We start from the raw sequence: 72089 nt of genomic DNA on the forward strand, positions 1-72089 counted from the left end.
ACCTCTCATACAAAAACTAATTCCTTCATATACCTTTCCAACTTACATTCTTAGTTGACCTTCAAAACTATATTTCACAAAATGCATGGCACATCAACCCAAACTGAATAGTAGAATTTTCTATTTGAGGCTCAACATCTAGGATGCCATCCCTACATTTCCAAGTAATTGAATCAACAAGGCAATTCAATTCCTTAGACCAATTTGCTCGATTACTACCACTTGCTTTGTATAATGCGATATTAACCAGTCAATATTTTCTTTATCCAAAACATGTGCCAACCAATAACTTAACACAAGTGAACATACTTATATCATATTTAGAACTTATGTTATCTATATCCAAAATTTTGGCCAATAATATTTACTCTGCTAAGCTTGTTGATAAAAATAATATACTTGTTCACTATTTCCTATAATATACTTAGTCAAATGTCATAATCAAAACTTAATCAAAACTAGAACTGATGTTCGGTAATCATACCATCTATCTTGGCTTCCATCAATGACAACATTTATGTCCTTAGTTGTGATCACTTGCCAACAATACCTTCTTCTATATTGCAAAATTTCATTTTTGTTTTTCTTTGACTTGCATCATTGCCAAACCATATGCCACCACACCTCATTTATTCACTTGCATCATCCACCATACAATGTTTCCACCTCATAACATGGTATTTGTTGGGGTTCCATCTTAGTTGCCAACTTGGATAAAAAAATATGCTATGACAATATCTTCTCGGTACACATGGGTAATTTTGAAGTTGCCAAAATTTCTCAAATTTCTCCTCGTTATTGATATTATCTTGCCTATTTTCCACACATGGGACTTTTTTGTTGCTAAGACATCTACACTAATCTATGAATCAACATCCATATGTAAATCATTCGTCTTTATACTTCTAGCTATGTCGATTGTCATCAGGGCATCTTGGGCCCCATTTTCATTATTTGTTCCACCCTTTAGTTTCTTGACTACCTCTGTTAATAAATTATTGTCCATAGTATCTCAGGCTACACACCTCACAAGAGGATGTTCCAAGTTTCCTTTCAAAGCCCAATAAATGAGATACTAACTTTAATACACACACCACAAATAGTAAAGAGAGAGGATTTTGTTATGGACAAGTTTCATAAGCTTATTAGGGCACACAACTAAGGAGAAATAAAAATGATAATTTCGAAGAGTTCAATCCAACTCATAAATAATTAAAAAAGGTAAACAAGGGCTAATATCTTTTGGAGAGCCAAAATCCTTATTGTTTAGTTAATAACTAGATTTGATCATTTTTCTTGTGAAAATATTGAAAAAGAGCAAACAAATTTTTGAAATAAATAGTGTGTAATTTTGCACTTCTAAATAAGCGAAAACAAAAAATACTTCATTTTTTAGAGTGTGATACCTTAAAAGGACAACACAAAGAGTTTTGCAAATACCTTGACACCTAATTCTTTGATTGATTTATTTAGCAAAAAGAGAAAATTGTTCAAGATACTCAAGATAAAATAATAATTGAATGCAATTGTTTTATTTTCGTAGTATGAGCTACTAGAATTCCTAACTAATGTTGATTGCTACTCATAATTTCCTATTTTCCTGAACAACTATTCTAATTATGTACATTTTTAATATTTATTCTTCTCATAAAAAATACGAAATAGATTATATAAACAAAATGAAGGCACTATCATCAAAATGCATAAAATTTAAGTGGAAAACTAAATGCAATTCATCAACGGCGATTAAAGATCCCATTGAAAAACTAAATGCAAATCATGGAAAACGATTAAAAATCTAATTGGAAAACAAGGTACATCAATTGGCTCTCCTCGAGGCTTGAATGGCGTGAAAGGCGCTTCGAAAGCCAATTTATGGGCAACAGAAGTCAATCAGCTCTTTTATTCCCGCCAACTATGCTTCCTTTCAAAACCACTCTGAGCTCACCGAAAGTAACCTAACCCTTCTTGTCAACAAATCGACGATCACTACAATATTCTGTTTTTCCAGTCCACTATTGCTCAACCTATATAGCCTTACTTTGCAAGGCAATACAACAAAACCATGGATAACAGTCTGGTACAGATGATTGGGCAGAAGCCCTTATTGGTATATCGAAGGAAAAACGGCATAATAAAAAATTCACAGCAACTTGTTCAAGCTGACACATCTGCGAGCAGCAACAACAAAGATGCCCTTATTGAGAATCATTCAATCATCAGTATTAACAACACTAGGAGCAAGGTCATTTTCGTATACAGGAGGAAAAGAAAAAGAATAACAACAGATGCCCGTGTAGTCAAGCTTGAAGCTGAAGCACCAGAAGGTCTTAATTTTGGTGATAGTCCAACGCATGATGATTTTACAAGCATAACAACAACAGAGACCATCCACATCACTAAAAGCAGCACTGTTTACACAAAGGGTAATGGGTTTGAGCTATTAGGTCGTAGAAATAAAGAGTCTGGACAATCGGGTTATAGGAAAAATGGGTTTGAACTGTTGGATCAGGGAGCAATTAAGAGGAAGAGGTCTTGCCCAGCGGTTTGTAGGTCTGCTCAGTATGAACTCAGAAGTGCAGTTTCCAGACCCGTTCAATCCCAACTCAGTACAACTGCTGAGGAGACAAAGCCAGATGTTTCTGCCACTTCAGAGCTTACACAAGTGGTGATGCCGCCCAAGAAGGCCACTCGCAGGATGTTTCAAGGGCCTAAAAATGGCGCTCCGAAGCGCCACAGAAGGTATGAATTTATTCCCTTTCCGTCTTTCTTTTAGCAGTACAAGATCAAGTCTTCAAGACGAGAGATCAGTACCGTAATCCGATGTTTTGCCTTTGTATCGAACATCTGAAAACTCTAATAATTTTATCGATGGGATCCATTGGAGCAAGAATTATCTCGGCTCCAAAAAATAATCAGCCAAAAAAGTCACAGAGGAAATAAGTGAACATTCAATCACAATCACAAGATAAATTGACTAAATTGTTTGAAATCTTGGCTTTTCTCTCATGCGGTGTTGCAAGATACAAATTTACATTTTAAAAGGAGGAAGAAGGGTAGCTTACCCGCTCTGAGATTTATTTTCTTCTTCTTTTTGTGTGTAATATTATTCGCTGGCAAATCTCCCCAGTTGACTTAACCAGACTTGGTATGACTAATTTGTTGCACGATTCAGCAGGTTTCCTTGAGAATCAGTAGCTGGTCACGACCTTATGAACCTTATTATTTCGACAACTATTAATCAGAAGACTCAGTTTCAATATGGGGGCATCCCTTTATCTCTACTGACACTTAGTGACTATTCATAAATAATACGCTTGTACCTTTGTCTTATTCTCGAACTTACCATTTCAATTTGATTTCTTCATCCCCTTTTCCGTTTCTCTAGAGTCCGGTGCAGTTCTTTTTTAAAATATGCTTTTTATCATTTTTCAGTAATTGAATACAGTTGTTATCCACTCAACTATGATTTCGTTACCTTTGCATAGAATTGAGTGCAGGTGTATTTGTTTGTAAATTAAATCTGAAATTTTCTTTCACAGATGTTTGAACTTTTGTACCTTGTGGTCCTTGTTTGTCATTAAATTTAACCAGAGGGTTTACCAGAGGAAGCTGGCCATTTGGGCAAGTTAAAGAGATGAGTTTAGGAATCTTTTTCAAGTTGCTTGGATTTAAGTTCAGGATTAAATATGTTGGGGTCTACATGAAGCTTAAGATAGATCAATAGATATTTTTAACGTCCATGAGGCTAAACATAGCCTATGGGACAGTCATGTAATGGACATGGTTATTCAGTATCCCTTAACATTTCATGTTTGGAATTTTAAGTATGATGAATTTGTCTTTCCCTCAAAAGCTACTTATGACGAAATAATAAAACATTGGAAACTCATTTGGATGGTAAGTCGTCTATATTGTTCTGTGTGATTGTATGAAGTAATGACCAATGGAGCAAAAATCGGTGAAGGTTGTTTTAGGTGATTACTTATAAATTTCTTTAACAAGGCTTCAAATATTGCATGTGCTAAAATGAGAGTCTCCTTTGTTGCTCAGTGGCAAACACTACTTTAGAAGTTTGTGGTTATATTTCAAGGACATAAAGAAATGTCATCATATTGTTTTTAGATTTGAGGCATGGACTACTTGTGACAATGTTATAACACAACATCACTTGGTAGTCATAAGTATGCTTCAAAAACTTGCAAGCAGTTAAAGTTTGGCAGCTTTATATCTGAATTTGCTTAAAATTTTGATAAATAAAATAAGTGTATATGGATACATAAGCTGTGCAAGTCACAATCTAGGGACAAGAAGTATAATGACTACATCGGACATAAAATAAGTTTCAGATAGGGGACTGAGTTTGTCTGTACCTAGGGAAGGATAGACTCCAAGAGCAAGCAAGAAGGGTCAAGCCCTGGAGACAAAGATATGGCTCATTTCCAATAATGAAGTAGGTGGACAAGAATCTACTATAACATTATACTTTTGAATGCCATGTCATTGCTGCTATTTATAAAATTACCACTCAGTGTCACACTCTTCTATTAGATAGACAATGGTAAAATATTCGATAAATTATAGAATGAGCAAGATGCTCATTATATAGTTTACAAAGACAATGATATTAGAAACATTCTAGTAACAAAAGAATATTAGAAATATTCTAATATTTACAAGATACACAATATTGACTATTAAAAGAATAATAAATAAAGTATTCAGAGATATTATTCTAATAACCTACCTTAATGATCAATTTGTCAACTACACCAATGAGCCATTTGAACTTAACATATTTATCTGGAAGGAGGACTTGGTGAGAATATCAAAAGTCTGGTTCACTGCAGGAACATATTGCAAATCCACAGATCACTTAACATATTTATTTGGAAGGAGGACTTGGTGAGAATATCAAAAGTCTGGTTCACTGCAGGAACATATTGCAAATCCACAGATCTATCTTTAATCAGCTGTCTGATGAAGTGACAAGGAATGACAATATGCTTGGTTTACTCATGGAAGATGGATTTTTGGCAGGTTTGAGTACCCCTTGATTGTTGTAGAGGAGGGGTGATGGGCTTGCCTAAGATATATGGATGTCAGAAAGCATCTTATGAAGCCAAATTGCCTCACAACTTGCTTTGACTATTTCTTGATATTCAACTTCCGTTAAGGAAAGGGATACTACCCGTTGCTTTTTGCTAGTCCAAGTGATAACGCTTGTGCCCAATTTGAAGGCATACCTAGAAGTGGACTTTTTGTCATCAAGAAAGCTTCCCCAATCCGAGCTGTGTAACTGATGAGTCGGGGATCTTTGGTTTGTCCATGGAAGATACTAGAGTCTGGTGCGCCCTGAACATAGTGTAGTATGCACTTTGCTGCAACCCAATGATTTGAAGTAGGAGTTGTCATGAAGCGAGTTATACAACTCATTGCAAAGTTGAGATCAGGTCTAGGGACAATGAGATAGATAAAACTACCCACTAGTTGCTTGAATACAAACTCATTCTCATTAGGAGAACCAAATTGAGCTGATATCTTTAGACCAAACACCTTAGGTGTAGATGCAAGTTTGCAGTCTAGCATTCTGAATTTGTCAAGCAAAGCCTGAACATACTTAGATTGAGAGATAAAGAAGCCATGTGACTGCTACCAAACCTTGACACCTAGGTAGTAGTGCAAAAGCCCAGGGTCGGTCATGTCAAAAGACTGGCATAAATTATGTTTGATTTCTTAAATTGAAGATGCCAAACTAGCAGTGATGATCAAATCATCAACATAAATTAGAAGGATGATGTCATTACTAGTAGTCTTGATACACGTTCGAGTCAGAAGGATTCCTCTGGAAAGCCTGATCTTTGAGGTACTTATCAATTTTCATGTACCATGCCCAGGGAGCCTATTTGAGGCCATAGAGTTCTTACTCCAATTTAAGTACCTAGTGTTCTTTATTGGAAATCTTGAATTCAAGAGGTTATGTCATGTACACTTTTTCTTGTTAATCACCATCGAGGAAGGCACTTTTGACGTCCATTTGATGAACCTTCCAGTAACATTGAGTTGTTATGGCTAGGACTAATTTAATGGTGCTCATATTTGTTGTTGGGGCAAAGGTATCCTCCTAATCAATCCTTTCATTCTAAGAGAAGCCTTTGGCAACAATATTAGGCTTGTACCATGAACCTTGTATTTGACTTTGTAGACCCATTTGCATCCGATGGTTTTTTCCTTGAAGAAAGATTTGATAGATCCCAAGTGTTATTTTTCAACATATTATGATGCTAAATTTTCATAGGTTCTTCCTACTCAAGTATTCCTTTTGCCTCTGTGTATGTATGAGGCCCATATACACTGTAAATGTTGGCCATGAGAGAAAAATTTACAGAGTTAGAAGACTTTCTCTTCTTTTGAGCAATTATACCCTCGATGAGCTCATCATCATGAAGATCGACAATTGTCTTAGCCCACTATTTAGGTCGAAGAGTAGAATTGCTAACATTTGAAGTAGGTGGTGCAATGGGAGAATTATCATCAAAGAAAAGATTACATAAATCTTGAGGAAAATTAGGTGGTATGGCTGCATGTATTGGGGAGCTTGCAAGAGAAGGAATTGGTGGAGTGGCAAGGTCAGGAATAGTTAGAGCCTTCTCAGCTGAAGCCCTCCCGTTAGGTGGTCCTAATAGAAGACAAATACTCAAGTCTTGAGTCTTGAGAGATTGATCCTTTGAAACCGTAACTAGAGGAGAGAGTTGAAATGGCCTTCGTTCTTCGCCAAAGACCACATCACAGTTGAAGATGATACAACTAGTCTAGAAGTCAACCAAGCGATAGGTCTTTGTGATTATCATTATAGCTAGTTAGCTTGAGTTTCTGGCCCTTGGTATCTAACTTGGTGCTTTTATCATCAAGGATCTAGATAACGGTAGTGGAGCCAAAAACTTTTAGATGATTGATTTTGGGTTTACGACCTGAACATGTCTCTTCTAGAGTCTACTTCTTGATAACTGCTGTTGGAGAGCGGTTGGGAAGATAGAGGACAATGTCGACAACTTCAGCCCTATATTCCCTTTGAGCACTCTTGTTGTCAAGCATAAACTAGACCATTGGGGTTATTGTGCGCTTCCTTATGCTCAAAGGCATTGTTTTACTAAGGGGTGTTGAAAGTTGTTAATTAGCACTTTATGCCATGTTCACAGAAACGAGAGAAGGCATGCTATGGTAAATCGATGTTGTTGTTATATTAAACATAGGAGATACAAGCTCCTTATAAAGATTTACAAAGATGATGTTTCTAAAAGAAGCAATTGTGAACTAAAGACAAAAAAATAGAAACTACCTAATAAACTAAAGACTAACTAAGATAGCCATTAAAGAAACATAATAATATTCTAATATCCTTCCTTAATGGTCATCATCTAATTGTTGTCTTTTGGTCACAAATTCTTCAAATGATTTTGTTGCTACTAAGACCCTCCTTGGATTTGCAAAATGGTAATGACCAAGAAGCCAAAATCTATCCAAAAACAAAAAAAAAGAAGGATGCCCCCTCTTGAGAAAGCTTTGCAAAAGAGACAAGAGCCTGACACTAAGATGAGTCTACCACTAACCCTCCCAGCATCAACAAAATGTCGGACTAGAAATCATCACAAAACATCAAACTTGATGTTGGATAACAAAGTTGCTCTTCCCCAAGGACAAAGACAAACATTGAGAACAACTAGCACGATTTTGAAGAAAAATTGACAAACCCTCCAAACTTTGTAGATGAGCATAATGTTCTAAAACAAACTACAAAACCCACTAATTTTTAGGAGAAAAAACAGACTCGATTTTTGAGGTGAAAAATCGACCAAAACCAGACAATAGAATTCAAAACATGGATCAACATACAAAGCATCGTTTTTGAGGAAAAAAATGGTAAAATTCAACATATAATTGTTAAGAAAAAAATTATAAACTCAAATGACAAATTTTTATGAAGACCCATAAAAAATTGTTGGAGGGAAAAAATTATGAAAAACCATCAGAATTTTTTAAGGGAAAGAATTACGAAAACTCATGAAGATAAATCCTCATGTGGCAAAACATGAGACTTCGCATGGTAAACCAATACATGCAAAAACATGCAAGTGCATGCAAGTACACTGTTGCCATGATTTCAGTTCCCCTATATTTTTCAAACTTCTAGGATTAGGATTGAGTCAATGAGATGTCATGTTTGTCTCTAGATTGCCCTTAAGGAACTTCTCCTCTCATCTATCCCTTTGTGTGCACCTAGGTGGGCATTCAAAAACAATCTAATGCATTCATTCATATTAGGTGATTAGGAAAGGGAGGGTAACTTTGCATTTCCTAGATGAGAGGGAAGTTGTTTTAGAACTCTAATGCTTTGATCAAGTATTCATGGTAAAGACAGGATGCATTTGAAAAGAGGATCAGACTTATAGTCAAAGTAAAAGGCGTGACTGTGCGATCAAGCTAATTGCATAGTTGAGGCATAACTCCAGACTGCAACTATCTTATGGTGCGACCCGAGGAAGCGACTAAGTTTCTTTTGTTCATTGAGTCATGGTAGTTAAGCACTTAAGTACTTTTTGTATTGCAATTGAGCGAAGCAGTTGGTATAGCCTTAGTCGCATAGTTGGGGCCTTAAAAACTAAAGAGTTTGAGATAACCGTGACTAGGAAATAATGCTTAGAAGCACCGAAGGAAAACTTTGTTCGCTTGTTTGCAAGGGTAAGCATATAATCAAGAGGTCTAACTGTGAAGCAACGACAAGGCTAAAAAGCATTCAGGGTTACTTTCAGTCGCACAATTGTGGCAGTTAAGTCATAACATACCAGATAAGTTGCAACCTGGCGAATATGACTACAAGATGCATAAATTTGTTTGTTCGCTTGGTTGTGCAGTTTAAGTGAATAAGAGTAATCAAGTCAATGACTAGGCGACACAGTCAGTTTGAAGGAAGAACTCATTTGATCGCAACATCATAGGCTAAAAGGCATTCAAGACATTTCAAGTTGCGAAGCTGTGATTAAGAGCCAAAACAACAAAAGTTAATAGATTGCCCCGTCGCACGGTTAAGCCATGAGCAAAGATTCTAAGTTGAGAAACTGTGAAGAGTTAACATGACAGCTAAGATCTAAGGCCATTGCATCTTCGTGAGGAGTTAAAGATAACCTAGAGTTAAGGTAGCGAAGTAGCGAAAGTTCTTCATCGTGTCATCGCTGGCATTTAAGAGTAACCTAAGGTTAGGGTTGCAAAAGAGTGATAAGGATTAAGTAAGGAGAATTGCGAGGTTTTAATCGTGATCGTTGATTCAAGATTGATAGCTAAAATTCAAACTTGCTATGATTGTTGAGATAAGAATTATATGGATTTGGTGCCAACAATAGAATACGAAGGAAATGAAGACTTTCACAGGGTTTTTGAAGCCGAATGAAGATAAATGGTCGCCAGGTGTTCTCAGAGGTGCTATGGGATCAGGATCATCATTGGGAAAGATACCACGCATCCATACCATGTTGCAGATTAGATATTTTCATGTTTTATTCATATTTTTCTTTCTATTGTGTGATTATTGCATTGCTAGAACTGAGGAATGATAGAAAACTATAAATGTAATTTCTTCTGATAATGCAAAGGTCGACAAACTTGATGGTGAATTGGTCTTGCAGTTCCATCTACTTGCATTTGCTATTAAGGTTTTGCTGTTCCACTTAGTTTTAAAGTAGTTTTTGCATGAAGAGTTGAAAGACAATTGTGTGTGGCTTTGTTATCTCCTTTTGAATTCCATTTCGTCACGGTCTTAGCAGTATAAGTAATTCCACTTACTATCCATATATGATTTTGTTTCTTCTCCCCCTCTTATTGTTTTGCTTTGTTAGGGTTAACAATCACTGCAAGATAATTCATGACAAACATTCCATTCGGGGTTGTGAGTTGTCCAAAATCCATATTGCCTGAGTTGTTTGTGTCTACAAGCAATTTGGTTAGCCTTTACTGCTCTTAGGTTAAGAGCTTATTCTGTCATAAACTTCTGATCTAAGAAAGACATATTTATTGCACACCATTGCAAGTCCTAAGGGAGCTGTACCTTGTAGTTCAGAGGGCAATGATAGAATACATACATTGACCCATTTGTTGGTGACATCTTGTTGTTCCTCCAAAACTTTTGTATCAAAAGATTCAGGTTATAAACCACAACAGGAGAACAAACTGTTAACCAACATACACACAACCAACATGAAAGTGCATGCAATTAATTACAACAAAACTCTCGACTAGGCTCATGATTTTCAGCAAAATCTTCAAAGACAAATCACAAATTTCATAAAATACCTCTAAGAATTTTTATTTGAAAAAAAATCAAAAAACAAAGATTTGGAAAACATTCTAAATTAGAAGAGGCTCAAATTTTTTTGGGGTGTGGTTAATTGGTGCTTGATGCCATCAATATTAGAAAAGCTAGGGAATACAATAGAACAAATTCCCCCCCACCCTGTTATCTGTCTTAAGAGCAATAATAGATTTCCCAGACACTTTTTTAACTAGAGGTTTAAACTTCTGAAATATTGTAAACACATTTGATTTTTTTAAAAGAAAATATACCCACATCTTTGTACTGAAATCATCTACAAACATAAGGAGTAGCCATAGGGCTGCAAATATCAGCATGAACAAGCTGAAGTACATGAGAAACACGCCATGAATCGCCAACAGGAAAAGGTGTGCAATGTTGCTTCCCAACTTGACATGCATCACAAACTCCAAGCTGAGTCTGAATCTTTGGTAAAATGAGGACAAGCTCTTCCTGAGCAAGTTGAGGGAGGTAATGCACATTTATGTGCACATATTGTTGATGCCAAAGTGAGCTGATAGAAGACTGTTGAGCAACCATAGCTAGGTCCTGAGAATCACTAGCATTAATAAGTATGAAAAGACCATGATCCTCAAGGCCAATTGCAACAACAGACTGGATATCCCTATCAGTAATGGTGCACTGATGTGAACTAAAGGTAATATCCAATTGTGGAGAGTGTCGCAACATTTGATTGATTGAGAGTAGATTGAGTTCCCTCCTTGGAACATAGCACGCATCTAGGAAAATGGGATTCCTCTCAGCAGATCGAGTCTGAATGTTGCCTTTGTTGACAGTAGTGTATTCTTCCCCTCCAAAAATGATTGAATTGGAGAAAGGTTGGTAGTCAGTACATCAGTCTCTACGGTGGGTGAAATGACAAGAGGTGCCTGAATCAATGTACTAGGCATACGACTTCATATGATTTGTAGGTCTTTGTAGCCATGAAGGCGTAAAAAACAAATTCTATCTGCTCATTGTGCTCAGCGCTGTTGGCTTTGGGCGAAAAATCATATTGCTTAGCTTGAGAAGCTAAATGTTTCCGACATTCAACCTTCGTGGGACCATACTTGTCGTAGTAGTTACATTGAATGTTCTTTTTCTTGGAGCCTTTTGATGCTGGAGCAGATGACTTCTGGTGAGAAGACTGTTGTGAATGAGACTTGCCTTTATCCTTTTGAAAGGATTTAGTAGCAAAGGCTTGCTCTATAGAGTTGGAGCTGGAATTGCTACTAAAAATTTTGTTTCCACCGATCTTGCTGAAGCAAAAGTGTGCAAAGATTTGTGAACTTTAGATCAACACCAGTCAAAGTGATCTTGAGAGTTTTGATAAAATGCTCGTAGGACATGAGTAAACTTTTGAGGGTTATTACCACAATGTTCTCTTCTTCCATCTTGCGTCCAATGGCAAGTAATTGATCACAGATATCAAAAATCTTATTGAGGTGTTTCTGAAGCGAGTTCCGCTCATCTATGGTACTAGAAAATAGAATTCTTGAGAAAGAAGGCCCTGCTTTTGTTTGAAGTATCATGAAGTTTCTTGAGATGCTCCCATATCTCGGTAGCAGTCTTGCTAGATGAAATTTGAGGGAATTGATCATCAACTATTGATAATTTGAGAAGCATCACTGCCTCCCTATAATTCTGATTGTATGTATCCTAATCAACACTAGCTGCAGTCGGATGTTGTGTAACACCCAGAACAATTTGATTAGTATCTTGATATTCAAAGATTGTTTGCACCCGTTGCTTCCATGTACCATAATTTTGAGCATCAAATTTCTGATTTCCCTTGAGCAAAATATTAGTCAAAGATGACATAATACGTTTTTTAGTGAGAAATGTGAAAATCTGTGAAGGCATGTACTTTGAGGCAAAAAATTGAAAGACCCAAAAAAAGAGGTATGCAAAAGAGAGCTCGAAAAATCCATAAAGAATATGTTGTCGAATTCTAGATCTGCTAGCTAAAAAATGGAGGCACACAAAAAAAAGGGACAACCCAGTGCAATTCTCAAAAACCCACCAAGAATTTGTAATTTTTTTTGGATTCGGTACAAAAAATAAAGGTTTCAAACAAAAATGACTTTGATTGAAAAAACCTCCAAATTGATGGCGGATTTGGCAAAAAAAATCAATTGATGGGCGTGAATTTGAGATTTAGGGTTGTAAGAAACCTTAGACGCCTTTAATAGAGTAAGAAATGTCTAGGAAGAGGGTTGAAATTTAGAGAAAATGCAGTTGCTGGAAAAAACAGGTTTAGCTAGGCTTTGAAAAAATGCAAGCTTAGCAATTGAAGATTGTTGCTTAGGAATGATGTCAATATAGATGCATATTGCAGGCAAAAGGGCCACAAAAAATGAAGAATTTTTCGTGCGTGGGAATGAGAGATAGAACACATGAGCCAACAAGAACTCACACATGAACCAGACAAAAAGCAATGCCCAGACAAAAACCCTATGCAAGTTTTAAAAAAACATAGCATAGAAATGATGCAGAAAAAAAATCGTTTTTCAGATTTCAAGGAAACATTTCCTTTGATTTTTTTCAAAAAAAATGTTTTTTTTGTATTTGCTTTGAATGTTACAAAGTAATTGGTAAAATGCTTGCTTGTTATTAATCGTAATCAATAAATCAATAAATACAAATGAATAGACCATGTTTCCTTAGGAAACAAGTGTAAAGAATAGTAACATTCTATTCTAGCTATCAGTTTACTAACAACTAACTAAATATTAGAAACATTCTAATATTTACAATAGATTACAAATAGATAACCATTAAATAATAATAGAAACCATCTATTATTGTAATATAATTTTGGGTCCATGAATGTTTGAATATCATAGAATTTCTTCAGCCAAAATATTGTTCAAAAGTCTATGAGAAGTTTTCACACAGTAAAACATTAAGGCAGACCCATTTTGGTGTAACTTGTGGAATAATTATACGGTGATCGTTGCTAGTTGTAGAAATCTCTTACTTGGGTTTGGGAATTCATTCATGCTTGGGTGATAGTTACTAATGGGTGTGAACATTACAAGCATCATCGCAGGAGAGGAATATTAAATTCAGGATTTTGTTGAAATTCCCTTGGGTGCTACATTAAATTGGTACTGGCCTTCTTTTTCTAAGTGTGGCGAGCAATTGCAATCGGAATTGAATGAGGTGGAAGATGGAAATATTTAATGTTCCATATAATGTTATGTTGTGAATCTGCCGTGGAAGAAAATAATTTTTTCCATGGAGCTAGTTTGCAAAATTCTTATGGTGCCTTGGAGTAATCGAGTGGGAGTCACTTTGATTATGTTAATGAATGGTTCTAAATATTTCAGTGACGACATATTGTTGATGTTTTGTAGCTTTACTCAGATAAATTACATCAAGATATATATATGAGTTTAATTATGATAATGAACACACATCCCATGAAGGGACATGTCTATTCTCTCGCTCTCTTATAAATATAAGGGGAGGTTGCAGTTGGAAAACACATACCAAATATATGACAGTGCTTAGTACATTTGCAGCAATCCTACATGAAAATCAACATGGTATCAGAGCCAGATTGAAAATGCATACTATGAAGCATGGATATAGAGGGAAATGAGGACAAGAGAATATTATACTTTTCTGATCATAATGTTGCTCTTTCCGATTGTGATTGTCAAAATAACTTAAAAGTTTTCAAGCTAATGAGGATGAAGATTATCAGACATTCGAGAGGCCGTGGTGGGAGTATACATTGCATCTCCTAACGGAAAGTTTCCTGTCAATCCATATAAGTGTGGAGATCTATAATGAAATAAACAAAGAACCTTTAGTCTGTGGATTACAGGTGTGGTTGGCAATTACAATTGCATATGATGTTCTACAAACACAGAGGAGTTAATGCAGATTGAATGGATGGTAACCAGATTACGATAGGGCGATTACAGGGGGTGACAAAGTTAGGTTGCAGAGGACAAAATTGTAACTGGTCTTGTAATGATTTGAATCAGAATGACTTTTGCAGCATTGACAGGAGCTATCAAGCACACGACAGAGGTCAACCCACTAATCTAAGCCAACACTGCTGTGTGACGAAGACCATTTACATAGGCAACAAATTGAAGACTGACCACTACAAAGGCAAACTGAAATGAAAGGTAGAACACATATATGCTGCTGCTTGCGTACAAACAATGGACTGCCTAACTAGATCTGTTTATTATTAATAAAGGAAGGTTTTGAAAGAATACATCCTCATGCCCCTGCATAGAAAGTGTGTTGAACACATAGTGGATGGTATCGAAGGATATATAAGACAAAAAATAATACTAAGGGAACAGCCACTTATAAATTAATAAATGTGTGAAGGAGGAAATGATAAAATGATATGTAGTTTAATATTAGTTGGAGAAAAATAATCTTCAATAAGTGAAGTGGGCATAGGACATTTTCAAATCACATGGACCGAAGGAAATGAAAAAAACAAACAAACAAACTTTTCCAACATTGATAGCGGATGTCAACACCAGATTGTGCTGATTGCCAAGAACAAGTCAGGCAGATATTAATATTAATAACAAATCTGACAGTATATAATAATTGGTCGGGTCTATGTTAATATTAAATACCTTAGCCTGCAATAAATCTTGTTGAATGCCACTTGAGGGATCTGGTGCACGGTTGGCAATGAATGCCAAATTGGATCTGCCACGTGGATACTAAAGGCATCAGCCGATATGCTTCTAAAATGAATTTGGGCCCATCCTGCCACGTGATATGCTTCTAATTTTTATGACTGTTATAAGCTTATTGATAGTGGGTCCTCTCCACATGAGATGAGCGAGACATAAATGTAGAATCACATAATTATATCAGGTTAAGTACATGGAATAAGGTATGTAATTCTCCTCTTTATAATCTGATCTATGATGTGTTGATATGTATATGAAGTACATATATTTTCAAAACAATTACTTATGAATTAAATAACAATGAAATTAAAGATAATATAGATGAATATAATCATTAAGTGTTATTATACTTCTATAATTTGAAAATATGAAATAAAGAGTTATGTTAAAATTATTTATGTTAAACAAGAGTTAAATTACTAACAATTTTAATTAATGTTAATATTCTATTTTGTACTATACGAACTATTTGCCTTGATCTTTCCAAGAATGTACTTGTAGGAAAAGGGAGTTTGATGTTAGATTCAGAGGGAGAGTCTGATACATTTGTCTGAAAGAGTGGATAGAGGATATGTTTCAGTTGATCTTTGAAGATCTTGATCATGTTAGAATTAGAGGGAGTTTAAACTTCATGTAAACATTCGGTATTATGCATATGAATGCATGATTTAATGGGCATACCCCTTGTGTACATCACGAGGAAGTGACGACTTCCAAATGATCATCACTTGCATTTATAGAAGTTATTGACTAGTGACGATTTTACAATAACTTGATTTTCTATTATGATGGATGTCTCTAAAAGAGCGGATAGAGGATATGTTTCAGTTGATATTTGAAGATCTTGATCATATTAGAATTAGAGGGAGTTTTGACTTCATGTAAACATTTGGTATTATGCGTATGAATGCATGATTTAATGGGCCTACCCCTTGTGTACATCATGAGGAAGTGACGACTTCGAAATGATCATCACTTGTATTTGCAAAAGTTATTGAATGGTGACGATTTTACAATAACTTGATTTTCTATTATGATGGATATCTTACGATGTCTATGCAGATCACGATAGGTTATACTTTGCATGGTGAATGTTTATATAGTACGCATTATGAGAATGCATGTGCACATACCTTATAAACATTTTTTTTCAGTACATGGTGAATGTTATGCAAATTGATATTTTGGAAGACCATTACACATAGTACTTGGTGAATATCATGCGACTTGATGTTCGGGAGGGCCATTACTCATAGTTTTGTTGAATATCTTGCATCTCAACATTCTAGAAGGCCATTACTCAACAAGTATTTGGTGAATATCATTGATATTATGGGAGATCAATACTCATGATATCAGATGTGATATCAAACATTTTTGAGTAACTGGTGAATATCATGTATTCTGGGAGACCAATACGCATATCAGATGTGATATCAAAGCATTTTGAGTACTTGGTGAATATTGAATGTCGATATTTTGGGAGACCAATACTCACGAAATTGGATGTGATATCAAACCTTATTTAGTAATTGGTGAATATCATATGTTGATATTTTGGAAGATCAAAGATTTTCTTATATTACATTGAGGTAATATATGGTCATTTGTTTATTCTCCTTGGCTAAAAGGGAGTGTTGATGTTTTGTAGCTTCTCTTAGATAAATTATATCAAGCTATATATATATATATATATATATATATATATATATATATATATATATATATATATATATATATATATATATATATATATAAGAGTTCAATTATGAGAATGAAACAAACATGTCCTATGAAGGGATATGTCTATTCTCTTATTCTCTTATAAATAGAAGGGGAGGTTGCAGTTGGAAAACACATACCAAATATACGATAGTGCTTAGTGTTGTGATGGAGCCTAATCAGACTCGGAGGTTTATTTGGTGTGGTTTTCTCCCCATATTATTTCTACAGAAGGTTTGGGGGTAGCGCCCCCAAGATGGGGTCAAGGGGCAGTGCCTTAGGTGCGCTCTCTATCGCAGTTTAGGGTGAGGTCAAGGGGCAACGCCCTCGCAGGGGTTTTCGTGGGCAGCACCCCCGAAGCCAAAAATTGCCATTATATTGTAAAAGACGTCAGCTGCTATTTTTCTTATTAGACGACTTATTCTAGCCCTAATTTTGTAAGTGGAAAAAGCTTGTATAAAAAGACTTAGGTTTAGGGATTTCACAATGAAATGGTGATATTGTGGCTTCTTGTGGCGGTATTGAGTTGTAAGGGATTATGGATTGTAATTAGGTTGTAATTAGTGGATAATAATAATATTGGACTCGTTGTTGGTGGACATAGCCCAGGGATTGGGTGAACCACGTTAAATTTTGGTGTCTTGTGTTCTCTTTTATGTGATCTACTATTTTTTGGTATTGGTTATTTTTGCATGTAATTTTTATTTTTGTTTGAGGTTAATCCTAACACTTAGTACATTTGCAGCGATCCTTCATGAAAATAAACACATATATTTGAGTATATTTTATTGTCATGGGTTGGGTTCTACGTTAATAAGTGGGCAAGATTAAGGTTTGAAGGTTTCTTATTATTATTTTAGTGATTGGAATTTTTTTATATAGTTTGAAATGCTATGGGCAAATATTTATTGATGCAACTATAGTTGGGTCCAATGAAATATTTAACTGAGCACATTAATAAATCCATAATCTAAAGTTGGTGACATCTATACTAGGGCTTGTTATTGGCAGGAAGCTTTGACGGGTGATTAAATATTTGTTGAAACTTTATGCTTAGGCCAAAAGATTAATTCATACTGCCTTTGTAATTTTTGGTGAAGAAATTCATTGTCTAGCTCGAGCCAACCATTGGGGAAGAATTGCTGGAATCGACTAGGAGACGGGGCAACTGTTTGTGTTGACAACAAAGCAGAAGGGAGCTGGTAAGGGTGTGCGCACATAGTATTGTATTTGTTACAGGACGATTGTAGTTAATGGTTAATCCATGTTTTGTACTGATTGAGAGCTTTGAATTTTGAGCATTAAAATCGACATTTCTTCCAAAACCTTCCTTTTGAGTGCCAGATTACTAAAACTAATCGTGCGTAAACAACAAAGGAAATTGGAGCTTGCAAATTAGTTCGAATTTAGCTTGCCAAACTTTAGGGACAAACTCCACTCTACCCAATAGTTTTGATGGTGTTGGAAAGACGTGGTAAGTTGTTAACAGTTGGAAATGTGGTATTGAGACCTTGACTTTGATACCATTGTAATCTCAAATGTCCTTGATTTTGTTGAGATGATCTTGCAAGGACACTTGTTCATCCATCATGATTGAGAAGAGCACGTTCTTTAGGAAGAATGCGCAACTCTTACCCAAGGTTTCATGCAGACTTTTTAGAAGGCTCTAAACTTCTACAACTGTTTTGCCAGAATGAACTTGAGGCAGTTGATCATGAGTGACTAAGAGTTTGATGATCATGACAACTGCTCGATTTCTAATCAAGTTTATCCAACATTTTACCTTCATTTGCAAGACAAGTAGTTGTGCCTAAAACAATTTTGTCAAGACAACTATATTCAAAGATCGTTATCATACACAATTTGTAGGTTTTATAGTTTCTAATATTGAATTCTTGACTCCCCTCAAGCAAAATATTCGTCAGAGATACCATTGTAAATTGAGGTCAATGATACGTCAGAGATACCATTGTAAACTGAGGTCAAAGACAATTGACTGAATGGTGACATGAATATTAAGGCAAAAGTACTGTCACCATGTGAAAAGTGCAGTTTGAATAAGATTGAGATGGAAAATAGGGCACTAATTTCGAGACATAAGAACATATTTTTTGGGAACATTTTTTTTGGAAGACCCAATTTTTTTTGAAAGAAACCTAGAGAAGCTCTTGAAAAGCTCACTAAGCACTTGCAATCAAAATTTGAGCCCAATATAACAACATAGGGTTTTAGAAAAACCAAGGTCACCGGGAGACGGGAGACTTGGAGGTCTTCGGTACGAGTACTGATACTGGTATGACAATTTTTCAAAAATAGGAAACGAGGGTACTTGGAGACGACAATTTTTTTTTTAATAGTTTAAAAGAGTCTAAAACTAAATACAAAATTGTAATTTGTAAAACTAAAAGACTAAGGTAAATAATAATAGTAATGTCACATTAATATAGAGTCAAATATTTCAAAACTCACATAATCACATTACTATATCTCATAATCATACTTGTTTTCCGGATATTGCATATGATCATCATCATATCAGATTGATAATCGCTGAGATTGTCATTAATTTTAAATTAAAAAAAGTATAGTTTGATGCTAAATTGCCTATATGCAAACAAAAATGAACAAACTTAGTATAGAAAACAAAAATAAAAAATCTATCTAGTACTAGTATGTTGATGGTACTATCATCTACTGCACATGGTTGTGATCATCCATCTCAAGGTCTTCAGCTATCATGCTCTCAAAATCATTTAAATTGTCATTGGTTGTAATTTTTGCATTAAAAAACATTAAAATGAGGGCTAAAATATATAAAATAATTTAATATAATATTTTACATTTATTTTTTATTTGGAGACTTAGAGAGACTTCACTTTTTGGATTAGGAGATTGGGAGACTTTGTTATAGGTCTCCGGAGACACGAAAAGTCTCCGAGATGCATCTTCGTCTCTAAGATGTGTCTTTTAGGGGGAGATGGGTCTCCAAGTAACCATGGTAAAAACCTTAGCTGACTGAAGAAGATATGCAATGTTTGAAAAAAATGGCTGATTTTTGGAAGAAGAAGAATTTGAGTTTGTGTTTTTTAGGAAACCCTAGTCGTTTTTGCTGGGTGTGGCTTGCTATGAGCGCAGACGGATAACAAATACCCACAGAAAGAGCCGTTGAGCAGAAAGATCTCCCTGTAGGAAGTACATACAATGAGTATAGTTGCCTTGCTAGAAGTAAACTACCAAAAGACAGGTTGAGGAAGCAATAAATGCTGTCGGCTTAGAGTCTTGATACTCGTAGGAGATCTCTCATGACGGGACTCATTTTCTGGAAAAAATAGGAACATGAGCTGCAACACAAGTGATGGAAAGAAGAAATGCCGTCACACCAGAGATTAGAATGCTCACACAGTTGCAAGTGATGTTTTCTGATGCAGAAACCAGAGCCTTGAACGCAACCCCATGGAAACTCAGCTCCCAAAGATGTTGTGGAAAACAAATCCAGTCAGGCCACAAACATGAGAACATGTGCAAATATCAACAACACAGATGTTGATGTGAGCAGAAAAAAACACAGGGTTTTGAGATCATTAAGTGAAAGTCGCAAACAAAACCCAACATGAATCACAAGATTTTCTTATTTCCTGTGTAAAACAGAGTCTCTGTTTGCGTTGAACCCATGAATCTTAGTCCAGGTTCAAAATTTGAACTAACCAGAATTTAAAAAAAAAACTCCGTGCAAATTTTTATTTGGTTTTTTTCCTGAAAATGGCCTGTTGCTCTGATGCCATATTAGATAAACAATTGGTAAAATATTTGATGAATTAAAGAATGAGCAAGACGCTCATTATATAGTTTACAAAGATGATGCTATTAGAAACATTCTAATAATGAAAGAATAAAAGAATATTAAAAACATTATAATTAAAAGGATAGTAAATATTTAGAAATATTATTTTAATATCTTCCTCCTACTAAATAGACTAAAACTGAAACTTGATCAGTTCGTAAATTTCCTTCATCGAACTACTCGTAGTTTTTTATTCAAAACCAAAGAATGTACATGAATGTGTACGAAGTTGGCAGCTTTCAAGTGTGTTGCTTGCTGGCTGTTCTACAATTGCTGGGCACAAGAAATCATTTTTTCTTTGTTATTCTGTTTTAATCTTATGCCATAGTGTTCTAGCTTTTTCTAGATTTTGAGGCATTTTAAATTCCTGCAAATATGTTGTTTTGCTTTCTAGAATAAATTGTTTTGTGTTCTGTTTTATATAGCATTGTCTATAAATGAGATCTTGGGTACATAATGGCAGAAAAAAATATAGAACACAGTAGAGGATTTGAGTACAATTTAGTTTCAATTTATTAGTGGTGGTTTCAGAAGTGTTCGTTGTTCGTTCTTGTACTTAGGTTTCCTGCTTTGGTTGAAGTTTTAGTTTGGAATGAGGATTGTTTTTCTGAGTGAACTTGCTTACAATGGTCCAAATTTTTAACATAGTATTGGAGTATGACAAATGAATCTTCTAGACCTGTGATTAGAATGTGTTGTTATCTGTGAGAGGGAATGGCCAAAAGATCTCAGTGTTTTGAAGTAATCTGGATGTGTAGGATGTGATACTGTAATTGATCCAGTGTTCGTGTCTTGATTTGAGTACTGGATTCAAATACTTGATAGGCTGCTGATCTGTTTTTTTTCCAACTGATTTGATTTGTCTCAGTGTGTTCATCAGATACAAACATTACTAGTCTTGGTCTCTCAGAGTGTGATTGGTGCTTTCAAATGTACTTCTTTGAAGTGCAGATTGATGTTGCTATTGGAAGAAGTTGAGTTTGATCTATGTCGACTGCAAGGTTGTAGTTCTTGTTGATCCAAATCAGCTGGTCAAAGTTTATCAATGCTGAACATAACGAAAGGATAGCGAAGTCAAAGCGAATCATCATAGATTTAACGAAAGATCATTTAATCCTTACCATTGTCAAGAGCAGGATAACGAAGGGGATGTATGATACGTTGATCATTCAATATTTGAGAGTGAATATCTTCCATAAGATGCTATTGAAGAATGAGCGACACAAAAATAATAGCCACTAACCTAATGAAGGTTATAAAACTTTATGATCAACTCTAGTAATAGGAGTAAAGGAGGATGATGAAGAGTTGGTGCCCATAGCTTTAAATCGGTTGTCTCCATCTTGGGATTTGTTTCTTTGGGGTGTCTATGCTCATGAGAAGCTTACACATTTTTAGTAGCTTTAGGATGAATTTGCCTTGAAAGAAACTAGATTTGAATCTATTTTTAATCAAAATGGAAGATAGATAGAGATAATTTCTCATGGGAAGATGGAGCAATGTGGTGAAAATAGTCTTGGGAAGGTTTAAAAAGGAAAGCTTTCAATTTCTCTCAATAAGGGAAGATGAACTTCAGTTGGATCAAGTGTATAAAAAGCCACATGAATGCCAACTAATCTTTTTAGTGTTTGAGATTAAAAAACGGAAAAGGGCAAGGAAAAACAGTAACAAAGGTACTTCGTGGGTTGTGCAGAAGTTTCAGCAATGGACGAGCTTTCATCCAAGCTCAAGACAACCTTCTCCATGGTGCCATGCTGTCAAACTTATCCAGTAATGTCATTTTCGGTTAAGGGTGATATGGGGATACTGATCATCAAGACACTTGGGCATCAATATGAAGTTTTTTTAAAAGACTTTAGAAGCATAAGATAGGTAACAATGTCTACTCTCTTAGCCAAAGTTGCATGGATACAGATACAAATACAAATACAAATACTGTATTGGGTACGGATACGGCCATTTTTAAGACCCAAAATATGGATACGGTTGGACACAACATTAATAAATAACACACATATATTTAACATAGTTATGTAATTAATTGTAGGAGATTTTCATTACTTCAAAAGTAATATTGACACATAAATGCTACATAAATATTTGTAAGTTAATTTAACACTTAACAATATTTAAACATAGTAGAGTTGCATTACAAAATAACCCAAAAATGGGTTGCTAAACTAGAAGAACATTTTATTTGTCTTTCTCATTCGGTGGAGGATTTGTTTATACTATTTTTTAATAAAAAATTGCTTTAATATAGTTCTTTTTACATTAAAGGGAAGGTCTACTTCAAATCTTTAAAAAAATAAAATCCCATAGTATTTGGTACTGTTCAAAAATCAAGTTTATTAGGCAGACATGGGTACAATATTCGATGTGTATCCGGGCAGTATTGGATACGTTTCCAAATTGGATACGGGGATACGCATGTCCAAGGAGGGATAGAGGAGTTTCCGGCAACTCTGCTTTTAGCTGATTAATGAATATTTTTTCTATTAGAGATACAATATGAATAACATCACGAGTTTAAAGCAGCATTACAAGACTTGGCGAGTCTACTTAAGTCTTGAGGTGACTCTGCCTAGCTGAGGCTAGGTGACTCCAGACTCGGACTTGGTTGAGTCTTGGCCGAGTTTGGCTTGACTTGTCGAGTCAGCTAACTTGCTAGACTCGCCGAGTCCTGTCAGTCTGACTCGATCGTCAGTCAACACCCATAAAGTGGAAAAAAATATTTTTAACGACTTATGCTTTCTTTTTAACACAAACAATAGAGAAAGAAGACTTGAGAGAAGTATTGGGGTTTTGGGAGATAGATTAACAAGTCGGTTGGGTCTCATTGATTGGTTGGTGATTGTTTGTGCCACTTTGTAGCTTGCATCTAATCATTGAGAGGAGTTAAAAGGAGCATTTGGAGGAGGCTTCTTCAAACTTGAGTTGCATTTCCATTTCTAGAGCAAATTTGAAGAGGAAAGATACATTTCTTTGTGTTATTTTGTAATATTTTTACATCCATGAATCTTTTTTTGTTTGCATTTGTTTGGAACTTTAGACTCTTTAGATTTGTTCCATTTTATGCTGATGAAAAACTTGAAAAGTAAGCAGCCCCAGTGTTTGTAAATTTGATTTTCTATGTCCTAGATGCATAGTTTTTTTAATTTGTGGTATATTGCAGCAGCAACAATCATGTCTCAGCCTGAGAGTAGTGGAAGTGGGCCTAAAACTAACTTTGATGCTGACCCTATTGCAGTATCAAGGAATAGGGCTTGGAAACATGCCATTCTTGGCCATAAAAAAAGAGTTGTTACTTGTTGGCATTGTATGGTAACACATAATGGGAGAGGCATAAATAGATTGCAATATCACCTTGCACATATATCGAAGTGTGATGCCAAATCATGCAAGGCAATACCCCAAGATGTCATGCCTGATATGCAAGCTCTTTTAGAGGCATCTCAAGAGAAGAAAGAATTAAAAAAGAAGCAATAAGAAGAGATGGACATTTAGCTGGAACTGGAAGTGTAGAAGGTTCTCCAAGCTATCATGGTCACCCTCCAGTTTTGCCTATTAGTACTATTGCATCTGTGAGTGAGCATTGGGCCTCGGGTTCGTAAGCAAATATCCTCGCTTGATTCCATCTTTGTTCCACACATAACTCTAGGTGCACAATCATTGCTTAGGGTATGACTTGGAATAAGGAGAAGCATGAGCAAACAAAGTTGACACTTGAAGACTTCTTCTACAACAACCTTCCATTTAATGCAGCAAGGTGCTTATTAGTTTAATTTAATTTGTATGTCTTTTCTTGCTTTCAAGTCTCAATAATTTGTATGTCTACTTCTCGTACTAGTAATTTAGTAAGTATACTTATTTAGTTATTTAATATGTTTTAGGTCTCCTTATTGGCAAATTGTCATAGATGTTGTTATTGTTTTGGTTCGGGGTTCAAAGCCTCTAACGATGAGGAGCTAAAAGGTCCTATTTTTGCTCACGAGTGGCTGATGTAAAAATTGAAATTGAGGAGAAGCGTAAAGTATGGGCCGCGAAGGGTTGCACCATCATGACTAATGGTTGGATTGATAGAAGAAATAGAACACTACTGATTTTTCTTTTCTCCTCATTAGGTAATTCAATATTGCACTAAGAAAGTTAGAAGTTAGTAAGTTAGTAAATTGATTGATCACCGTGATTGTACTAAATTTCTTTATCTTTTCTCAGGTTCCACAATGTTTGTGAAATCAGTTGATGTCTTGGGGAAGATAAAAAATGCAGAGTATCTTTGTGAGCTAATGTAGGAAGTGTTGAAGGAGGTGGGTGAGGAGAATGTGGTGCAAATAGTGACAGATAATGTAGCAATTTATGTCGCTGTTGGTAAACTTCTCATGGAGAGGCACTGACACTTGTTTTGGACCCCTTGTGCTGCCCATTGCATTGACCTTATGTTGGAGGATCTAGGTAAAATTCCTTGGATAAAAAAATGAGTATAGTAGGCAATAAATATTTGTAAATTTATATATAACCATGCTTGGGTCCTCAACCTTATGAGGCAACACACAAAGAAAAAGAGTTGTCTCCTCTAGGGGTCACTAGATTTGTGACAAATTTTGTCACGTTGCAATCTTTTCTTAAGTCAAAGGCTAGTTTAAAAGGCATGTTTGTATGTGAGGATTGAACAAGTTTATCATATGCAAAGATCAATGCAACGATTGAGGTGTTTGATCGGGTTTTTGATGAGAGTGGCTTTTGGTAACCCGCCAAAGAGATTGTAGAGGCAATTTTCCCTTTTGTCCTCATTTCCATTTCATTTCACCATTTTTTGTTAAAGGTTTAAAGACTTGTTTATGTTCATTGATATTATTGTTCATTTTTAAAAGGAAAACTTAAAGCTCAATGTTTTGCTTTTCACAATGCTGACAGTTCATAGAGCCTCTTATTGTTCTCCTATGGATTGCTGATTGAGAGAAGCCCTCAATAGGTTACATTTATGAGGGCATGGGTAGGGTGAAAGAGGGCATTCAAGCTTTTTATGTAGGTAATAAGGATAAATATGGTTCCATAGGGGATGTTATTGATAGGCGATGACATAATATACTTCACAGGCCTATACATGTAGTTGTCCACTTTCGTAATTTGGCATACCAATTCAGCCCATATTTTAAGCTTGATGACAAGGTGTAGGGTGGCCTCTATGATGTTATAAGGAGGATGTCACCTGATGAAATTTATGGAACAATTATAGTCCGTGAGATATAGATGTATAAGAAAGCATAAAGAGACCTATTCGTAGGAGACTTATGCAAGAAAAACCAGACAGAATTGATGCTTGGTAAAAATCTTTGATTCCAAATTCTAATTTATAATTTTATTACCACTTTAGAATCTAGAATCTAAATTGATAAAGTCATAGAATTGATTTAAAATATTCTTGTTTCAGATGTATGGTGGGAGATGTTTGGCACTAAGGTGCCAAATCTACAGAGGATTGTAGTTTGTATCTTGAGCCAATCATCCAGTGTTTCAAGATGCGAACACAATTGGAGTATGTTCAAGCTTATACACTCGAAGAAGTGCAACAGGTTGGCAGCAAAAAAATTGAATGATTTTTTGTTTGCACATGACAACCTTTGCTTTCGTTACAAACAGAGTTTGGGCATTGACACATCTATTGTATAAAAGAAGGTTGATATACATTTAGGGTGGAATGCAAAGGTTGATGATCATGTCTTCAGTGATGAAGACTTGGAGTGGGTTGATCGGGTGGATCAAGAGGCAGAGGCAATGGCAATGGAGGCTAGAGTACGAGGAGACCTTGTGTAGGACCCTGAGGTTGAGAGTGATGGATCTGACTCTGATGATGAGGATGAGTATGAGGATCATGATGAGCATGTCACTGAGCTTCAACCTCAGACACAGGAGAGAGGATGGCTCTTGAGTCTTCCATGACCTATCTTAGATGTACTCGTAGGAGGACATAGGCTACTATGAGCCTTTCTTTGTTAAATTTTGATGATCAAATTTATCCAATTTATTCTATATCCTTATGCCTTTTGATAGATATAAATAAATATATAAAGTCTTATATATGTGCAATCAATACATATTTTGATCTTGATTAAAACCTTACACTATGGGACCTTGTTTATCTTTATCTTGATTTTTTAGAATGCAGGTTATGAGCCCACTCACTTGGTACTTTATGAAAATTTACTTGATTTTGTATGGTCCAATTGTCATATGTTTGTTCAATGTGGAGGTGCTGACAACCAGCACTGACAGACTAAAGACTATTGTATATGCTTGATATGTTCATTGCTGCATTCGATGTAATGGAAGACTATACCAGACTGTCGAACAGTAGTCGAAGACTTTGATAGTCGCAATGTATACGTTTCTTGATCTTATTAATGCTAGGAAAATTGTTGACTTGCGATTGGATGGCTTGAAGACTGAAAATATTTATCAACACTTGAAGATGATGTGTTTTGATGTGTTTGGTGAATTCAATGTTTTCAAAGCACAGTAGCAACAAGGAATAAGCATATGGTCAGGAGTCACATCCCTAATGGGAGTGACTCTACCGTGGAGTTACGTCCCGTCTGGCACGTGACCCCAATCATACAAATTAATCTAGCACCTTAGAAAGTTAATTCATTTATGACTGTAATACAATCAACACACTTTGATGATCAAGACATAGAATAGTCGGTATAGAATATGATGGTATTTTTGTTTAATAACTCCCATATGAAATATCAACTTTAATATATATATATATATATCATATCTCAATTTATTTTACAATAATAACAACATATTATATTGGAAGATTATAACACAAATATATCTATATTTTATCCGATTGAACTAACACATTAACATTCTTTTGATATATGTTTTGATCTTTTTGATTCCATGGATTGCATATTCAATGAATGCTGTAGACATTTGATAGTTTCACTATATTTCAGATTTTTATTATGTCATTCAGTTTTAAGTAATTTCTTTCAAAAATCTGCATTTATCCTTACGTGATATACGAAAAGTTGTGTATGTGTGCAAAGTAGCTTCTATTGATCTCAATTATTGTGTATTTTATGTTAATTGGCTAAATGATGCATGAAAAGAACTTAAAATCCGTCAAAATCTTTGAATTTCATGGGTTTTAAAATTTGCCAAGTTTGGCCGCCGAGTCCTAGTCCAAGCTTGTAATGCTGGTTCAAAGTATCCAACTAATTAAAAAACTGTCAAAATTAAACTAGGAACTGTATCATCAAAGTATTTGGGCTTGCTGAGTCTGAGGGAATGCTGGTTCAAAGTATCTAGCTAATAAAAAAATTGTCAAAATTAAACTAGGAACTGTTGTTAAGAATGTTAGCATTTAGCGTATTGAAACATCTACTGTTTAATCTTAGTAGTTGACATTTATATATATATACACACAAATCTGTCATTATAATTATACTGCAGAATACCAGTTTTGTGAGTGTCTTGATTCTTCATTCTTGCATGGTATCGATCTTCTATATTAAATATATTATAGATATAAATTGCATCTAAGATGGTTTGCTTCACCATTGATAACACTGGTTGTTATTGTCCTACAGTCTGATTGTTATTGGGTGTCATTATGCTTAACACCGATTGCTATCGGGTGTCATCTTGTTCATACTGATTCATAAATCGCGAGTCTTCATTGGGTGACTTACTGGTTATTAGTTTTCAGACTTGTCATCACCGATTAGTATTGGGTGAGATTAATTATGAACAGGTGCTATTATATATATGTTGAGGCATGACCACATAGGGTCATGCCCCCACATGGTTATGTTTCAACATATATATATATATGTATTTGGTCCATTTTCTATCTACAGATCATATCAATCACATTGGCATATCTATCTTAGACTATATCTGAATACTACTTCAACAAACATATCTGATTAAGAAGTCAAGCAATCACATAAGAAACTAAAATATCTCCAGAATTAAATAATATCAAGATTGAAAGTATAGTTGCTTAGTCTCCACCAATTAAGATCTATTAAACTTTACATGGTATCAGAGCCAAATTGGTAGAGAGACTCTCAAACTGAATCTTGAATCAAAAGGTGACAATATGTCAAATAATGTTAGTAGAGGACAGACTTGAAGGAGCAACAAATTTCTTTTCTTGGAAAATTCGGATTATTACAATTTTTGAAGAATTAGAACTAGAATCTTTTATTGAATCAGACATCTCGATACTTGAAGATGAGGTAGAAAAAGCCACTTGGAAAAGATGAAATAATAAATCCAGGAAAATTATTGTGGATTCACTAAAAGATCATATTCTTCCATCCATCTCAAATCTAAAAAAGGCATTTGCAATTTTCAAGACAATCAAGGATACATTTGAAATCAACAACTCAAGTAAATTGATTACATTAAAAATCAACTAATGAATACTAAAATGAATAAAGGAGAAACAATCTCATCCTACTTTGGAAAGATTTCCAAAATTAAAAATCATCTATCTTCTATTGGAAGCAAAGTAGAAGACGAAGAACTATCAATAATAATACTTAGAGGATTGCCCTTATCTTGGGAAACATTCATCCAAGTCATTAATAGATCTTCAATACTAGCTTTTGATCAACTAAAAAATGATTGCACATCAGAAGAATCAAGACTAATCTCTAGAGGGATCATCTCAAATAAAGAGGGAGAAAATCAAGCTCTCTTCTCAGTCTCTAACAACAAAGGGAAAAAGAGGACATTCAAAGGAAAGAAATATAACAAAAGGAAAGAGAATAATAATTACAAAAGAAATGATTTCTCCAAAGTTAAATACTATAAGTGTGAAGAATTCAGACATACTTTAAAAAATTGTCCTGAAAGGGAAAAAAATCTTAGCTTCTTTAGCCAAAACAAAGAAAGATGAAAATCTATTATTTTACTCTGCCTTATCAAGTGAGATGAATTCAAATGAAAATGTGTGGATAATAGATAGTGGTTCTTCTTGACATATAACATGATTCAGAGATAAATTTGAAACTTATGGAAATTATCTCTCTAAAGGAGTCACCATTGGAGACAACTCCACCTATCCAGTTAAAGGAATTGGGACTTGTTCTATACAACTAAGGACTAGAGTTGCAGTAAAATTAAAAGATGTTCTTTTTGTACCAGGCATAAAAAGAAATCTAATATCAATTTTTGGACTAGTTGATGAAAGGTTTCAAGTCACCTTCAATGAAGACAAAGTTTTGTACTGGCCTAAAACTGAAATCTAAAAAATACTATCACAATAGGGACTAGAGATGGGACCCTAGATAAACTATGCAACATTCAAAATCAAGCTCTCAACTACGAAGTGACAAATTCTAATGAAGTATGGCATAGAAGACTTAGACATATTTGATTTAGTTCGCTTCCAAATATAGAGAAAATCACCATTGGAACACCTAGCTTAAATTCAAAGCATATAGGCACTTGTAAAGGATGTGCTCTAGGAAAGAACATTAAAAGACCTTTTCCTCCTAGTGAACACAAGTCTAAATCAGTTCTGGAACTAGTTCACTCTGAGTTATGTGGGCCTATGCCAACACTTTCTCTGGGAGGTTATTCTTACTACATAATATTCATTGATGATTACTCTAGGAAAACTTGGATTTATTTTCTAAAGGTTAAAAAATCAAATGAGGTTCTATCAAAATTTAAAGAATTCAAAGAAATTGTGGAAAAGCAAATGTAAAAAAGAATTAAAATCTTAAGATCAGACAATGGGGGAGAATATAATTTTGAAAATTTCAAAGCTTTTTGTACCTTTGTTGGGATTAAGAGGGAGTATATGGTACCTTATAATCTTCAACAAAATGGGGTAGCAGAAAGAAAAAATAGAACCATTGTTGAAGCAACAAAAACCATGCTTCATGATCAAAACCTACACTTCTCATTTTGGACGGAAGCCACCAATACTATTGTATACATTCAAAACAAATGCCCTCATTCAATACTAGAAAACATAACACTCAAAGAAGTCTTTATAGGAACTAAACTTGACTTAAGTCATCTTAGAATTTTTGGTTGCCCAGTTTATATTCACATACTTAAAGAAAGAAGAACTAAGTTAGAACCATCTGGGAAGAAAGGGATATTTGTTGGGTACAATGAAAACTTTGAAGGGTATAGAATTTATGTACTTGGACAAAGATCAATTAAAGTAAGCAAAGATGTCATATGCGTGGAAAACACCACGCTAAAACTATCAACAAATACAGAAGATGAGCCCATTATAGAGTTAGATGAAAATCTACAAGCTGAAATTCATAGGGAGAACATATCAGAAGAGAATGAACTATTACGAGATACAAAAGATAGAGACATCTCCAATATCAAGAAAAGACCATTATGGGCAAGAAAAATGATTGAAGAAAATAATGTTTAGTGAGATGAAATTTCTAGGGAAAGCAAGAAAACCAGAATCAAATTTTGTTATAGTGCGTTAGTAATTGAGCTTACTAAATCTGAACCATCAACTGTTGAAGAAGCCCTAACTTGTCAAGCTTGGAAAGATGCTATGGTTGAAGAATATCAATCCATACTACAAAATGATGTTTGAGATATTGTACCTAGACCAAAAGACAAATAAGTTGTTTCTTCAAAATGGTTATATAAAATCAAATATGTTTCAGATGGCAGCATTGAAAAACATAAAGCAAGGTTTGTTGCTTGAGGTTTTTCTCAAGAGGCAGGCATTGATTATGAAGAAACTTTTGCCCCTATTTCTCGATACACTTCAATAAGAACAATTATTGAAATTGCAGCTGCCAAAGGATAGAAGATATATCAAATGGATGTCAAGATTGCATTCCTAAATGGGGTCATTGATGAAGAAGTATATATTGAACAACTTGAAGGTTTTGTTATGAAAGATAAGAATCTATATGTGTGTAAACTCAAGAAAGTTCTTATATGGCCCCAAACAAGCACCTCAAGCTTGGTAGGAAAGGATAGATAGCTACCTCACCAAATTAGGATACTCAAAGAACGAAGTTGATCCTAACATATATTTCAAAATCTCTAATGATGATATGTTAATACTTGTTTTATATGTTGATGATCTATTGATAACTGGAAATGATCACCTAATTGAAAGATGCGAACAAGATCTTGTAAGTGAATTTAAAATGAAGGATCTAGGCCTACTACACTATTTTTTGGGTCTAGAAGTATGTCAAAAGAAAGACCATATCTTTGTAAATCAAGGAAAATACACTCAGGACATCGTCACTAGATTTGGAATAATGGACAGCAAACCACTTGCAACTCCAATGGAAACTAATCTACACAAACTAAAGGAGGAAGCAATACATTTAAAATCGATTGATCCTACTCTGTATAGACAAATCATTGGATCACTCATGTATTTGGTAAATACTAGGCCCGATATCTGCTATGCCACAAATGTCTTAAGTCACTTTATGTGTGAGCCAAAGAAGATACATTTAATGGCTGCAAAACATATCTTGAGTTATCTATGTGGCACTATTGGTCTTGTATTAAAGTACAAAAATGTTAAAATCAAACTTGAAGGTTATACTGATTCTGATTGGGTTGGTTGTTCCATAAACTGCACGAGTACAACAGGATATTACTTCCGTCTTGGGTCAACGATGATATCATGGTTCAGTAGAAAACAACCTACAGTTGTTTTGAGCTCTATCGAAGCTGAATACATTGCAGCCTCCATGGGAGCACGCAAAGCAGTATGGCTGAGAAAGCTATTATTTGGATTATTTGGAAAGAAATAAAATCCCATAGTGATTCATTGTGATAACCATAGTTGCATCAAGCTTTCCACTAATCCGGTGTTTCACAAATGATCAAAGCACATCGAAACTCCATACCATTATGTCAAAGACATGGTTGTCAGGAATGTGATCAAGCTGATCTACATCAGCACTAATGATCAAAATGTTGATATTTTCACCAAGCCTTTTGCAAGAATGAAAATAGAGTACTTCAGAGGTAAACTTGGTATGATAAATTTGTAATTACATTTGTAAATTTATATATTCATGAATATTGAAAACTAGATTGTTTGCAAACTTGTAAAATGAATGGTGACGATCTTTCATATGTGTTTAAGGTTACTATTGTAAGGTGACGATCTTATTAATAGTTGACTAACCTTTTGACACCAAAAGTGTTGAAGGAAAGTGTTATCATTGTTCTTTGGGCCGGATTTTGCCAGACACATTGATAACCATCATGGTTCTTCAGGCTGGATTTTGCCAGACACCATGAAAATTATTGTTATGGTTCTTCGGGCAGGATTTTGCTGGACACCATAATTGTTAAGTCACAGTTGAGTAGTATTTAGACTTGTATGTATTTTTGTTTCAAACCCTCGTTGCTAAAGAGGGAGTGTTAAGAATGTTAGCATTTAGTGTATTGAAACATCTGCTGTTTAATTTTAGTAGTTGACATTTTATACACACGCACACACACACAAATCTGTCATTATAATTATACTACAGAATACTAGTTTCGTGAGTGTCTTGATTCTTCATTCTTGTATGGTATCGATCTTCTATACTAAAGATGTTAAAGATATGAATCACATCTAAGATGGTTTGCTTCACCACTGATAACATCGGTTGTTATTGTCCTACACTCTGATTGTTATTGGGTGTCATTATGCTTAACACTGATTGCTATCGGGTGTCATCTTGTTCATACCGATTGATAAATCGGGAGTCTTCATCAGGTGACTTACACACAGCTTGGTTATTAGTTTTCAGACTTGTCATCACTGATTAGTATCAGGTGAGATTAATTACGAACAGGTGCTATTATATATATGTTGAGGCATGACCACGTAGGGTCATGCCCCTACATGGTTATGTTTCAACATATATATATATATATATACTTGGTCCATTTTCCATCTGCAGATCATATCGATCACATTGGCATATCAATCTCAGACTATATCAGAATACTATTTCAACAAACATATCTGATTAAGAAGTCAAGCAATCACATAAGAAACTAAAAGATCTCCATAATTAAATAATATCAAGACTGAAAATATGGTTGCTTAGTCTCCACCAATAAAGATCTATTAAACTTTACAACTGTATCATCAGAGTATCTAGGACTATGATATCTGTAGCACATTACATCACAAAAAAAAACACACTCTCGTTGAGCATGTTTTAAAAGCAGAATTGATTAAAAGAGAGCTTGGGTCATCATCGATCCCATGACCCCACTATATTATTACTTCCTTCAGTTTGATCAGTTTCAAAGGTGCCCAAAGTAGGGATAATATCAGGTTCTGCTTCTTTTTACGATCTTGGAGCATCTTTCTGCTTTAACTCTTTGTTTTTGGCTTTTATATTAGCTTTCATGACTTTACTTTCCTACCGTACCTGTTCCAGTGCTCTGAGTTCATCCTGGTCAAGGATATCTTTATATGAATTAAAAATGTGGGTTGATCTAACATCAGACTTGTAGAGAAGCATTACTCCCTGTTGAGCCAAAATCATAAACCTGGTTTTTGGAACCTTTATGACAGCTGGCACCTGTAACATAATGGAAAGAAATGTGAGTTTCTAATTAAACTTAGTAAGCCTTATTTTATTTTGAAAGGTCTCCTCATTCATCTTGGACCATAAAAACCAAAGAACTTCACAAGATAAAGCAGACCAAAAAGAATTAAGCTTATCATCAAAACAAAACACATGACTAGCCGACACTTCAACCCAAGACAGCCCAGGAGAGGTGTTCCAAACAACCTGCTGATCAAGGAAAAGTGACCAAACTCTAATAGCAATGTAGCATTCAAAAAAGAGGTGACAAACAGTCTTGGTTACATTATAGAGGAAACAACAGACAGACTCAAGGCCCAAGGCAGTCAGAACATCACCTACAGCAATCTTTTTAAGAAGGATCTGCCATCTAAGACAGATTTTCTTGGGTTCACAACCATGTTTCCAAGCTGATAACTGGACATTGAAAATAATGAACATAAATAATAGTGCAGGAGTATATATTTATTTGCACAGCACATTAAGCAATTGCAGAGTAGACTAGAGATGGTTAGACAAGGATTAGAGTCAATTCACGTAGAATTGCTTTTCCTTGACGATGCAAAAGCTGTTTAAAGGATTTAATGGTTGCCAAGAGTAACACAATTGTTGATAAACATCAATACATAGTTGGATAAACCATATTATAGATAAAGATAAAGATAAAGATAAATTTTACTAATGTCCAACTCGTGACCACAAATGGGCCAAAGGGACTAAAGAGCTAAACTAAAGAGAACAATAGTAGGAACACCAAACAGTCTTCAGAGAAAGGAACAAAGAACAACAAAGAGAAGGAAAGAGGAACCGGGGCCCCAAGAAACATAGGGAGGGCGGAAGAGGGTGAGAGGGCAACCCCAAACCACTAGCCGAAACTAAGAAGCAGGAGTATATATTTATTTGCATAGCACATTAAGCAATTGCAGAGTAGACTAGAGATGGTTAGACAAGGATTAGAGTCAATTCACGTAGAATTGCTTTTCCTTGATGATGCAAAAGCTGTTTAAAGGATGTAATGGTTGCCAAGAGTAACACAATTGTTGATAAACATCAATACATAGTTGGATAAACCATATTATAGATAAAGATAAAGATAAAGATAAATTTTACTAATGTCCAACTCGTGATCACAAATGGGCCAAAGGGACTAAAGAGCTAAACTAAAGAGAACAATAGTAGGAACACCAAACGGTCTTCAGAGAAAGAAACAAAGAACAACAAAGAGAAGGAAAGAGGAACCGGGGCCCCAAGAAACATAGGGAGGGTGGAAGAGGGTGAGAGGGCAACCCCAAACCACTAGCCGAAACTAAGAAGCTGGGATGCAGAGGAAAACCCCAAAGTCAAAGGATAATTAGTAGAAGTGTGAAAGAGGTGGTGCCGATGGAGTTGACTTCGGAGTTGACCCACTCAATTGGGAGGAGTGGATCGTTGCAAATATGATCTATGTGACCTCATATATTTGGAATGGGAAGGTTAGGCAAATTGGCTTTTGGTGCCCTTTAACATCCTTGGAAAGAAAGAGGTAATGAGCTGGTTAGATGAAGGGTGCAAATTTCCAGCATAATGCATTGTAGAGAACGATCTTGTAGATAGGTAGCCTCTTGTAGATAAAGGGCAACACATCTATGATCTGTATACCTGAAGGAGGAGAGATACTGGACCTCTTGGAAGAGACAATAGAACTTGCCTCTAATTTCATTATATATAGGACAACAAAAAATAAAATGCTCCTCTGACTCCACCTCGTTGAGAGAAAAAAGTTGGCAAATTGTGTCTCACCTGTCCAACCCATGGTCAGTCTCAATATGTAAATGGTGGGAACCGACTTTGAATGGCCTCAAGGAAATCCCGACGGAATGTTGCCAATGACAAGTAGTACAAGGATAGGCAGACAATGATACCATCCCAAATCTCAAGAAAGTGCTCAACGTAAAAGGGCATCTTTAGGGGGAACCCCTCACGAGGGTCGACCTAGGTGGTGTGAATGTTAACTTGTAGATATCCTACTTGGTGCACTCGTTCAACTCCTGTTTGGGAAGGAGGATGTGGGAAGGAGCATCCAAAGAGTACTAGAACAGGGGAGATGGTCAATCTCAATCCCAATAGAACTCAGGAGGGCCATGGTTCCAAAAAATCAGCCAAGATTCTAACTAGAGGGAGTAGTCGAGAGAGAAATGGACTCAGAGGAGCAATAAGCAAGGTATGGATACCTCTGATGACCCAAGGAGGAGTCAACAAAACCACCAAGATGGTGTAAGACCCCAATGAGGTAAAAAACAACCTTGAGCTTGAAAGGACAAGCCCCAAACTTCGCAAAAACAATACTGTGAGGCGTGGATTGTTTGCATCTGATAAATCGTTGAAGGAGGAGAATTTTAACCCACTCAATGGAAGCCCAATTAGTCTCCAAAAGGGAACCCCACAAACCACAAAGCCATAAAGAATAGTGGGGTGAATAATAGTATCAAGAAGTGTCATCTTAGACGATATGTCTTGGAAGTGATGTCTAAATCACTGTCTCTCAAGAAGGGCAAGGGAACTAAAACCCTTATTGATATGTGACTGGATAACATGCCTCAAATAGAAACAAGGGCCCAAAAGCTTAACCCCTTGGTAGGTTTAAGAGGAAACAATCTTGATCTCAGAACCACTAAAAGTGAAGTGAAGGTGAGAGGCCTCGAGACAGTTGGAGAGACCTTAGTCTTCCCCAAATCATGCGAAATCTCCTTAGATCATAGAAAGAATCCAAACAATCTGATTGTTTATGTAGACTCTCGGGGGAAGAGGCCAAAAGAACAACTTCATCAACAAACAACAAGATATTGATCAAAACTTGGTGGAGAAGGCAACCATCACCCAGAGAATGGTATTCTTGAAGAAAATTCTCTAACTCATCAATATATATCTTGAACAAGGTAGGAGATAAAAAGCACCATTGCTTCACCTCGATAGTGCTACTGATGAAGCTAAATAGTTCAGAAGGAGTCCTAAGACAACCCCAAACATCCTCGTATAATCTCCTAATGACAATGAGGAAGATAACATAAATGTTAATATCATGAGGCCTTTGAAAAGGTCCCACTGAGGAACTGTGTAAAAGGCTTTGCAGAAGTCTACAAAGCAGCAATAAACCTTCGAGGAGCGAGGCTGAGCCTCGTCAATGATAGCCTAGAGAATCAAATTACGATCCATAGTCTGATAATCCTATCTGGAATTCGATTGACGTCTAGCCCAAATCTGGAGCCAATAAAGCACCTTAGAAAGGGAAGATATTAAGAATCGTGACATATAACATAGATAAATTATGGCCAACCATAATCGTCAAGTAGTTGTTGGGGTTTGAAGTAGGGCATGTCTTATGGATTGGGTGAATAATATGATGAGACCAAGAAGGTAGGAAACCCAAACAAACCACACTGTTGAAGATCTCAATAAGATAGGAGCAAAGAACAAATTCGTCATGCTTAAAGATCTCAATCTGAAAACTAAAGTTGTTTGTGGCCTTGCTGGTACTCATGCATTTGATACCCTCTAAAATAGTCAAACAAGTGAAGAGATAGCACACGGAGGGGGGGGGGGGGGCGGGGGGGGGTTGGATAGGAGGATGACTAGGAAAGTCATAAAGGGTGGAAACATAGTGAAACAATGCACACTGTTTAAGCTTGAGGGGGAGGGTGGAGAGTGGGGGAAAAGAGTACACCAAAAGGACTTGGGGGAGCTGAATGAATGAATGAATGAAGGTATTTTAATGATGTCCATGAGACCAACCAGCCTATGCGACCCTTTTTACGTTCTTTTCAATGTCAGCTCGCTTGTTATGAATCTTCTTTAAGAAGCTTGTTTTATGTAGTGTTGTTTCCTCCAACTGCTCCTAGATATCTTGGTATGCCACACACTCGAAGATGAAGTCCCATTCCGTTTCGACACATTGTTTGCTGCAATAGATGCATTTTCTTTCTTCCCAATCCTCCTTGGGCACCGTCCACCTTCCTGTCTCACACTGTAAATGATGGAATCCCATTCGTAACTGTGCCACTAACAGCCTATTTTTACCTTTCATAGCTACACAAAGGTAATCTTTAATCTCATGGCACCACGTGGGGTTGAACTCTTTCACATAGTGGGCCTTTTTCTTCCCTATTTGTTTTGTTCACATCACCGATTTTATATTTTTCTAGCACGAACCTTTTTATCTCTTCATTGGTGTTGGGGCGTTCCAGTATGTTAATGTCCCACTTAATTAGCCATTTTTTGTTTTGCTTCATCCACATTTTCTTTCTTCGTGCTAGATTGGTTTTGCTTCATCCACATTTTCTTTTTAGTTTGGGCCATCGTTGCTTGTCCATATTTTCCACGTTGTTTAAATAGCTTAACAGACCTATAACCACAGAGGCTTCCATCGGGAACATCCCTACTTCAGCCAAGAGGATCTCGTTTGGTATAGTTAATTTTATTTTAAGGTTAGTAGTGACAAGGTTCTTTTGTATTCTTTCTATTTGCTTTCATTTGTAGTTGGATAGGCTGCTCCCCCAAACCTTGCACTCATATAACACAACAGGGGTGACCAATAGTCCAAAAAGAATCTTTTTGGTTTGCCAATCCCAAAGCTTTGCTTGTCTACACTTGTTTTGCAGCAAAAAGGAAGCCCTCGAACCCCCTTGTATCTACTTAGCTCTACAAGTTTCCCAATTGAGCTTGTTGTTAAAGTCTATGCCCAAGTATTATACTCTTCCACAAACTCAAGAGTATTTTCTTCAAATTGGAAGTCAACTTTTTGTTGTTTCTTTCTTAGAGAGAACACCGTAACTTTAGTCTTGCTAGTGTTCACTTGCTTCCCAACTTTGTGGCAAAAGCTCTCCAAAGTTTTCAAGTGTTCTCTTAGATCCTTGGCTGTTTGTGCAATTAGGATAATATCATCCACATAGAGAAGGAACTTCACCACATATGTGGCAAGTTGGACTCCCCCCCCTGAAGTTTTATTTAACCATTCCTCCAACTTATCAAAATATAAGCCAAATAGGGTAGGTGAGAGAGGGCAGCCCTGCTTAACCCCAATATCACTACTAAAACATTCTGACATGCCAGCTTTCGTTCTGATTCTAGCTCCAACATTCTCATAAGGTCTATGAATGGCCACTCTAAGCTCATTTGGAATTTTAAGTGCCTCCATCTGTTTCCAGAGTTTGTCTCTAGGAAAAGTGTCAAAAGCTTTTTTGAAATCCACAAAACAACAAAAAACCTCTTTGCCTTGGATATCCCAAATCTTCTCAATAAGGTGTCTAAGAGTGATGCAATGGTCAATCGTAGAATATTGAGGTCTAAACCCAACTTGCCCTTTTGCTCTCTTTTCTTCTTTCTCATCCCAACAACTGATTCTGTGCTCTATCATGCCCCCAAATAATTTGCCAAGGAGGGGATTAAACATAATGGTGCAGTAGTTGGACAGTTTGTTGTTGTCTCCACTCTTGTGTAGAGGTATGACCAGCTGGTGTTCCAACTTGTCAGAAAGCTGTTTTGATTAACTTCGTTGAAAATATCCAGAATGTGCGGAGCGAGAAGTTCCATGCCCCACTTTAAAGTTTCAGCTTTCAGCCCATCAATATCCTTTGCTTTATTACTTGCTAGATTCTTTATTCCTTGCCTAATATCCTCTATCGAGAAAAGTTCAATAGAGGTGCTAATTCTGGGAGGTCTATTTCTATCTTGGATTCTCTCATAAAGGAGTTTTGCATACTCAAACCACTGGCTGTCTACAATATTGTTTCTAAGTTGCTGCTTCTTTTGTATTAGTTCTTTTCAAGTCCTCCTAGGATTGTACTTCCTTAAAGAGATTAGCTCTTCTCTTCTTGATGTGACATATCTCTCCTTTTTAACTCTTATCAGCTTCTCATATGATATTTTCTTTTGCTTGTTTGATTCATCTTTTTTGAGTGCTTTTTTGGCTGCCTTGCACTCTTCGACATACCAAGGGTTGGAAGGGAAAGTGTTGTTGTCCCTCTTTTTGGACCAAGATCTGGTACATGTTTCTAAAGCCTTATGGATTACAGGGATGAGCTGGCTGCTGCAAATATGCTCCTTGTTCGCTTTTGAGATTCGAAGATGATGCTCCAAGGCGGTCACAAATAGCTCCTAATTTTCTTGGTTTAAGCTGATTTTCCCTTGAGAATTATTGTTCTTGTGCAAGATGTTATCTGCTTCCTGCAATCTCTGATTTTGAATATCCAATTTCACTAAGAGTGGCATGTGATCAGATTTCAACTCAGTAGTACATGCTCCAACTTTAAATTCCAGCAATCTAGAAATAGAAGTTTGAGAACAAAGTATGTAGTCCACTATGTTGTGACCATTGTAAGTCTTACATGTGATACCTCCCGAGCTCGGCCATTTTTCCATCCCATTACAAATGATTAACTCATGCAAGCTGCAAAGTCCTAGTAGTTCAGCCCCAAAGTGGGAGACAATACCTTGCCCATCTTCTGAGGTCCTTTCCCACATATGATCCCCATTTTCCTCTAACCAAATAGGATTATCCTCTGCTCCTTCCCTGCTGTCCAGCTGAATGGTCTGATTGTTTGCTGTCCTTGCATTAAAATCACCCATTAGAACTATCTCTCTTGAAGAGCCGTAATTCAAGATGTCTTTTTTTAAAATGGCATAAGGGCCTTCACTTTCGAAACCATTCTTCTTGTAGAACTTAGAATTTTTTGGGGCAAAATAGCAAGCAGCCATCCATATTATAGTACTTTTTTCTACTAGTTTGAGCCACATATATTGCTTGTTTGGGTCTTCTTTTTCTACTTTTATGGTGCTCTCCCAATCTTTCTTGATTAACACTGCAATCCCCCCATGTCTATTCCTTGTTTCCGATCTTTTGTTCCATATTGCGATTTTATTGTAGCCTTCAAAGTCTGGTATTATGCAACTCTCATGTTCATGTGTCTCTGTGAGAATAATGACGTCTTTCCCTTTTGCTATGGGCCCCAAACCCGGTTCTTTCCTCCATGGAAAACCTCTACAATTCCAACTCACCATATGTAGAAGATTCCGAGCGGCCCCGCATCCCTATTTAATGAAAGTAGATTTGTCGCTGATTTGAGCTTTGTCATTTTTCAGCCTAGCCCAAAGTCCCTTTTCTCTTGCAGCCTTTACCTTCTCCCATTCTTTCCTCGATTCTTCTAATTACGCAAATGTAAGATCCTCTTTAAAGTAAAATTGTGTGCCTTCCAATATTCCTCTCAGCTCTAAGATTGCATTTTGTCTTCTACATCTTTTAGTGTAACCCTTACATGCCTAGATCTGTTATTATTCGATTTCCTCCCTATCTTGGTTGCCTGTTGGATATTACCTGACCACCTTATTTTATCTTTTAGAAAGTCTCTCACTAAGATGTCATTTCTTTCTTTTTCCCCAAAATCTTTCAAATCCTTGATTATGAAATTTGCTGCTTTACTTTGTTTGTCTTTTTCTTCTATTAATTGTTTCCTGATCTGTTTTTATACAATTTCCATTATGCATTTAACGGAGTCCCATTCACAACCTGAACCCAAGATTCGGTCGCCTCTATATGCTCCCTTAAACTGTTTTCTCTTGCTCTCAAGTCCTCCAATGCTGATTGTATTTCTTCCATCTGTTTTGTATCACCCTTATCCAATGACTCTGCAGTGTCCTTTGCTGGTCTGTTTTTGTGTACATCTTGTCTCAGAGCAAGTAGCTCTTCTTGCCCTCTCTCCATAGTGTTTTGCAATTTTGCAACTTCCTCAGTAAGCATCTTGTTGTCCTCTTCTAATCTCTTGTTAGCTTCTGTGATTTCATTCATCCACAAATCTCTGATTTAGTCCTTTGTTTCTATATTCTTAACTTGTTTCAACAACATCAGTTCATTCACATACAGTTCAGAGGACCAAAGAAGTGGGGAGGTTGTAGGGTTGTATGTGTGTTGATGGTCACGATATCCATCCTCCCTTTCCATCTTCTTCTCAGCTATTATGCCAGCTTTGGTTTGTATTGTCTTATTCTCTTCCTTAACGAAAAAACCTCTTTCACTCGTTTATCCCTTTCACCTTGTTCATGTTGCCCAATTTTAGCTCGAGTTACTTGGGAGGTCGTATTATAGTTGTTTTTAACTATCTTTGGAAGGATCATGAGTAGTTTCTTTTTTGGTTGCCTCATCTTGTGTATTTGTCTACGCCCAAGGATCCCCTTGTATTGCTTTGCATGACAAAAATTAATCTTTCTTTAATCATCAATCCATTGCCATTATTGAAGTTTGCCCACTCCAAGCTCGGGTTCCACGATCTGATTATGGTCTCTGTTTGTATGCTAGGCCCACTGTTTGGGAGTCCGTTTGTGAACTGTATCATATGACTTCTAGACATCATTTGCCTTGCTTGACCTGACCACCTGGGCCCAACCTCTAGATCCTGCATGTCAACACCACTTATAACTGGTCCCAAGTTTTCCAAAAAGGTTGTGTTTATGAGCTCTTTCGTGTTTTCAGTGTTTATTGTGGTGTTTAAGAGGTCTGATTTGTCTGTGGCTAGAGGGTTTTGTAGGTTTGTCTCTACCATCCTTTGTGTATATTGATAAAAAATGCTATTAAAAAAGTCAAGAAGAGCAAAAAAGAGAGAAATGCCAACTTGACTCTACTTGTCGTGACCTGTCAGTGTTAAATCGTGCTGAAGTCTGCCCTGAAAAGTTTGAAAACAATGGGTGTCATGTCCCCTTCTCCGCGCTAGTGTCGGCGCCGAGTTAATCTATCTCCGCATCCGGATAGATTAACGGCATCAATCAGGATGTTTTACCAGTCACATGGAGAACTTTAATTTAAAGGTTTATCTGATATTAATTTGGACATTCAGTTATAAAGTCACTTTATGTTTATTAAAGTTTTACTTTATAAAGTGACTTAAGTCACTACAGGACGAAACAGTGGGTTTTATCCCACATATCTCATGCCAACTCTTTTCCCTCACTTCGAGGTTATAAAAGGGAGAGCCTACATTGGGATTGGGCATGAAGTTGATATTAAATGTTCAGATAAATATTCTGGTTGCTTGAATGTGACTGGGTAATTCTTAAGGACGAAATCCCTTAAGAGTATTGGTGGTTTTGGACGCAGCCCCATAAACTACCACCTTAGCATTAAATAAGAATCACAATAGTGCAAGTTTGCGATTCAAGGACAGTCTATCACGCCGGTTAACAGCAGGCGTTAGAGGTAACAGGAACCCGAGTCTCAGTCTTCACTGGGGTTGGGTAAGCAGCAATCATCTAATTCTCAGTAGCTGGGCGGTCGCGTGACAAGGAATGAGTGGCGTCTAAGGGGAATCCACGACCGGCGGAAGCAGTGTATAGAATGGAGAATACGTGGGTGATAAGCTTCTGAAACGACGTCTATTCTGCCTCATATCGGGTCTGAACTTCCTCATTTATATTGTTTAAGACCCAGCACGCAGCAGCTTACCTGCGTTCATCACTGGAGGGACCTTCACCCCGAGTTTCGGGTTGCACATACGCCCACGAGTAACAGAATCCAGGTGATTGTATCGGCTCTTATAGCGTGGAGGGGCGTCCGCAGTTCAGCGCCAAGTTGGAGTGGTTTACGCAATGTGAAGTCTCTCACATCGAAGGTCGGGTAATTCGATGCTCTGTGGCAACCAGAGCGCCCACGCAGTGTAGGGAACTACTCACAGGTTCTTATTTATCCCTGTTTGCTTAAATCATGAATATAAACGCATGACTGTAATGTGAACCTTAAGTCAGTATTTTGGTTACTGTGATTCTTGCTTTAAACACAGGATTCTAAACTGTCTCCTTAATATTCTGAGTGATTAATTATTTTCATGTAATCAATGAGAGAAGGTTGCCAACTGTTTGAATAAATACCCGCATAGCAGAGTATAGGGGGGGGGCTGGATCATTAACAGTCTGGAATTTTATATATCTTATCTTGTTTTGAAATAATGAAGAATGTTATACTGGCTCTGCCTAGTTAAGACAATCATTACAATATACCAGAACAGTCCCAGGTGTACGTGATCCGTTTTTTTTTATAGAATTTATCAGGGTCCTTTCAGCAGATTGGCTGTCCATATAAGGTTCAGCTTATTACAATGGGAGGGTCCCATGGTCCACTTGTCTTCTTTGCATTGCCAGTGGTCAAAGGTTCGAATTCGTGTTGTCTTGCACACTAGAAGAGTACAAACGGTGGCTGTACACTGGGAAATAAAGAGGCACTTCTTGTGGTAGAGGAAGCGACGGTAGGACAACCTTAGAGAGGGGAAGGAGGGATGAGGGTGGGTCAAAGTGAGATAAAGGCATGAGTAGAGAGCTTTTATAGTCATTGTCATACCAACGGTTCATAGAACATGAGTGTCTAGGCCTAGAAGGGGGGTGAGAGGGGGTGGTGGAATGAGAGGAGGACAATATGGTAGCCTCCCAAATAGCATCAAAAGGTGGGAAAACAGGGTGGAGATGTAGGCATGAGGGTGGGAGAAAAGGTCCATGAGGAGGAGCCACCTAAGATGAGAGTAGAAAATATTGGAGTCAACATCATCCAAGTGAATTAGGGTTCGCGGAGAGGGAGCGAGTGGAGGGGACAAGGTAGGGATCCTAGGTGGAGGGGGGAGGAGGTAGAGAGGGGGAGCGGGCACAACAAATAGAAAGATAGAGGAGTGAATGGTCAGTCAAAAGGAGGGGATGATGTAGAAATGATGGATAAAGGGGATGAACGTTTGGGAGGAAAGAGCATAATCCACCACACGAGCCCCACCACCATGATGTCTATAGGTAAAGAAATGAGAGTTAGGGAAACACTGAAGCCCATTGCAGACCACAAGATTAGAGGACTCACAAAATTATAAAAGATGCGTTCCATACTCTGTGAAAGGGCCTACATAGTCCTCAAAAGACCTAAGGAAACTTGACAAGTTGGGATCAATGTCCTCCATGCATCAATAATTAGTAAATTTTAAAATTTGTTATGCAAAGGAGTCTGCATAACCTGGGTACAGGCATTCAAATCCCCAAGAATGAGAATATATCCAGTAACAAAAAACATGGCTAATTTGTCAAAAAGACCACCAAAAGGATTACAATCAATGCCATTGTGGATGGCATAAGAGGAGAATGGGAGGAAGTAGCTGACCATGATGAACAAATCCGTGAGATGAAGAGTAGAAAAACACACCCAGGTAGTCTACAAGGCCATAAAAACGTAGCCCCAAATCCAATCTCAGACAAGGCGGACAACCCCACTAGAACAAGCACACACCCAAAAGGAAGCAAACACAGATAGGGGCCAACTATAACAACAAAAAGCAAGATCCATACCACAGAGAATGCCAAAACTAGACTAGGAAAGACCAAACAAAACAGCCTAAGAAGATCACCAAATGATGCCCAACAACCATTACTAATAGGATGTGAGGAAACAGTCTACGTAGACACGAAACGTAACCCAACAACCAGTAATAATGGGATGTGAGGAATTGGAAATTAGTGCATAAAGCTGAAAAACACAAAAAGAGCCGACAAGAACAAAAGAGACACGTAGGAGGATCAATCGTGAAGAGCACACCAAATAGGAATTGGAGCTAAAATCGGCAACAACAGTCGATGCAACAAGAGGAAATAGGAAAAACACAACCTCACATCACTAGTCATAAGTCACAAAAATTGAGAATGAACAACACTAAAAGCCAACAAAGAGCAGAATGCAAGTCGTGCGTGCCAATGATGAGCGACAACTAGTGGACGATGACGAGAGTAAAAGATGAATACTAGTGAAGGAGCACAAGACCACGAGCTTGTCACCATGTTTGCATGAAGATCACACAAGTAGTGGTTTACATGGTCATAGCGCGAAGGTCAGACATGTAGTCGACGCAGGCAATCAATTAGGAAATAAAAGGAACAAAATTATAGTAGTAAACACTACCTATATTATCTCTCCAAAGAAAAAAATTGTCTTCTAGAGAAGAAGGAAAGCAAGTAACATTAGCAAGGATTGTCCAACTCGATGATGCTATTGAATACGAATAGCTACAAGCCATCTTGGAAGCATAGTTTAAAAACATGGACTTAAAGTACCTAGGACAAAACAACACCTACAATGTCAAAAACACACTACCTATATCATCTCCCCATAGAAAAAAAGTGTATTCTAGACAAGAAGGAAAACAAGTAACATTGGCAAAGATTGTGCAACTCGATGACAATATTGAAGATGAATACCTGCAGGCTATCTTGGAAGCATAGTTTGAAAACATCGACTTAGAGAACACATGGGACAAGACAACACCTGCAATGTCAAAAACATAGTTTTCGAAGAGTTTAACTCGCATGAGCCACTATGTCAATAATATTTCAGACCAAGGGGTTCTATTTTATTGCACATTAAAAGTTGAGAATGTTGCAATCAATTGGTTTTTGAACCCAAAAACTTTTGCAGTAAAGGTGTATTTTTCAATGCTTGGTTTCGTAGAATGCTGGGGTTGAACTATATGAAGAAAAACTGTTGTTGAAAGTGAGTTGTACAATGTAGGTGTTTTGGACAAAGTAATTGTTTGGTAGCATGAGGCACAAGTTGTATGGTAAGAGAAAGGTGTTTTGAGTGGGGATGAGAAAAATTACAATATACAACAAAAATAAACCGAGCATAGAACGTACATGAGAAGCATGATGGTTTTTATGATGTATGACAGAAACCATGTATTGTATTTGAGCAAAATGTATTGTGAGAACTTGGAGTTTGTTAACAACACATTATGGTTCATTTCTGCAGTTAAATTAGAGACATTCATAATCATTTCTTCTCATGCAACCATAGTTACACTGCCTTGGCGGATAGGGGGATGGCAAAACTAGGGGACAAGTTTTTGGGATGGGGGGACAGAGGGGCCTTAATTTGGGGATGGTGGGGGACAGTAGGGGGATAGTGCCAGGGGATAGTGGGGGTTGTATATAGTATACATATGGTACTTAAAATGCTAGTTATGAAAATATGTATTGCAATATAAGATATAAGGATGTAAAAGAGTAAATACTTGAGCATTGCATTGAATTGGAACATCGAGCATCGAACATAAATAGTCAAATCAGAAAATAGTCAACACTAGGACGTCTCCCATCCATGGTAGAGGTGGCAGAATTTGGTGGCATTGCTGGGGACTGCCGAACAGAGTCCCCATGTCCTCGGTGCGCCTTCATCTCCGAGATGTGGGGCAAAAAGGGGGTTGTATACACTATACATATGGTGTACTTAAAATGTTAGTTATGAAAAGATGTACTGCAATATAAGATATAAAGATGTAAAAGAGTAATACTTGAATAGTGCATTGAATTGGAACATCGAACATTAAACATAAATAGTCGAATCAGCAAATAGTTGACGCCGGGATGTCCCCCCATCCTCGGCGAAGGCGTTGGAATTTGGTAATGCAATTGGGGATGGGGGGAACAGAGTTGCCAAGCCCCTGGTGGGTCTTTGTCTCCGTTTTTGAGATGTGGGGCAAAAAGTGGGGGGGTGGGGACGCGTCTCCATGCTACTATGCTGATGCATCTGATGTTTCCTTTGATGGCAAACAAATGACACCCTCCCCACTTCAATCAACAATCAAATATGCATATCTGAAGTTTTGCAGATGTAAGTTGGGATTTTTGTGGAAATTTCAGAGTGTATTGGATATTTCATAAATTTTGGGGTATAGTGGATATTGCAGAATATGTAGTGTTTAGGGGGTATATCCCAATGCATAGGGAAGTTCTGCAATATCTACAACATGCAAAAGTTCTGCAATTGCACTTCCTCAATTTTGATCAAATCTTCCCCATATCTGAAATGGAGATTCCCAATTTGGCGCTGTATAAGATGGGAACTTGGGCGACCCTCACACTTGAATAAGGTCAGAATAGGGTATAAGTACAATGACTAAAAATATCATCTAAAGATCACAAACCCATGAAGAATTTCTCAGATTGGTTATACACGATGGGAAATGAGAATGGGACATGCAAACCTGCAAGACCTAACAAATGCTTTTCACTAATTCATAATATGTGCATGGGAGGGTCTCTAGGGTTGGCAATGGGAGGGAATGCATCATGGTCCACAAATTGTGGACATAGGTCGATTGGTTGCATAACCTCCTTTGAGCAAAGGCTCCTTCATTTAGGGAAAATCCTTTTGCGAGGAATGCAAATATCTTATTGGCTGTTACTTGTCATCAGAAGGAAAAGTATTCATATCATTGTCATTTGTGACTATGGTTGTAAAATTTCCATTTGACCATTATTTATGCACACTCGCATTAACAAACTACAGCATGAATTTAGGAGCTTCTCTAGTAGTTAGGGAAGGAACCTAGAACAAAATAAAAAGTCAATCAATCATATTATCATGTGACAATGAATTGCATGAGCATATGTTATAATGATTGGATGTGAATGGAATCATCCAATATTTTAAATTTAACCTCTGATGACACCCTAGACCCTCTTTATAGCTAGACATAAAAATTGTAGAACCAGAAATCTTTACTAATTCATAATTAATTGTCAAAAATTTGATTCTTGACTTGCTTGGCATTGTCCTTTTTAGAGAAAATGAGGGTTTTCCAGAAAATAAGGCGAATCATGCTTTTGACTTACAAATCACAAAATTTTTTAAGTCTTTTTCTTGGCTACTAAGCCACGATTTAGTTGGTTAAGAGAAGTTTACGGGTTGGGGTTAATATTTTTTCTACTTTTTGCAGCGATTCTTCTGACAGGTGAATGCGATGTTTTGGGGCTACACCTGTGTATTAATTCGAAAAAGTTACAAGGTGGCATTATCTCTTCAATGGGGATGCTTTGGTTTTATTATTATACAATCCTTTAATATTTGCCCTTTCTTTGATGACTTAAAAATCATTTGATGCTTGGATTTTGATGGTTTCTTGTGTTAACTTCTGTGCTTTCTTGACTCATCTGAGAATCATGATTGTAAATCTTGCTTGAACAATCTTTTTGGTATGCATCAGTTAAAGTGATCTGTGGCTTTTGAGATATCTCATAGTTTGCAGACTTTGAGATTGGAGAGGCAATAGGATTACCCACTTTAGTATTAATTGCATGAGCATTCCTGCAAGCAAAATTTGGTGCATCAGATGGCAGGGGAGGTGATGGCTTTGGGTTGTCTTCTGCAGAATCCTGGGCTTCTTCACATACATTTTGTGGGCTAGGTGAACTGACATAATGTTGGGAGTCAAGCCCCCTTCCGCACCCCCTCCCCCCCACTAGGTGAGCTTACCACTTGATGCCATATAATGATCCTCTCAGATTCAACTTTTGACAGTGGGGCATATAATGGTCTGTTGAGATTTTATTTTTGCAATGTGAAGCAATATTCTCATTGTCCATAGGCTGCTTCCCGCAAGGGTCCCCTATCGTTAGTGAAGCTTCTTCAGGGACACATTTGGATAGGTCCATTTTCACACATATGCATACAAACGTGAAGTTTTGATAATTAATTGTTTCTTCTGAACTGCAATGATACTTGCCCAAGCTATTGCCTATTGCTTGCAAACAATATAATTCCCAAGATTGAAAGAAAAGGTAGGGAGGGCACACCCAAATAAATGCAAAGGAGAAATTCTCGGTATATGGGTCAAATGAAGGAAACCAAGGTTTCATGCATAAACAGTCTTCTTGGTGAACACAAGGACCATTTTCCAGCACCCCAATTTGTCCACAAGAGATTAAAATTCCAAAACAAATAATCCTTTGGTGCATAGTTAAATACAAATTTCTTCCTCCAGAAAATTCTTTCCAATTTTCCATAACCCAAGATGGAGGTTGTTTAACTCAGGCACAACTTCCTGAATCTATAAATTAGGATATGCCAAAAACTTCTCCCTATCACACTGTATTCTGTTCAAACGAATTTCTGGGAGTGCATTACATCAACTTACATGGAGAGTAGAGTTAGGTTGAGCCAATTCAATGTTAATTGTGACCAACTTAGATAAAGGTAATAGCAGCCCCAGAAACCTCAAATCATTACCACTATTGCCAAGAAGCAGAGACCATTTGGATTGGAGCTGAGGGCGTGAATATTGTTGTTGAGCCAATGATGATTGTTGAAGGTCACAAACCCTAGTACAGTTACACAAAATGTCCTTGAGATTCATCTTGAAACCTTCATACCTCCTCAAATTTACTCACCAAGTTGCATGGGCCCAAGACACTCATGTGATGGGAGTTGCACAAGCTGTTAAAGACGCCCTCATTTGAGGGCACAACATCGGGAGAAATGAATGATTTTTGCAGCAATTTATCTCTATCTATAACACGATTTTTTTCATAAACTTCACCAAATCTTTGTTTGTATAGATCTGAATTAATTGAAAAAATATTTATCTTTTGGTATGCCAATTTATTCTGTAGAAAGATTTTTGCTGCTATGATAAAAATAAAGTCATTTATTAAACATTATAAGTCAACTCATTAATCTAGAAGGAAAAAGACGAGTGAACAAGTTTAGCTATAATAGTCTACAAGTTCAGTGATTATCGTCAATGCCTTTGAATTGGCATGTTTGCTTGTTCTCTATTAGTCAGACATGTTTTAGGAGACACATCTAGATAGTATTTAATATTTTATTTGTTTAATGATGCTTGAGGATTTATTTGTTTTCAAGATTTTTAGGTGATATGGAATGTAGAAATCTGATGGCTTTAATAAATCAGTTCCTATTTATTTTAGTTTTGGAGTATTGATGTTTGATATTTGGTTGTCCGTTATATGTTTACTTGAAACTTATATATGAGCTAAACAAATGAGGGGTTTTCCTTGGTAAATGATTTTCTCTCTCCTTTTTCGATCTTGTTGATGCTTTAGGTAAGGCTGGTTGTTTTTTTCATTATTATCTATGTTTGTTTGTTTAAGTTCTTCTTGGGAATTGATTTCACTAGGTATTTGAAATATTCCACAATTTTGAAGAATACAAATCATGGAATTGTCAACATCAAACATGGAAAGGACTCTGATGTTTGTCAAGCTGTTGAAGACTATATGGGAGATGAACGGAAACAGAAGATAATCAGGACCATTGAAAGCATCTATGCTTTTCCCACTGACTATCAGGACTTTTTCATGAAGCCTTGGTAAGCTTTGCGACTTTCTGTATTGTTAATTTAAATTGTTTCTTCTTCATTCTAAGATTTAAAACATGCTACCTGTTTTTGTAAACAAGTGTCCTATGTGTTTGGTTGATGTATTCTATCAGTTGAATGATTTCTGAGAAAACAATGTAGTGGCAATTAATAGAATCTGGTATGAGCAATTTTTTGAAACTAATTTTGACCTAGTGATACGAGTCCTTCTAACCTTCTATACAAGAGAAGAATGAAAGCTAGCTTTCAGTTTGGATTTGTCACCCAAATGACATTTGATTTAACAAAACTATTTATTTATTTTCTTCAAGGAAACAATTATTCCTTCTTAGCTACGTTAGTAGAAAGTAGCTTTGACATTTTCTTTAGAATTGGTGGTAGCCTAGGGTATACCTTTCAACTTACATTTCTGTATACTGTATACTAGGGCAGACTATTTTCTTGTGCTTTGTGTTGAAAGTTGGAAATATTCTCATGCTGTATGATAGTGAATCTCTCAATTCTCATGGTAGATACTTGATTTTTATGATGCTTTAAGCTAAAAGTTCCTTTCACATTTGTCTTTTACTAATCCTATTAGGTGTTCGAAATCTTCTACCATGTCAACGGATTTGAGCCATGAAAGTGACGATTCTAAAATTACTAGACATGGGGAGTATCCAGATCTTTATACACAAGATGTGGATGATATGGAAGATGAACGAAAAATAAAGGTGTTTAGGAGTATTGAGAGCTTGTACATTTGCTCCCTCGTTAAGGAGGAGAAGTCTTGGTAAGGTTTGTTACTTAACCATTTTGTTTTATTGTATGTGATCTTGTCATTCTATGAGCCATGAAATGGTATCTGTTTTAGGGCTCATGTGCATCCTAACATGAAGTTTGCTGTGTAGACTATACTATGCATGCTATAATCTCAATAATATTGCACCCTATTGTAACAACTAAATAATACATGCTTTCTTAATGTTCTGACATCATTTTGTGTTATGTAAGCACAATATTTGTAAAGCACATTTTAATTAATTCCAAAAATAAAAAAATTACAAGTTTATGATTATAGGACAAATTTTTAGCTATAATGGAAGAGTCGGGAGACAATATCTCAAGTTCATTTGTACTTTTGGCAAAGTGAAATCACCCAAACAGTTTAATAATTCACAGCTTGATGGAGGGGATGTTCAAGGATAGACGACATTTGCCATACATAATCACAGATCGACTGCGTTTTCTTTTAATCAGTGGTTCGGTTTCAAATTTTGAGGTAGAGAGCATTTGTTCTAGCTGATCAAGTTGCTTTTTTGTTCAAAATATGGTTTTAGTCCTAAATTTGCATTTGAGAGAAAAAATGACTTGTATATTTTATGCTGTGTTATGTTGGCTAACTGAAGATCTTTTGCAGGGAGGACAAGAAAGTGTGATTAAGAGTAGCTCGAGGAAGATTGTTCTAAGTAGTTTGTAAAGGGGTCTTGCAGGTGCATTTAAATATGCATACTATCCTGAGAGGACAACTGTATGTAGCCTACTCATGAATTGATCAGTTAATGACACGATGGATGCTCTTACATGAAGATTCTCAGGTCATTTACTCAAGGGTATTAAAACATTTTGTGGCAGCTTTGGATGCCGATGGTTACATACGGATTAGTTAGTTAGGCTAATCTGGATATCATCAAGTAGTATTGATGACTTATCTATTATATATCTAATCCATATTTCATGGGCACCAGAAGCTCTCCTTTTCTCTGGCATGTTTAGATTGATCATTCATCTAAATATTTTGCATTGCATTAGGGCAATGGTTGAGCTGATTTTGAGGGGATTAATTTGGCAGAGGGAATTTCTTACAATAGACTGGCGTATCTTCTTTTGGTCTGGATATTTTTAAAACTTGTCATTGAAGGACTTTGGAGACGACTGCAGAGGAACTTGTGGACAACGTTTAATATCCTCAGAATGGGAGTCTGGTTCGGAACTCAGGGTTATGCTAAATGCACCTTCTTGTCAATTTTGGTCTTTATCCCTCAACTGATTTCTCTTGTACATGTCTCTGACTTGTTGGTATGCAATTGAAATTGCCGTGGGCAAGCTGAGCTCACTGAATATGATTACTATAAGTTTATCCCTTGCTCTAGTGCTATGCCAATGCAGAACTTCGCAAGTTGTCCTTTCAATTTCTGCGAAATGTAAATAGAATCACTTTAATTAATAGTGTGTTTCGAGATTTCCAGTTTATTTTCAGTGAATTTTTGCTTTAATTATCTAGATGATGCAACTCTGAAGTGAATTTAGTGCATGAACTAAATTGATGACTACTGTGATTGCTTATGCCTATAAAGACCCAGGATTTTGCTGTTTGTTTGTTAGTATGCAACTTGTCCACTATAGAAGCATATTCAATCTAAAATGGTTTGGTAGCATATCATTCAAAGAAGAAATATAGGATGCTTATTGAGAAGAACTGTATTCAATCTAAAATGGTTTGAAAGCGTATCATTCAGAGAAGAAATCTAGGATGCTTATCGAGAAGAACTGTATTCAATCTAAAATAGTTTGAAAGGGTATTATCCAGAGAAGAAATTTAGCATGCTTATTGAGAAGAACCATATTCAATCTAAAATGGTTTGATAGGGTTTCATTCAGAGAAAAAATTTAGGATGCTTTTTGAGAAGACCTCACATTGTAGAACCATACTCAAACTTAAATGGGCTGATGCATATTCATTATGGCAGAAATTTAGGTGGTTCACCAAGCAAACCTCAGAAGTTTCCTTCTTCAGCGAACATTGATTAAACGAAGTTCTGATTACCATTTGTACTTTTGATGACAACTAATGCTAGAGGGATGGTGATCAGAACAAGCCCCAAGCTTCTCATATTTGAAGCATTCAGTGTGATTCTGAATTGATAAAGAGACTTGAAAGATTTTCAGAATGGAAGCATGTTTGAATGGTAAATAAACATTTCTGTCGGCATTTCTCTATCTGGAAACTTTGTCAGGATCCCTTTGAAGACTGTCAACTAGTTCTCAGTTTTATTGTATTGTATACTGCAAAATTATGTGTTTTTTGTGGGTTGTTGGACCCTCCTGAAACCCACATAATCTCCAAGAGTAGAGTATTGATGTAGAAAAATTGTGTACAATTCTAAAAAGACAACAAAACACCGAGTGGAAATGGAACAACATTTTAGGAGTTAATCATCTTATGATTGTGGATGGTAGGAAGAAGTTCAAAGTTTTTCATTGGTGGACGATGCATTGAGCAAAATTTTGAGGAGTTGGGAATGGTTTATTTATTTATTTATCACCAAGTAGCAAGTTCTCAGGTGCAATAGAGGAAATGGCATATACTGGTTTATGCGACCAATGAAGCACAATAGGTTGGGATATAAAAAGGTAGATTTAACTTTTTTGGATTGTAATTATTGCTTTGTGCCTGTGTTTACTGCTATATCTGGAAGTTTACATACTTAGAAATGATAATAAAGATGGCAGTGTGTATAAGATACAGGAGTGAAGTACATCTTTATTTACTCATGAATATATTATAGTAGACCATAGATTGTCAGCCAAAGATTCTAGGTCATTTGGCTATAACTTGAACCTTCATTTATGATGCATAACATATTTAAAGGACCAAGTGATTGCCAAGAGAAACACACTATGAACCGACCGACATGTAACTACTCGAGAGTAACAACCAACTTAATAAGACAATAAATATATTGTTTGGTGACCAATATTATCACATGTGACAATATGCATTGTACGATGACTACATCCCTCACTAAAAGAAAAAAATGTTTTCTAGACAAAAAGTATATATCAAGTATTTTGGAAGACTAATGCAAGAGTATTGTTAATGACTTGTATTGTGTCAATTCAAAGTTGTAGTGTACTTCAAAAATCAAATGGCCATTTAATGGTGGAACCACTTGTGGAGTCTTTGTAAGGGCCATTCATATCCTCAATGTTACACTTAGGGTCGAGGTGGGGGGTGGCGGAGGGCGATAACTTTTTATTAAAACCTTTAAAACCACACAAGACTCTATGGCACACATAATTTTCATGGCCTTTTAAAATGCCAAAACAATAATGATGGAGTTTAAAAAGAGAGGCTTTGGAAGGTTCAATCAACTCTAAACATCATAAAGTTTGATATTTCATGACATCTTTTTGTTCTACTAAGTATTTTTGTTTATGCCACGCTAAGACCAGTACTAGTGGAATTACTTGTATGTGGTCCACGAACAATGGTTCTACAATAAGATATTAACATTATGTGGTCAAGGAATACTTATAGTATGGTACTTACGAATTGTTACTTAAGATTGGTCCATACAGTGTGAAATAGTTTGTAACTAGGAGCTATTGTACTCATACTTAGAAGTTGTTCTACTTGTATGACACTAAAGAATCTATCAAAACATTGTTGTACAAAATTGAATGACTTGCTAAGAATTTGTATAGTAAGAGACTGATGTCATATGGCTTGAAATTGCCAACTTGTTGCTTGTTTACGATGTCCTACAACTTGGTATTGCTCACATACAATTGGAATTAGTCTGTACAGTGTATGGTGTGGGTATAAATGAGAAGTACACAATCTATGTGATGCATATGGGTAGTGTTGTACATATTAGGAAGTTTCACTATCTGTACAAAATGTTGTGTTATTCGAAAGGGAAACTAAGTTGTTGGACAAGAGGCTAGACAAATCTTAGGAGTTGTACTAGATAATTGGAGCACCATTAAGACATACAAAATGAAATTTTGTGAAATGATCTTTTCTAGTCCTCAATAATTTTATGAGTTTGTTTGACCAAATGATTGCTTGAGTTTTTTTTAGGTGTAATGGTTACAGGCATACATCAATCATATCAAATTGACGAGGAACTACAAACAAAATTTATAATGAAACTATAGATTATTTACTAAGAATATTGGAAGGAATTTATTGCAGACTTGTTTGTTATTTCCCAAAAGAAAATCATTTTAACCAAACCGTATTGTTTGAAACACATCGATAAATTTCATGACTAGAGTCATACTTGTGTTCAACAATTGGCCCCAATATTAATAAATAATTAAATGACAATGATCTCTAATTAGACTAGCGATAAAATGAAGAGAAGGTAAATTTGTAACTTAAAATTTCCTTCTCGAGGTAATTTCTGCTAATTCCCAACAATCATCGTCCCTAGATTGTTTGTCATTTACCTTGATTGGTTTGCACAATGATATAGCCCAAGATTATTGTAATTTGATAAAAAAAACTAGGGTTTGTGTCTAAACTCTCAAACTCTCAAGGTTTACATCTTCAAAAAACTTGTATTTCATTTCCTTGCAGAGAGAAACAAAACTTTAAAATGATTCATAAAAATGCAATTCCTGTTGAAGCCTCTATATAAATAAGCCTTAATCCTAAAAAGCTATAATCACATCCTTATCTATCTAATTTTTGGCAACTTAGGAAATAACTAATATGCGCCAACAATAATTAATACCACCATGGTGTCCTTTTAGGAACGACGAAGTTGTAACTTAAATAGGCTCATTTAATGATTGAATAATCATTATTAAATGCACTAGGAATTAATTTTGAGCCTTTTTCTCTTTATATTATATATTCCACATTATTCCGTTATTAATCTATGCTATAGCCTATGATGAGTTAATAATAGCCTAGCATTATTTATTTATTTACTGGCATGTTAGGCAAAAAGGGACGTTACAATCCCCCCTTTTTGAGGTCACCAATCCTCACACAATCACAAAATAGTTTGCTGCTCCACTTTGATATAATTGTCTAAACACCACAAATCATGAAGCAACTCAATAGGGCACATGCAAGATGATGTATCCAACAAATCAATACCTTGACCTTGCACTAAAATGTTAAACTTGTCGTACAGGGTGAAGTAGTATCTCATCAAGTCACTCGAGTTTGACCAAACATCTGTCATCCATAAAATAAACCATCATCCCAAGTATCATTACCCCAATTCAAGCCAATAAAAACATTTAAGGACCCTTCTCCTTACTAAACAATGATCATATATGATCCCACATGAGTACCCATAAAGTTAGATATCAAATTTTGGCACCTTTTTTTTGCAACCAATTAGTATTCTAAATGCATACTTGTATGTAACCTAAAATGGTCGCCTAGATTATGGGCCTCCATTCTTCGATTTATCAATTTCCTGAATCAATGCATCACAATATTTTATTGAATCAATTCAAATCATTTTCCTTGATCAAACTGCAATTAATTTAATTATTTCAATATTTTCTAAGGTTTGATCATTTCATCAATAATCTTATTTGATTAAAAAAAATCCCTTTTAAATAAATAAATTAATCTTATTTAATTTTAAAAAATCTCTCTTTTAATTAAATAATCTTATCTTATTTAATTAAAAGAAAACAACCCTTTTAAATAAATAAAATAATCTTATTCAGTTAAAAGAAAATCTCTTTTAATTAAATAATTTTATTTTTATTTAATTAAAATCTCTCTTTTAATTAAATAATCTTATCTTATTTAATCAAAAGAAAATCCATCTTTTAATTAAATAAATAAATCCCCACTTAAAGCTCTCTTTTTGATGAAAATAAATAAATAAATCAAATAAAATATTATAAAGGTTCCTTTTTTTGGCACATATCTCTAAGTGGCAGGCTTTTTCATTTTACTTGCATTTTTAGGGATTTATCCCACATTGCTCTTGAGGATGCATTCCTGTCCACACTTTCCTTTATAAGGAGCCCTCTCCTTCTCATTTGGATAGATGTCAGTTGCTATAGTATTGTTATGCTACAAGTTTGGAGAGTGATTTTGGAGGATTTTGAGCATTAGGGTTTGGACATTGGAGCTTCATTGCAACTTCTCTCTTCTTGTCTTCTTCTCTCATGCATCCATGGCTTCCATCATCACGCTTCAATATTGCATTTTCATATAAGCTTAGAGCCATATTTGCTTTCATAGATTAATCTTGCATCATTATTTCTTTTCATAGATTAGATTTTCTTTCTTGCATTACTTTGCATTGTTATCACTTAGATTAGCTTGCATCTTCATTTTCATGTATATTTGGTGATCATGGAGACTAACACTCTTTCTTTTCCTCTTTGAGTCTCTCATTTTATGGTGTACTTGCATGGGAACAATCTAGGTCAAATTGAGGGTCTCCATTACAAACCCTTGTGCTACATGAATAGAGAGCTATGAATCGCCATTTGAGATCTCATTCTTGAGAAATCTTGGATATAATGACTCATAAAAGTGTGTCAACATTTTAGCACATAATACCTTTTGTCGAATCCCATTGCTAAGCATGAGTTATCATCACCTGAAGACCTCATATCATTGTTAGCACCATGTATCAAGGTTTCCACATCATGATATAAAGATATATGTTACTGTTGTTATAATTAGGATAATCAGATTTATTCCCATGCCTCCCAATGGTATTTTCAAAATCAAGGTAAGATTGTATACACTTGCTTGCCGCAACCTTTGGGTTGTCATTTTTGGCATCCTTGAATACAATTTGTTTAGCTACATGAGTAAAATCTATCTTTGAGATGTTGAAACCCTACACATGTCTTCCAAGGGGCTTCAACCATGGGACTCTCAGTAATATTTTGCTCCTACCAATAGCAACCACATAGTACTCGACATCAAATGTATAGTCATCTAATTGTATGCTCATTTTGGTATTTTTCTTGGGCAATTAATTTTGGATCCATTTGCCAACATTATTCTAAATCCACAAAAGTCCTCTACTTGTAGTCCTTTGACTACAAAGTCCTCATCAATAAAGTAATTTGTAGCACCACTGTCCACCATACATTATCATTCCAAAGATAGTCGATTAGACGTTGTATTCACTATCATATATTATATTCACTTTTGATTGACTATACATTTAATGTTGTATTCACAATCCTATCATCATTGGAGGATGTTCTATCTTGATTTTCATGCTTGACATCACTTATAATGTACTCCTTGCTTGACCTTCTTGACCTTGTGTGATCCAATCTCATTTGACCCTTTATTGTCCTAAAATGTAAGCATCCTTAATTTGGTGCTCATTTTAGGCCCATTTTAGAATGTATGGGTTCTCACATTGACTTCATGCTCCCTTAATACTTATTGGACCTTTGTAAAAATATGATAAGTCCCACATTGATAAAATTTCTCTAAAATTTGAGGTTAGCCTTTATTTCTAAGCGAGCTCCTTTATTTTTCATATAATCAAATAATTCATGCCATCACCTATGCCCTATATCCCAATTTGTGCCTTCATGACTTGTTTTGACCTCATATTAAGCTATATCTAAAAATCCCACACGTGCTAAATTTTTGGGATCCATAGTTCAAAGTTGATCTATGATTGGTGGGTATAAGTGACTCAAGGAGGGAAAAGAAAAACTAGGGCCAAGGGCACACCTAGCTATCCCAACCACCTTGTAGAGCAAACACAACAGAAGAAATCAACAAAGAACAACACCAAGGAGAGAGAGAAGACATATTTTATTGATTCATCAAGTAATTAGTATACATGCCCAGCTGTAAGGCCTTCTGGGTTATGGCCAAATACAAAATACAACTTCCATATCCACGATCCAACTTCAAATTCACATTTCCAAACACATATGCATTCTCACTTTCACGTCCTCTAAGTTCTACCTCTAACCTACGCCTAAGAACCCTATATACACTTTCCAAAATGACATATAGAAGATTTTAGAACATTATATAATAGAAATTTCGACCTCAAAATGGTCAACACTCATCCCTAAACAAGATCCTATCTTAAAATTCACGATCAAAATTAAAGATGCAAGCTAGCTCCCACTAAGAACCAAAACGCAGACAACTCGGCTAAAGAAGGAACCGAGCATTAGCAATAACAGGCTAACACAACACACACTAGATAACTCGATACATAGTAGACAACTCGACACACTAGAACTCGACAACAACTAGAAACTAACACTCGACAACAACTAGAAACTGGTACTCGAAAATAACTAGAACTTGGCAACAACTAGAAACTGGCACTTGACAATCACTGAAAACTAGCACTTGGTAGTAACTGAAAACTGACACTCGGTAGTATTTGAAAACTGACACTCAACAACAATTGGAAAATGACACTTGGCAATAATTGGAAAACAACATCAACTGGAAGAATGAACAAACATGCAATATTACAAGAAAACCTAGGATGCTCCTCCATCAAACAACCAGGGTTGGAAGAAATGATTCTCCTGAATCATGCAAGTGTCACAACTTGAGCTGAATCCAACTCAGATTGAGAAATCCATATAGCATCTTCAATTGGTCTATTCTCCCACATCACCAAATACTCATAGTAATCTTTTCCTATTGTGCTCTTACCAACTCTTTGATTCAATCCCTGTTTAACTTCTTCAATCTATTTCTTAGGATAATCATCTAATACAACAACTTCATCATCTGATTCATAATACTAATGTAAATCAACAACATTGAATATAGGAGATATATCCATGTCATCAGGTAACTCAACTTCATAAGCATTACCACTGTCAAACTTCTTCAAGATCTTACAAAGTCCAAACTTCTTCATCTTTAGCTTATTGTATGTTCCAGCATGAAATATTCCTTTCTTGAAATGAACCATCACCTCATCACCAACTTGAAAAATATGATGTCTTCAAGACTTATTAGCATTCTCCTTATACTTCTGATTACTTTGTTCCAACCTCAACTTTATTTCCCTATGCAAAGACTCCATAAAATCAGCAAATTCTTCCCCTGCAACACTTCTCTTTTCTTCACCATCAATATCTCTGAAATATGATATACCTCTAGGTTGCATTCCAGTAACAATCTCAAAATGTGTCTTTTTGTGCTCCTATTCATAGAATTATTATATGCAAACTCAGCTTATGCTAATACGGTCTCCCAATTACGTGTCTTATCTCCAAGTAGACATCTTAGCAAATTACCCAAGCTTCTATTCACAACCTCTGTCTGCGGATGGAATGTAAAACTAAACCTTAATTCATTACCCATCTTCTTCCACAAAGTCTTCCAAAAATAGATAACAAACTTACTGTCTTTGTCAAAAATAATAATTCTTGGTAATCCATGTAATCTCACAGTCTCTTTAAGGAAAAGTTCAACAACATGCTCAACATCTAATGTCTTCTTAATTGGTATCAAATGAACCATTTCAAAAAATCTATCCACAACAACAAATATAGAATCATACGCCTTTACTGTCTTAGGTAGTCCAAGAACAAAATCCATACTAATGCCACTCCAAGATTTCTCAAGAACAATAATAGGTGTATATGAACTCATATTTTGACTTACTCCTTTTTCAATTTGACAAACTCCACAACTCTTCACAAATTTCTAAACATCCTTATACATTTGTGGCTAATAATACATATCCATCAACAAAATTAATGTCTTATCAACTCCAAAATGTCTAGCCAATCCACCACTATGCTTTTCCTTGATCAAATTAACTCCCATAGAACTTCTAGGGATACACAACTGAATTCCTTTGAACAACATACCTTCTTCAATGAAATATTCATCATACTTATGTGATCTATTAGATTTGGTGCTTTGCACTCTCTCATGCCTCAGAAAAATTAGGGTCAATGTTATACAACTCTTTCATTTCATCAAAACAAGAACTTCAACCTTCATTTCAGTCAATAAGGAACGTCTTTTTCTCAATGCATCATCAACTCTATTGGTAACTCCACTCTTATGCTTGATAATAAATGTAAAATTTTGCAAGTGCTCAACCCACTTCATATGTCTCTGATTTAATTTATGTTAACTTCCCAAGTACTGTAAAGATTTATGATCAGTATACAAGGCAAACTCCTTAGGAATCAAATAATGTCTCCACTTCTTCAAGGCTTAAACAATAGCATAAAACTCTTGATCATACACATAATACTTCCTTTTAGCATCATTCAACTTCTCACTAAAGAAAGTAATAGGTTTACCATCTTGATTTAGTACAACTCCTATTGCACTACCACTAGCATCACATTCAACTTGAGATACCTTATTAAAATCAACTAAAGCCAATACAAGAAATTCAACAACCTTTTGTACCAAAGTCTCAAAACTATTATCAGCTCCATGTGTCCACTTGAATCCCTTTTTATCTCCTCTCATTGTCTCAGTCATAACATTACAAACAAAATTGAAATTCCTTATAAACTTCCTGTAAAAACTAGCCAAACCATGTAATGATCTTACCTCACCCACATTCTTAGGTGTAGGCCACTTGAAAATTTCTTTAACCTTCTTAGGATCCATCTTCAAACCATCAACTGAATTCAAAAATCCCATATGCACAATTTCCTTTTGCATAAAGGAACTTTTTTCTAATTAATCATCAACTTCTTCTCTTTCAATCTTTGCAATACTTGTCTAACATGCTCAAGATTTTCTTCCTTAGTCTTACTGAATATCAAAATGTCATCTAAATAAATAATCACAAACTTACCCAAAAATCTTTTCAAAACTTTATTCATCAACCTCATGAAAGTACAAGGTGCATTGGTCAAACCAAAAGGCATAACCAACCATTCATACAAGCCATCTTTTGTCTTGAAAGCAATCTTCTATTCATCACCTTCTTTGATTTTGATTTGATGATAGCCACTCTTTAAATCAATCTTGAAAAAATACTTTGCTCCACTTAAACAATCCATTATGTCATCCATCCTCGGCATAGGAAATCTATATTTCACTGTGATCTTATTAATAGCTCTGGAATTAGTACACATTCTCCATTCTCCATTCTTCTTAGGTGCTAATACAGTAGGTACAACATGTGGACTTAAGCTTTCTCTGATCAAACCTTTCTGCAATAACTCTTGCACTTTCCTGTTAAGTTCTTCATTCTTTGTAGGTGTCAATCTATATGGTGCTTTATTCGGTACACCAGCTACAGGAATTAGATCCATACAATGACTTATACTCCTTACTGGTGGTAAACCATTATGAATATCTTCTGCAAGAATATCCTTGTATTTTTTCAACAAAGTTCCAATTTCTACTGGCACTCAACTTCTACTAGCTTCTACTGCCACTTGGCCATTACTACCAAAACTCAGTCCTCTAGGAATTATAGCAAAACAAACTTGATTCTTTTTCATTTCCTTTTCAAATTGTTTCCCATTGACCATGTAAATTTTTACAATAGTACAATTAACCTCATTTGGACTTTCAATCAAGGGCAACAATATTTGCTTTTTTCCATTTATCCAAAGAGTATATTGATTCAATCTTCCATCATGTATAATATATCTATCATATTGCTAAGGTCTACCCAATAAAATATGACAACAATCCATAGGCATAATATCACATAGAACCTCATCAAAGTAATGCCCAATCTTGAACTTCACAATACATTGCTCACTTACCAATATCTTATGCTCATCTTTGATCCATGAAACATGGTAGGGTTTGGGATGCTTCAGCCTCTGGAATTGCAACTTTGTAACTCACTCTTCTAATACCAAATTTGTAGAACTTCTATTGTCGATGATTACCTTGCAACATTTTCCAACTATCTTACATCTAGTTTTGAAAAGACTTCTCCTTAGGACAGGTTCCTCATCACTTCCCTTATTACATAAGGTTCTTCTTACCATTAGATTTTCTTCATCTTCATGTCCACTTGGTGAACCCTCATCATTTTCTTGAATCACAACATTTCTGTTACCTTACCCACTTTCAAAGGATCTACATTCAAAGGATCTATGTTCTTCTATACCACATTTGAAACAATTACCATGAAATCCACCTCTAGAATAAGAATTACCTCTTCCTCAGTAAGAACTAGTACCTCCTCGGTAAGAATCACCACCTTTCCACTTGGTCTTGCCTTTGTTATCATTATTCCATTCAGATTTGCCCTTATCTTGCACATAATTGTTAGATCTACCACCTTCTCCATAAGATCTATCTTTGCCTCTTTGGAATCTACCACCTCTACCTCTTTGTCTTTGTTCATGCTTCTTTGTCAAGATCTCCTCAACTTTCAAGGCAGATTGGCATGCTTCTTCTACACATTCCAATTTCACAAAACTTATTTCATCTTGAATTCCAAATCTCGATCTGTTTATGTACCTTGCAATTTTCTCAACATCATCATCCGCATGTCTAGATCTAATGTCCAATCTATAGAATTCCTTAGTATACTCCTTCATAGTCATGTCTATTTGTCTCAAATTCTACATCTTTCTCAACAAGCTAACTGGATAATCAACAAGAAGTAATTTGTTCTTCACATTGTTTACCATCTTCATCCAAGTTCTAATCTTCTCCTTTCCTCTCCTTTGTCTATCAGTTTGCAGATGCTTCCACCATAGTGAGGCATGTCCTTTCAATAGGTAGTAACTACAATATTCACCTTCCTATTATCAGGAGTGTTTTCATACTCAAAGAACTTCTCCATTTCAGAGATCCAATCTAACACAACATTAGTATCCAATTTTCCATCATAAGGAACAACTTCTACAGTGGGCTTTGAATTAGCTCTAGACAATACTCTCAACAACTTTGCTTCATCTTGATCTTCTTTAGATTCTAGATTAGGGTTTGGTGCTACTGCTTCATCATCACTTGCATCATACAGATGTGCTCCTCTCCTCTAGGCTATCTCTATAGCATCTAATCTAGCTACAATTTGTCTCAATGTATCTAATATTGCATTATCAACATTTCCTCTACCTCAAACCATCTTTACAATTTAGGTTCCTCCAAGATTGTAACCCTCTGCAAATTGTAGGTCAAATCCTCAGATCTACCCCACAACCAAATTTACTTAGGGTTCTACACAATCCAATCTCCATAAGGATAAATCTCAAGCTCTGGTACCACCTTATGCAAGGAGGGAAGAGAGAAACTAGGGCCAAGGGCATGCCCAATTATCCCAACCATCTTGCAAAGTAAACACAACAAAAGCAATCAACAGAGAACAACACCAAGGAGAGAGAGAATGAAATATTTTATTGATTCATCAAGTAATCAGTATACATGCCCAACTGTAAGGCCTTCTAGGTTATGGCTAGATACAAACTACAACTTCTAGATCCACGATCCAACTTCGAATTTGAATTTCTAGACACATATGCATTCCCAGACACATATGCATTCCCACTTTCACATCCTCTAAGTTTTTCCTTTAACCTAAGCCTAAACACTCTATTTATACTTTTCTGAAATGACTTACAAAATATTTTAGAACATTACATAATAGAAAGGCCAACCTCAAAATGGTCAACACTCATCCCTAAACAAGATCCTATCATTGATCAAAATTAAATACGCAAGTCGGCTCCCACCAAGAACCAAAACACAAAAACTCAACTAAAGAAGAAAAAGAGCATTAGCAATAATAGGCTAACATGTCACACACTAGATAAATTGGCACACATTGGACAACTTGACACACACTGGAACTCGGTAGCAACTAAAAAATGGCACTTGGGAGCAACTAGAAATTGGCATTGGACAATAACTAGAACTTGAAAAAAACTAGAAACTGGCACTCGGTAGTCACTGAAAACTAGCACTCAGTAGTAACTAAAAACTAGCACTTGACAGTAACTAAAAATTGACACTTGGCAGCAACTCGACAATAATTGGAACACGACAACAACTAGCATAATGAACAAAAGTGTAGGATTACAAGGAAACCCAGGATGCTACTGCATCAATAAGATGGTAATGACATCCTATCCCCTATAATTGAGTCCCAACTTTGGTCCATGGCCCTATGTTGGTCTATTTGTGGGAAATTTGATTACGTGGTCAACCTGCCTGAGTTTTGAACCCCTAAAATGAGAGAATGGGTATAAACCCCCCATCCCTTGTCATATCTCTCCTAAAATAGAGAATTCAAGTCTTCAAGTTTTCAAAGCAATCTTTTTCTTCATCAAACATTGAAGTAAACTGCAATATCCATCATTCAAGGCATTTCTTTGACAATTTTATGTAATGTCCCCATTGGTTTCCAACATCAGAATTTCATGGATTAGCCTAATATTGGATCCTCGTAGGCTAATGAGGATGGTTAGAGGGTCTTCTGAGGATTGATTCTTCTCCAACATTCATCAATTTATGGATTTGGCCTTCATTAGATGTCATTTAGACTCTATTTTTCATAATTACTATGTATAGTAAGTTAGGAGTAATAGAGGTGGACCCTTTCTACTTTTAGAAAGTGTATTTGGTCACATGGGGAATTATGAGGAGAGTTTCCTATTTTAGACGACATGGTAATAAGACAAGTATTTCAAGAGATATTAAAGTTCAAGTGACTTAAGTGATTTATTTAAATATTTTAATGTTATAAAGTTATAAAGTCACTTAAGTGACTAAAAAATGAAATAGTCTTTTATCCCACATTGCTAAGTTGTTCGTATCTCTCTTTATTCAGAGATTATAAAAGAAATCATTTACATTGGGATTGGGAGCATGAAAAGATATTAACATATTGTTATGAGAATTGGTTTCTTTAATGTAATTGATTTCTTTAAGGATGCAAACCCTTAATAGCAAAGGGAAGAGTTGGACATAGCCCTAGTTGCTTTCTTGGAGATTCATCTTTAAAGAATTGGTGAAGTGTCTATTACTCATATTTGGATAGTGACTAAAGGATCATCAACTAATATAGGTACATCTTAGTGGAGCTTTTTAGCACCCATGAAAGTTCATTATGCATTCAGTGTAGCAGCCATAACCTTTAGAAATATCAGTACTGGTATATCTGATTCACAACATAGATTTATATGTTGAAGACGAGAGTTGTAGCAGCTAGGAAGGCATTTGGGTTGGAGACTACATGACTTATAGGTAGTTGTGGGTGGTGGCATTTATAATCTAGAGCTCCCACATCAGAACCATATGTGTGGAATGAAGGAGATAAAATGCAACAGGTCTATAGTAGCAATAGGGATTAAGTGCAGATGTGGGGGTAGTGATTGGTAATCGGGGTGCAAACCATAAGAGTGTTTTTAGTAGTCAGGGGTGAAGTAGAAGTTGATGCTGGTCATCCCAAGTTGCAGTCAAAGTAATGGTAGTTGCAGATGGTTTCATAGTTGCTGTCAACAAGCATTGCCAAGTCAGGGACATTCCCCAATCAGGTCACCACAGTGGAAAGAATAGATCACAAGTTTGGAAATATATACTCCAGGTTCCATTATTTCATTTTTTGGGGTTGAAAGACTTTATTTAAATGCTTCGAATAATGTGTAATGCTATGTGATCTTGTTCCATTCTCTTTGCTTTGCTTTCAAACAGTAAACCATACATAATATTAAACCTGATATCATTGTTTTTAAGCACTGTTATTGTAAGTGATCTCCACATTATATAAAACTTCCTTAGTAATATTGGCTGCATGATTAGAGTCAGAATATATTAGTGACAATCATAGCTTGATACAAGGATTACACGTCAACTATTTGACAAAATTCTGTTAGTTCAAATTTATATTTTATGATCAAACCAAGCAAGGGTTATTACATTTTCTTTTGGATCAAGTTATTGAATTCACATTTAAGATCACATTTAAAGAAGCATTGCACCATCAAGCTATAAGGTGATTTAAAATTTAGACCTAGTTTATATTTCATATTCCTTATATAATTTCTTTCATTTTAAACGTTGATTGCTAAACAAGGGTTTATTAAGGCAAACCCCTTTAGCCTACATTCTTTCCCATTTTTGTGTGTGTAGGAACATGATACAAAGTTGTTAGACAAGATCTAGGATCATCAAGACTAGACACAACACCTTACAAATTTTTGACCAAAACTTAGGGTATATGATGATGTTAGTGATATGTACCCTCCAGATCCAACTCAAATTTGGCGAAGAGTCAAGTAACAATCTTCAAGATCCAAATATGCAATTACAAGTCTTTAAAAACTCACTTCTCCCATCCATATTTCCTTTTACATATTATTTTAAGTTGGATTATATCATATCAAGTCTTATTTAATCTCTTGTATATCAATATCATTCCTCTCCAACTCTTTAGGCACAAATATTGCATTGGCATATCTTGTGATTTGAGGATCATTTTTTGCAAATGTAATAACACTCCCATGGTATTGGTATTTTCCAAATGTAGATTTGAATCTCATATAAATATGAGAGAAGACATGTGTCATGCAGATACTTGTCTCTATGGTTAATCATTATTTAATTAATAATAATATATTAACAATAATAATATGTATATTATATATATGTATAATATAATATATATATTATATGTACTATAATATATGTATATATATATATATATTGTAGTATATAATATATATATTATATATACTATACTATAATAAATATAATATATACTATACAATAATATATATTATTTAACATGAATAAGTATATATAGGAAACACTAATTTACCAATAACAACAATGTATCTTAGATCAAATCAATCCTACTGAAGCTACAACCTTAACACTCCCTCTTAGCTAGGGAGGATTTGTAAAAAACGTTATGCTCTCAAACATTTAAGGATATGAACATATATCCATCAAATTAGATGTTATCTTTCAATATCATTCGAAGTATGATTAGACAAGAAATATCAATCATATGATATTCATCATACTTATATTCTTTTGGTATGCATATTGGCATAAAAAAAATCCTTGGTGCCTAACAAAAGAATATGTTGGGTAAAAGCACAAACCTGTGTCACCCTTTTATAAAGGAAAAGGATACCAGAACTTAAACTGTTCAAATTTAATGATAGAAAAGGAAAATTTGTGTTTAGAATTTGAATATGATGTAAACTAATGAAATGTGTAAAATTGGATGAAGCTTATGCTTGTAATTTTTTTTTTAATTGAGTCAAAATTTTATCATTTTTTAAAATTTTAAAATTCTATTTTTTAATTTTTTTTAAATGCTGAAAATATAGAGTTTCATTTGTTAGGATAAACTACAGACAGAAATAAAAAACTACATGCAAATATAACCAATAACAGAAAAAATAATAGATCACACAGAAATGAACACAAGGCACCAAGATTTAACGTGGTTCACCCAATCCCTGGGCTACGTCCACCAAACAGCAAGTTCGATCTTATTACAATCCAGTGATTACAACCTGATTACAATTCGTAACCCTTACAGCTCAATACCGCTGCAAGAACCAATTTCGCATCACAACATTATGAAAAATACCCAACCCTAAGCCCTTTTATACAAGTATTAAACCGCTTTAGGGTTATAACATGTCGGCCATAATATGTCGGCTACTGCCCAAAATTTTTTTCCGGGGCGATGCCCAGAACCCCACTATTTATGAAGTATGTACAGTACTTTTCTGATCAGTCACCACAGTCTAACAATCTCCCACTTGGGGACTAATCAGGCTCCACACTAAACAACAATCTCCCACTTGGAGACTAATCCTGTAGCAATACCACTACCACATGGGGCTCCCACTGGATCAAACCATCCTGGACTCTACTATTCTTTTATTCATGTTCAGTCTAAAAGACCAACTGAAGCTGAAGAGGAGTTCAACTTCTCCCTTGTTACAACCTTTGTCAACATATCTGCTAGATTGTCATTAGTATGTATCTTCTCTAGCTTTAACTATCCATCCTCCAAAACTGACCAAATGAAATGGTACCACAACTGTATGTGTTTGGTCTTAGAATGCAGAGCTGAATTCTTAGCAAGATGAATGGCACTCTGACTATCTGTGAACAAATAATTATCTTTCTGAGGATGTCCCAATTCTTCCAAGAAGAACTGAAGCCATATCATCTCCTTGGCTGCCTCTGTAGCAGCAACATACTCTGCCTCTGTAGTGGAGAGAGCATTAATCTTCTGTAACCTAGAAACCCAGCTCATGGCTGCCCCACCAACAGTAAAGACATAACCTGTAGTACTCCGCCTGGTATCAATATCCCCAGCCAAATCTGAGTCAACATAGCCCTGTAAATCAGTAGTAGAGCCCCCAAAATGTAAACACTTATTGGATGTTCCTCTCAAATATCTGAGAATTCACTTGACAGCATTCCAATGCTCAAATCCTGGATGACTCATATACCTGCTAACGACTCCCACTACATGTGCAATATCTGGCCTAGTGCATACCATAGCATACATCAAACTTCCTATAGCTGAAGCATAGGGTACCTTGGACATCTTATCCTCCTCTTCCTGTGTCTTGGGACACATCTCCTTAGTCAATTTCAAATGACCTGGTAAAGGTGTGCTGACAGATTTAGCATTCTCCATAGAGAAACGTTGCAACACCTTCTCAACATAATCAGCTTGAGATAGCATCAAGGTTCTGTTCTTCCTATCTCTGCAAATCTTCATACCAAGGATTTGTTTTGCTGCCCCCAAATCCTTCATAGAAAATGCATGTGCTAACTGGCATTTTAGCCCCTTAATATGATGCATATTAGACCCAGCTATAAGCATATCATCAACATATAGACATAAAATAATGTAGCTATCCTCATCCAACCTCTTAAAATAAACACAATAATATGAATGACACCTATTATATCCATGCTCATGCATAAAACTATCAAATTTCAGATACCATTGCCGAGGTGCTTGCTTCAAGCCATATAAACTTTTCTTCAATTTGCACACTAAGTTCTCCTTACCTTTGACCTCAAAACCCTATGGCTGAGCCATATATATTTCTTCATCCAAATCACCATGAAGAAAGGCTATTTTAACATCCATCTGCTCTAAATGCAAATCTTCAGTAGCCACAAGACTTAAAATAGTACGAATAGAAGTCATTTTAACAACAGGAGAAAATATCTCATCAAAATCAATTCCCTTTTTCTGTGCAAATCCTTTTACAACTAACCTGGCCTTAAATATTTTCTTACCTCCTTCCTCTTCTTTCAACCTGTAAACCCATTTATTCTGTAAAGCCTTTTTACCTGCAGGCAACTTGCACAAATCCCATGTCTTATTTTTCAGCAAAGAGTCCATTTCATCTGTCATTGCAGACTCCCACTGCATCTTAGTATCCACCTGCACAACTTCATCATAACTTTCAGGTTCACCAGCATCAATAAGTAAAATAGAATACAAAGAGGGAGAAAACCTTTGTGGAGGTCTAATTTGCCTTGTTGACTGTCTAACATTCACTGGTGTGTGTGGTATTTGTTGTTGCAGTTGTTGCACATCATGAGGAATGGCTGGAACATCAGCTTTTGGAGTATCATCTAGCACTACATAATCATCTTCTTTCTTCTCATGTTGCTGCAATAGATCTTTGTACAACACTTTTTCATTGAATATGACATCCCGGCGTCTTATAATTTTATGATTTTCAAAATCCCAAAGCCTATAGCCAAATTCATTAATGCCATATCCAACAAAGACACATTTATTTGATTTAGCTTCTAGCTTGGTTCTATTTTCAGAGTCTATATGAGCAAAAGCTTCACAACCAAAGGTCTTGAGAAAAGAATAACTCACCTTCTTACTAGTCCATGCTTCTTCTGGAATACCATAGCCCAAAGGAGTAGAGGGACCTCTATTAATCAAATATACTACAGTATTGATAGCCTTCGCCCACATGTGTAAGGGCAACCCAGCATGCAACCTCATGCTCCTTGCACACTCCATTATAGTCCTGTTCATGCGTTCAACCACTTCATTTTCCTGTGGAGTCCTTGGAATAGTTTTT

At 35.9% G+C, this 72089-nt stretch overlaps 1 protein-coding gene across 3 annotated transcripts; it reads left to right on the forward strand.

Moving 5' to 3' along the window:
• The first annotated feature begins 1875 nt into the window (after positions 1-1875).
• Positions 1876-53570, forward strand: LOC149527998 (uncharacterized). 3 transcript variants are annotated; one of them, XR_016358744.1, is made up of 5 exons: positions 1876-2742; positions 51138-51329; positions 51919-52115; positions 52500-52599; positions 52738-53570. XR_016358744.1 is itself a non-coding variant. In XM_089809972.1 (5 exons), exons 1-5 carry the CDS (start codon positions 2066-2068, stop codon positions 52795-52797), a joined length of 1221 nt encoding a protein of 406 aa, XP_089666098.1. In that variant the 5' UTR covers positions 1882-2065; the 3' UTR covers positions 52798-53570. The 3 variants fall into 3 exon arrangements, 2 of the variants coding, with proteins under 2 accessions (XP_089666098.1, XP_089666097.1); XM_089809972.1 differs by having other exon boundaries at positions 1882-2742; positions 51919-52110; XM_089809971.1 differs by having other exon boundaries at positions 1905-2742; positions 51919-52110; positions 52485-52599.
• The last annotated feature ends 18519 nt before the right edge of the window (positions 53571-72089 follow it).

This window comes from Cupressus sempervirens, chromosome 11, assembly GCF_028749045.1.
Source record: "Cupressus sempervirens isolate cs-2001-9-10 chromosome 11, ASM2874904v1, whole genome shotgun sequence".
Classification (NCBI taxonomy): Eukaryota; Viridiplantae; Streptophyta; class Pinopsida; order Cupressales; family Cupressaceae; genus Cupressus; species Cupressus sempervirens.

Excerpts from the sequence above, each read along its gene's own strand:
- LOC149527998 (XM_089809971.1), top strand. The coding sequence starts at position 2,066 with ATGGATAACAGTCTGGTACAGATGATTGGGCAGAAGCCCTTATTGGTA. Across the intron at positions 51,330-51,918 it reads GACTTTTTCATGAAGCCTTG|GTGTTCGAAATCTTCTACCA; the intron begins GTAAGCTTTGCG and ends TAATCCTATTAG. Across the intron at positions 52,111-52,484 it reads GTTAAGGAGGAGAAGTCTTG|TTTAATAATTCACAGCTTGA; the intron begins GTAAGGTTTGTT and ends TCACCCAAACAG.